The sequence below is a fragment of the Gossypium hirsutum genome, chromosome A11 (genome assembly GCF_007990345.1).
Source record: "Gossypium hirsutum isolate 1008001.06 chromosome A11, Gossypium_hirsutum_v2.1, whole genome shotgun sequence".
NCBI classification, from domain to species: Eukaryota; Viridiplantae; Streptophyta; class Magnoliopsida; order Malvales; family Malvaceae; genus Gossypium; species Gossypium hirsutum.
The window spans coordinates 16,257,872-16,326,357 of NC_053434.1; the positions used below are offsets into that span (position 1 = coordinate 16,257,872).

General features: G+C 33.0%; 10 protein-coding genes and 2 long non-coding RNA genes across 32 annotated transcripts in view; 6 read left to right on the plus strand and 6 right to left on the minus strand.

Annotated features, from left to right (window-relative positions):
- Positions 1 to 2,205: 2,205 nt before the first annotated feature.
- Positions 2,206 to 3,335, minus strand: LOC107923321 (uncharacterized). The gene is made up of 3 exons (XR_001691567.2): positions 2,768 to 3,335; positions 2,501 to 2,585; positions 2,206 to 2,419 (listed from the first exon to the last, which is right to left on the minus strand). It is a non-coding gene; the product is annotated as an uncharacterized lncRNA (long non-coding RNA).
- A 7,228-nt stretch (positions 3,336 to 10,563) lies between these two features.
- LOC107924670 (3-ketoacyl CoA thiolase 1, peroxisomal) lies at positions 10,564 to 14,235 on the plus strand. Its single transcript, XM_016855221.2, has 14 exons — positions 10,564 to 10,931; positions 11,013 to 11,089; positions 11,259 to 11,343; positions 11,430 to 11,556; positions 11,685 to 11,783; positions 11,888 to 11,958; positions 12,042 to 12,149; positions 12,246 to 12,323; positions 12,400 to 12,532; positions 12,620 to 12,716; positions 13,099 to 13,222; positions 13,321 to 13,429; positions 13,662 to 13,745; positions 13,994 to 14,235. The coding sequence occupies exons 1-14, from the start codon at positions 10,842 to 10,844 to the stop codon at positions 14,074 to 14,076; spliced, it is 1,365 nt and encodes a 454-aa protein (XP_016710710.1). The 5' UTR covers positions 10,564 to 10,841; the 3' UTR covers positions 14,077 to 14,235.
- A 4,727-nt stretch (positions 14,236 to 18,962) lies between these two features.
- On the minus strand, positions 18,963 to 20,720 carry LOC107923065 (sm-like protein LSM5). Its single transcript, XM_016853274.2, has 4 exons — positions 20,565 to 20,720; positions 20,341 to 20,464; positions 19,409 to 19,481; positions 18,963 to 19,310 (listed from the first exon to the last, which is right to left on the minus strand). Exons 1-4 carry the CDS (start codon positions 20,596 to 20,598, stop codon positions 19,278 to 19,280), a joined length of 264 nt encoding a protein of 87 aa, XP_016708763.1. The 5' UTR covers positions 20,599 to 20,720; the 3' UTR covers positions 18,963 to 19,277.
- Positions 20,721 to 21,588: 868 nt separating this feature from the next.
- LOC107923235 (uncharacterized) lies at positions 21,589 to 23,883 on the plus strand. Of its 2 annotated transcripts, XM_016853449.2 has the most exons (6): positions 21,589 to 21,902; positions 22,122 to 22,282; positions 22,391 to 22,448; positions 22,561 to 23,015; positions 23,095 to 23,356; positions 23,452 to 23,883. In XM_016853449.2, exons 2-6 carry the CDS (start codon positions 22,277 to 22,279, stop codon positions 23,469 to 23,471), a joined length of 801 nt encoding a protein of 266 aa, XP_016708938.2. In that variant the 5' UTR covers positions 21,589 to 21,902; positions 22,122 to 22,276; the 3' UTR covers positions 23,472 to 23,883. The 2 variants fall into 2 exon arrangements, with proteins under 2 accessions (XP_016708938.2, XP_016708939.2); XM_016853450.2 differs by lacking the exon at positions 21,589 to 21,902 and having other exon boundaries at positions 21,943 to 22,282; positions 22,394 to 22,448.
- A 3,095-nt stretch (positions 23,884 to 26,978) lies between these two features.
- On the minus strand, positions 26,979 to 30,078 carry LOC107924310 (DNA repair protein recA homolog 3, mitochondrial). Of its 16 annotated transcripts, none has more exons than XM_041081186.1 (8): positions 29,480 to 30,035; positions 29,209 to 29,283; positions 28,769 to 29,129; positions 28,560 to 28,639; positions 28,349 to 28,476; positions 28,188 to 28,264; positions 27,769 to 27,900; positions 26,979 to 27,512 (listed from the first exon to the last, which is right to left on the minus strand). In XM_041081186.1, the coding sequence occupies exons 6-8, from the start codon at positions 28,218 to 28,220 to the stop codon at positions 27,147 to 27,149; spliced, it is 531 nt and encodes a 176-aa protein (XP_040937120.1). In that variant the 5' UTR covers positions 28,221 to 28,264; positions 28,349 to 28,476; positions 28,560 to 28,639; positions 28,769 to 29,129; positions 29,209 to 29,283; positions 29,480 to 30,035; the 3' UTR covers positions 26,979 to 27,146. The 16 variants fall into 16 exon arrangements, 13 of the variants coding, with proteins under 13 accessions (XP_040937120.1, XP_040937123.1, XP_040937121.1 ...); XM_041081189.1 differs by having other exon boundaries at positions 28,374 to 28,476; positions 29,480 to 30,017; XM_041081187.1 differs by having other exon boundaries at positions 28,560 to 28,659; positions 29,480 to 30,017.
- Positions 30,079 to 31,999: 1,921 nt separating this feature from the next.
- On the plus strand, positions 32,000 to 34,735 carry LOC107924395 (F-box/kelch-repeat protein At3g24760). 3 transcript variants are annotated; one of them, XM_041081195.1, is made up of 2 exons: positions 32,000 to 33,379; positions 34,139 to 34,735. In XM_041081195.1, the coding sequence occupies exon 1, from the start codon at positions 32,211 to 32,213 to the stop codon at positions 33,342 to 33,344; it is 1,134 nt and encodes a 377-aa protein (XP_040937129.1). In that variant the 5' UTR covers positions 32,000 to 32,210; the 3' UTR covers positions 33,345 to 33,379; positions 34,139 to 34,735. The 3 variants fall into 3 exon arrangements, with proteins under 3 accessions (XP_040937129.1, XP_016710319.1, XP_040937130.1); XM_016854830.2 differs by having other exon boundaries at positions 34,342 to 34,735; XM_041081196.1 differs by lacking the exon at positions 34,139 to 34,735 and adding an exon at positions 33,551 to 34,132.
- A 571-nt stretch (positions 34,736 to 35,306) lies between these two features.
- Positions 35,307 to 38,387, plus strand: LOC107924451 (ribonuclease P protein subunit p25-like protein). Its single transcript, XM_016854909.2, has 8 exons — positions 35,307 to 35,602; positions 36,313 to 36,393; positions 36,471 to 36,559; positions 36,644 to 36,718; positions 36,960 to 37,063; positions 37,152 to 37,235; positions 37,363 to 37,425; positions 37,923 to 38,387. Exons 1-8 carry the CDS (start codon positions 35,480 to 35,482, stop codon positions 38,021 to 38,023), a joined length of 720 nt encoding a protein of 239 aa, XP_016710398.1. The 5' UTR covers positions 35,307 to 35,479; the 3' UTR covers positions 38,024 to 38,387.
- On the minus strand, positions 37,432 to 42,088 carry LOC107924452 (uncharacterized). 2 transcript variants are annotated; one of them, XR_005904890.1, is made up of 3 exons: positions 41,823 to 42,060; positions 40,764 to 41,264; positions 37,432 to 37,626 (listed from the first exon to the last, which is right to left on the minus strand). It is a non-coding gene; the product is annotated as an uncharacterized lncRNA (long non-coding RNA). The 2 variants fall into 2 exon arrangements; XR_001691782.2 differs by lacking the exon at positions 37,432 to 37,626 and having other exon boundaries at positions 40,652 to 41,264; positions 41,823 to 42,088.
- Positions 42,089 to 45,268: 3,180 nt separating this feature from the next.
- On the plus strand, positions 45,269 to 50,306 carry LOC121209775 (protein SULFUR DEFICIENCY-INDUCED 1). Its single transcript, XM_041081197.1, has 4 exons — positions 45,269 to 45,483; positions 49,157 to 49,369; positions 49,482 to 49,637; positions 49,714 to 50,306. Exons 1-4 carry the CDS (start codon positions 45,307 to 45,309, stop codon positions 50,113 to 50,115), a joined length of 948 nt encoding a protein of 315 aa, XP_040937131.1. The 5' UTR covers positions 45,269 to 45,306; the 3' UTR covers positions 50,116 to 50,306.
- Positions 50,307 to 50,847: 541 nt separating this feature from the next.
- On the minus strand, positions 50,848 to 54,271 carry LOC107924611 (vesicle-associated membrane protein 722). The gene is made up of 5 exons (XM_016855141.2): positions 53,817 to 54,271; positions 52,096 to 52,237; positions 51,889 to 52,009; positions 51,673 to 51,735; positions 50,848 to 51,219 (listed from the first exon to the last, which is right to left on the minus strand). The coding sequence occupies exons 1-5, from the start codon at positions 54,004 to 54,006 to the stop codon at positions 51,076 to 51,078; spliced, it is 660 nt and encodes a 219-aa protein (XP_016710630.1). The 5' UTR covers positions 54,007 to 54,271; the 3' UTR covers positions 50,848 to 51,075.
- Positions 54,272 to 54,655: 384 nt separating this feature from the next.
- On the minus strand, positions 54,656 to 58,033 carry LOC107924651 (guanine nucleotide-binding protein-like NSN1). The gene is made up of 9 exons (XM_016855190.2): positions 57,943 to 58,033; positions 57,609 to 57,853; positions 57,222 to 57,324; positions 56,971 to 57,144; positions 56,633 to 56,847; positions 56,220 to 56,484; positions 55,666 to 55,845; positions 55,357 to 55,568; positions 54,656 to 55,201 (listed from the first exon to the last, which is right to left on the minus strand). The coding sequence occupies exons 1-9, from the start codon at positions 57,959 to 57,961 to the stop codon at positions 54,866 to 54,868; spliced, it is 1,749 nt and encodes a 582-aa protein (XP_016710679.1). The 5' UTR covers positions 57,962 to 58,033; the 3' UTR covers positions 54,656 to 54,865.
- Positions 58,034 to 64,746: 6,713 nt separating this feature from the next.
- LOC107924829 (uncharacterized) overlaps positions 64,747 to 68,486 on the plus strand; it is a 7,468-nt gene continuing 3,728 nt past the window's right edge. Inside the window, exons 1-6 of one of the 2 annotated variants that reach the window (XM_041081198.1) lie at positions 64,747 to 65,172; positions 65,524 to 65,847; positions 66,019 to 66,238; positions 66,854 to 66,994; positions 67,084 to 67,208; positions 68,270 to 68,474. In XM_041081198.1, the coding sequence (XP_040937132.1) occupies positions 65,063 to 65,172; positions 65,524 to 65,847; positions 66,019 to 66,238; positions 66,854 to 66,994; positions 67,084 to 67,208; positions 68,270 to 68,474 (1,125 nt within the window). In that variant the 5' untranslated portion in view covers positions 64,747 to 65,062. The remainder of the gene's footprint in view (positions 65,173 to 65,523; positions 65,848 to 66,018; positions 66,239 to 66,853; positions 66,995 to 67,083; positions 67,209 to 68,269; positions 68,475 to 68,486) is intronic. The other variant, XM_016855436.2, reaches the window with a different exon arrangement.

Below are 68,486 nucleotides of genomic sequence, written 5' to 3' on the forward strand. Positions count from 1 at the left end.
GACAAAACAACAACGAATACAACAAGGTGAGCAAAGTAAAGTGAGCAACAACAATACAATAGGCAAAATGGAATGACGAGGCGATTACATAAACAAAGCATACAAATAAATAGAACTAACATTTTAGAAAAAGCACAAGTGTACATGAATAAATAAACAAACACCAAATAACAATGATGACAATGAATACAATTATGTATAAATGTATATGCATGTATAATTTTAAGCCATAAAATAAGAAATGCGTATAAATTATAGAATATGAAGACATAGGTAAACATATACATATATAAAAAAATCGGTAAGTATTATAAAAATAAAAATGTGAATATGTGTTTATATATATTTACAAATTGTGATAACATAAAGTATATGTATGTGAATCATAAAATATGTGAAATATACAAAAAGCATTTTTAAGAATATAAAGAATATATATAAGTATGTATATGATGTAAAATATGCATAAATATATGTAAGTATATAAGAATCATGAAATGTGAAAAATATATTTAAGTATGTATAAGTACGTATATATATATAATAATTTAGAGTATAAAGATACATATAAAAATTTAAAATGAATATTACGTATGATGATTCAGAAGAAATAACGTATATGCAAAATTTTTTTAAAATTGGTAATGATTTAGAATATGTGATATATTCAAAATAATGCCAATAATAATAGTAATAATAATGTAGATAAGAAACAAGAAAATAAAATAATATAATATGACAAATTTAATATAAAATTGATTGATTTGATGACATAGTGGTGATACTAATGATAACACAATAATAATGACATAGAAAACAATGATATCAATAAAATAATAAGGACAAAAATAGCTCCAATATCAACAACAATGACAATAATAGAATAACAACAATAACAAATAAAGAATAATAATGATTATAACTATTATGTAAAACAGTGATATAAATAGTAACATCAATAATGATAAAATATAAGAAATAATAGAATAATGGCAATAATAATAAGTAGCAATAATAGAATTAATAATAAAAATAAAGTTGATTAATTAAAAAAGGACTATATTGAATTTTGGAAAACAAATTTGGGGCGAATTCAAAATAAAAGGAAGGGAGGACACATTGAAATGCGCCAAGAAAGTAGAGGGATCCCATGCGCAAATAGACCATTCGGTCAAAATGCGCGGATCCTCCGTGGGCGTAGGGCGGGTCGCGTGTGGGAGGTCCAAAACTGTGTCGTTTTGGCATCTGGACCCCCACTCCCAAACGGTGCCGTTTGCCTCTAGCCCTTAGGTTAGTTTCTTTTCTTCATTTCAAGTTTCTCATTAAAAGAAACTGAGGCCTTTTGCCTTCTCTCCCTCTCTCTCTTTGCTTCAGCCGATCGGGCTATCTCACCGCCCACCGTATCGCCGCTATTTTCGGTGCCCGGCGACGCGCGGCCGTGGGTATTTAAACCCCGCTTGGGAGCCCTTCGAAGGCCAAGCACCTCGACGTCCTTTGGGAGCCAAGAGAGAAACCCGTGGCCCTCTCCTTCGAACCCGATCGCCACGATGGAGAAGGTTCTCCGGCGACGCGTCCGTGGTTTCAGGTGAGGTTTACTTATTTCTTTTCTTTTACTTTTTGTCTATTTTCGTATATAAAAAGAAAAATAAAAAAATAAATGAACTCAGATCTTAGAACGAAAGTGAAAATCAACCTTTTTGATTTCTTGCTACCCTTTGTTTATGTTTGTTTCCGATCTCTAATATCTGTGTTACAAAATCCTTTTTTTCAAAAAAAGGAAGAAGTCCCTTTTCAAAACCCCCCCCCCCCCGTTTTATAATCGATTCTAATAACAAATAAAAAATGCCCTATTCCTCTGTTGTGGCTGCCTTTTTGTTGTTTGTGTTTGCAGGGTATGGCCGGTGTTGGTGATGGGGGTGTCAGACGCGTGGAGGAGAGGGGCATGCGTGGGGCGTGCGATGGTGGTAGTGCACAAGGTGGCCAGTGGTTGGCCTAGAGGTTCGGTAGCACACTGGGGGCTGAGTTGCGGCTGAGGGTTGACGGCTGAAAAAAATTTTGGAATAGTCGGGCTAGGGTTTTGGTATTGGTTTGGGCTTGTTTTGTTTAATGGGCTTTAGGGGTTTTTTTGGATTAGGGTAGGTTAGTTATTGGGTTTTGGGGATGGCCCAAAATTGGCCTGTACAACAGACTCAAGATTATACATCAGATTATAATGCTACATAAAATACAACAAAACTTTTCTACAAAAATCTTTGGATAGTTCAACTACCAAATAAAATTAAAATTATGCTATAGAGGGCTGCTCGAAATTATATTCCTACGATGGTCAATCTATATCAGCGAAGAGTGGCCCGTGCTGATATGTGTCCCAGATGCAAAGTTTATTCTGAGAATTTGTGGCATGTTTTTGTTGGATGTTCTGTGGCAACAGAGTTATGGAATGGATTAGATCTTGCATGGATAAATCAAAGAAACCCAGAGAATGGCTTGATTGGCTTACATGGATCTTTCATAAATGCGGTGAAACTCAGCGTCGGTTATTTGTCTGTGGAATATGGGTCTTATGGCGTGACAGAAACAGAAACCTGCATGAGGGGAAGTCATATACATGGGAAGATATAGCAAAATATGTTCACTATTATATCGGTGAATTGATGGTTTGAATGGGGAACAACTAAAAAAATTTCAGGACATTGAAAATTGGAAAGCCTCAGAGAATCCAATAATTAAAATCAATTTTGATGCCTTGTTCGATAGCACAACTTACAGATCGGTATCGGGGATAGTGGCGAGATCTGGAAATGGGGAGGTTGAAATTTCTAAATCTCACATGCACCTAGCGGTAGATACGGCTTTTGACGTAGAGGCAATTGCCTACTATGACGCTGTCCTTACTGGCTTAGAAATGGGCTACACAAAGGTTGTTATTAAGGGCGACTCCAAGTCCATCATAACCAAATGCATGGTGCAATCAGTGGACAAATCGCAAGTTAGTGCACATATTCGAAATATTCAAAGAGAAAAAAGCAAATTTCAGATCATTACTTTCCGTTATGCTCCCAGATCGGCTAATTGCTTAGCCCACATCATTGCGACAACATGCTTGAAGGAAATGAAGATGATTTACCTTCATGGAGTGGTCCCTGGATACGCCAACCGTCAATGGCTACTGGAACACCCACGAGAATCGAACTGAAACAACGAAAAGGAAAACGGAAAAGGGGTAGTTGAGAGGGTCCCTAATAAAATCTCTCAGGCTTTCTCCAGTGCAAATGAAAATGAAAAGATATTTGGGCAAATGACAAAGCTGGAGACGGGCATTCATAACGGATGGGGATTTCAAGTTTTATTTGTTTTAATTAGCTAAGGACTTTGGGTTTATTTTTGTAATAACCCAAATTTTATGGTTATCGGAAAAAGTGTATTTTCAAGTCTCCGTTACTAAAAAATGGATCCGTAAATAATTATCAAAAATATTTAAAAAGTTAATTGAGTGGTTAATTAGAGTTTAATTAAGTGAATTTAGCTTAATTAAGGACAATTGATAAAAGGATTAAATTGAATAAGGTGTGAAAATTTAATTATAGATTAATAAAAAAAGGGGACCAAAATGGCAAATATGCCATTTAATATAGTTGAGGCGGTAATTAGATTGAAAAATCTAAGATTTTTCTTAGATTTTATATATATTAAATATTAATTATTATTAATATTATATTATGAAATAAATTAAAATAGTGACAAATGTGTGGTAATTATAAAATACATGTGTAACAAATTGAATACATAAATTTGTAATATGTATATTTAATTATTAGTAGATATTTATTATTTATAAATGATATTTATTAATTGAATAATTATATTATAATATTTTTATGAAATAAATAAATACAAATAAGACAAATGTATGGTGCATATGGTGACATGTGTAATACTAATATACATACAATTGTAAAATACATATATATTTACTTATATAATGAGTATATTATTAAGTTATTATATATATATAAAAGAAAAGAAAAACAAGTGTATAAAAATAATTAGTACAAATGTTAAATAAATATTTGTTATTAAATAGATTTTTATTATAGTTATTATTGTTATTATATATATAAACCAAAAAGAAAGAATAGAAATAGAAACAGAAAGCCAAACGAAACAGAGAGCAGGGGAAGGAAAGAAAAGAAAGAAAGGGAGAAAAGGAAAAATTTAGATTTCAAGGTTTGGAAGTTTAATAGGTAAGTCAATTTAGCCATTTTTACTTAATTTTGATGTTTTAGAAGCTTTGGAACAAGATTTTGATAAAATTAAGTTGATATTTTGAAAGTTATTAGATTTCTAGATGATGTTTATGTTGAGTAAAGTGATGAAATAAGGGTTTAATTGATAGAAATTCAAGTTAGAAATGAAATAAGGATTGAATTGTAAAGTAATTCATAAGTTTTATGTTGAAGGGCTAATTTTTAAAGTTATTATGGATGAGTGCTGGAAGCATATGATGAATAAACATAGAATTGAAGCTTTAATTTTGATATAAGATAATTTTATTAAATAAAATTGACGGAAATTGATTTTAGGACCTAATTGTGAAAATGTTTAGAATTAAAGTCTAGTGCCGAAATTATGATTTCCAAAAGTTTTAAAGTAGTTTAAGGTGATAGAATAAAGTGTTAATTGAGAAAAATCAGCTCAATTGAGAGGCTAATTGAGTAGGGATGAAATTATTATTTATTAAAGTTCGGGGGAAGAATGGTTAAACAACTTGCATTAAAACAATATTGGACAGCAGCAGTAGACTAACTTTGAAAAATCACCATAAATTTTAGAAATCGAATTAGAAGATAAAAAAAATATGAAATTAAAGCTTATTAAGTCTAGTTTCTCATAGAAGAAACAATGTAAGCAATGGATTTGTAAATCATGAGATATAATGAATTTTGTGAGATAATGTCAGAATGAATTTGGGTTCCCCTGTTCTTACTTTTGAAAATCATAAAAAAATTGGATAAAAATAATTAGGGGCTTAAATTTATATGTTTAGAATTCTGAATGAGTATATTTTCAATAAAAATAAACATGAATATCATTTGAATTCTGTACGAGGAGATAATTAATTTTTAGTGAAGAAGTGTTAGAACTGTCAGACAGCAGAATAAGGGTAACTTTAACGAATAAACTGTACTTATTGGCTAAACCAAAAATTCTGAAAATTTTATGGTAAGAATATATATGAGTCTAGTTTCAGGAAAAATTAGTGGATCTTAATTTGGAGTTCTATAGCTCCAGATATAAATAATTTAGTGACTACGACACAGATGGACAGCTTGAATATTCATAAAAGTAAATAATAAAAATTATAGATGATGTTACTTACAAGTGTGTTATATACATTAAGGATGTGGAATGGAGAGGAGGAGGAGGAAAATATATATATGAATATTCAGTTAGCATGGCTAATTTGCATGTTTTAAGCTCATGGACTAAATTGAATAAAAGTAAAACTTTAGGGGGTAATTTTGTAAAAATGTCAAAAATGACTAAATTGAAGGGAATAAATTTTTTTATTATCTAAATTAATAAATTGAATGAAATTATCAATTTAAGATTGGGTGCAATTTGAGAAATTGGTAAATTACCAATATGCCCCTAAAACTTGGTATTTCTGCAATTTAGTCAGGTAGGTTCGTATATTTTGAATGAGCATGTAAATATGACAATTTAAATATTGTATCGTATTTTATATGATGTTTGAATTGAATATATGAAAAGGATGTTACATGAAACATGAAAATGAATACTAAATAATATAAATTAATTGAAATTATTCTGAAAATCTCGGTAATGCCTTGTATCCTATCCCGGTCTCAGGTACGGGTATGGGGTATTACTATTTTAGCCGTCGTTTAAGTTTCCTTTATGACTGTTGATTTGACTAGTTTTTCCATTTGATGTTATCAGAAAATTTATTAGTTTTGTTTTCCAATAAAATATCCCCAACCCTTATTTATTCAAAAAAAAATATCAATCCTATAGAGAGCTGTTACTAATTATAACGCTAATCACCAAATATTACTCTAATATATATCCAAATAAGTCGATAATAAAATTTCCTATGTTTAATAAGCAGAAATGAGATAGCAAATTAAAACGAAATAATCAATCAATAATAATAACTTAGGATTACAATTTCATCTAACGTATTAGCTAATTGTTCTATCTTCACCCAATTTACTTTAATAGAGTTGATTATTAACATGGGTACTAAATTTCCCTTAATTCTTTTTCAAGCAATTAAAAAACTAATTTAATGTAACTATTGACCTATATTTCTATGCCAATAATTTAGACCAAATTGATTAAGAATGAACTCCAATTATGGTTACTTAAGGTAATCAAGCATTTCTTATCATAATTACGAATCACGAATTGACACATCTAATTTAGATCAACGGTTATTCATTTTAGACCTAAAACAAAAAGTTCTCTTTCGATTTCTTTAAGTTTTGTCAGATAAATAGTTGGTTAGACTATTATCAATAAAGAACATGAATGAATAAATAATCAAATATCTGTTAAGAATAAAAAGATATGGAAATAGAAAAATATTTAATTAACTAAACACGGAATTCATTTCAACCCTAAAAAAGAGAACTTAGTTCATGGAGAAAATTAAAAACACCATGAAATAAAAACAATAGCTAGTCATAGAAAAAGGAAACAAGAAGAAATTGATGGAGAAACTCGGTCTTTTCCATTAAATCTATTGGTTCTTGATGCGTGAAGACTTTGGTGGCTTTTCTTTTTCTCCTCCTCTCCCTTGAGTTTAGGTCTCTTTTTCCCTATTATAATCCCTAAAAATCACAACTTTTGAAAATTGTTCAAGTAGTTGCGCCTAGACATGTCCAAGGGCTAAGTAACTCGCCTGGCCCAGTAAACTTGACCTAAGTCAGGTTTGGTCTAGATAAGAATTTTCGCACTTCAAGTCAACCCATATTTAATTTAAATAATAAAAAATATTTTTAGAATTTAAATTTAATTATAAAAGTATATAAAATATCAACTACAATATATTTTTTTCTTAATTTTTAATAATAAAATGGGCTTTTGAGTGGGCCTAGGCTTGAAAATTTTTTAGAACTGGGCCTCGTCATAGCCTAGACCATGGGTACATCTAGTTGCGTTACTCCAGTGAACAAACTTTTCTCTGTGTTCGTTGGAGTGGAGAGCTGTCCGCTTGCATTTGTTGGGGTAAAAAAATCTTTAGCAGGAGTAAAAATCTACTTTAATTGCCTATGTCAAACTATTCTTTCTCCACGCTTTTTCAGACCTACATTGGGTAAGAATCACTTGAAATGAGTCTTATTTAACACTAATAATATATAATTCATTAAAAGCATAAATGAAATAAAATAATTTAAAATTCCTAAAATCTACTAAAATTAACCCTAAAAAAAACCTAAATCCTAAAACCTTACTAGAATAGCAGACAAATAATTCTAAGATGTTAGATTTATCATTTATGTTTAAAGTTTTAAGAGATAAATATCAAATTTATATATAAACTTTGATTTGGTGTAATTATACACATGAAACTTGAATCGTGGTTCATATCTAGACATCTAACTTGGGTTTTGATTCAATTGTACACATTTAAAAAAAATGAATACATTCATTTATTTTCATATTGGATTAATATAATTATTTGTGTATGCAATATATCAATGTAAAATTATGTTAATTCAATAATGTTGACATGTTGTTAATGATTTGTGAAAAATTGAATCAAATTAAGATTTCATGTATAAAATTGTACAAAATCAAAATTCATATATGACATTACATATTGGATCAAAATTCATGTATAGTTTTAATATTTATCTCAAAATTTAATAAAATAATATTCAAATTATTAAAAATAATATGAACAAGTTTAAAATAAACTTAAGTTAACTATTTATAAATATAGACGATATCAAATAAAATTTGAAACCTATTTTCGATCAAACCAGGCATAACTCAAATCCAAACCAACTCATTACCACATTTGATTCCAATTTAATTTAAATGCAAGTATCTTAACTTGTTATCATTCCTATTTATGTATTTATTTCAAATGAAAATTCATTTAAGATCATAATATTTGTTCACATTTCCGTTCATTTTCGGCCGAGGAAAATGTTATTTAATGTCAAATTTTATATGCTTAATATAATATTTGGTATTTAAATTTTATATATTTTTTAAATTTAGTATCTAATTTTTTTCTCATAATTTGGTACCTGAACTTGGTAATTTTTTTTCCTAATTTGCTATCTAAACTTTTTTTTAGGTTCAATTTGGTACCTAAATTTATTAAATATTATAAAAATTACTCAAAACACTAACGGTGTTATTTTTTGTTATGCTATAAAAATATTGTCAGTATTAAAAGAAATTCGTGTTAAAAAATAGATATTGAGCTATGCTTAACGAATTAATAATAAATAAGAAAAAAATATTTTGTAAAATTTCAAATTAAAAAGAAATTCATTATTTTCAATAAATAAAATAATTAAATAAAACTAAAAATAATTGAACATATAAAATACAAAAAATATCATATCATCTGTCACATGTCAATTATATATTGATTATTTTTGTTACCTCAAAAAAATAACATTGTTAGAATATTAGAGTAATTTTTAAAATGCTTAGCAAGTACCAAATCGAACAAAAAAAGATTAGGTACCAAATTAGACTCCTAAAAAATATAAATATCAATATAAGAAAAAATGTTAAGTTCAAATACTAAATATTATATTAAACCTTTCCATATTTATAAATTTTGCTCCAATATATAAATTTAGGTATTTAAATTATTAAATATAACTCTGTGGTCCTATATAAAAAAAATTAAAAAATAAGATATATTTGTTTGCTAGTAATATTCGGCTGACTTCAGGACAAATGGATTTTTTTTCACGTTTTCTTACACGGAGAGTCCTTCTCCGACCACAATTTTTTTTTTTTTGAACAAAACTTTCGCTTGCAAGAAACATTATTCTTACGTTATAGTAGCATTCTTCTTATTTTCAAGTTGGGATTACAGTAAGATTTTTTATATTGTAATGCATTTTTTATATAACAATAATTGACACTTAAGGGATGATTTTTTGAATCGTAAGTTGTCTTGAAAACTTTGAAATGATAATTAAAAAATAATAATGAGCAAGACGCCACATCAATCTCAAAATAAAATAAATGGTTATTAATTTACTATTTGGTATTTAAATTTGATTTCAATATTTAATTTGAGACTTAAATTTTTTTTAGCTCAGTTAAGTACTTGAGTTTGACTTTAATGTTCAACTTAGTATTTAAGCTTCGTTTTTTCCTAATCGACTGTTTCTTTTCGCTAGAGCACAGATGTCAAACATTCATTGGGTCATATGATGCCTTTTAGTATGGGTACCAAAATGAAATTGAAGCCAAAATCAAGTACCAAATTGGGAAAAAATTAAGATACCTAATTAAAAATTAAATCCAAATTCAAGTACTAAATGATATATTACCTCTAAAATAAAAGAGAAATGGATAGAAGACAATAAATTTATTCGATAATAAAAGGGTAAATTACACCATTAGTCATTAAACCATGGGTAAGTTTTTATTTTGGTCACTTAACTAAAACAAGTTACAATTTTGTCACTAAACTATTCGAAAGTTTTTATTTAAGTCATTGAACGATTCAATGATCGGTACAATGGACCAGAATCTATCGACGAGTAGAAGAACATACCTTAGATCCAAGACCATTTCACAATCAATGTCGGAGATTGAAGAAAAAAAGTTGTTTGAAATTTGGTTTGTAGATTCGTGATGTTTAAAGTTGTTTCATGAAAAAAAAACTAGAGTGGGAATAGAAAGAGAAAGAGAGGTTTTGATTAGTGTAGACAATGCAAACAGATAAAGCTATATAACAATTGTTATACCTTATGTACTGAACCTCACAGATCACCCATGAAGAGCTCGACAGGTGTATCCCAATGGAACCAAAGATACTCCAAACCCTATAATTGGTTCGCGAACCACAACTTAGCGAACTTTAGAACTATGCATCTCCACTAAGGCTATATGAGGACCACATTAAGGCCCAAAGTAATTGATTACTAGTCATCCTAATATGTCTCATCTTAAGAGGTCATATCACCGTACTGTTGGGAGTATCAAATTAAATTTCCATGTCAACAATCTTAAGACACGGAGCAAAATTTATCCGTCAATGTAAAAGGGACCATGCAAATAGCTCATAGACACTACATGCTGATCCTTTCTTCTCTAACCATTCTACTTTTCTCCAAAGAGATATCTAACCAAACCTAAATACCCTCTCTTTCCTCATTAATCCATAACATTTTTCTCTTGATTACCTTACCGGTTAACAAGCAGTAATTTTAATAGTGCAGTGAATTAAAGAAAAAAATTTAAATCTAAAATTTTTGAATTATTTTCCAAATAAAAGAATCCCTCACTTCCGTCCAATTGAAAAAAAGGTGGATAATTTCAATGTTCAAACAAGCCAAGCTAGAGAGAAAATTAAAATAAAATGAACCAAAATTGATAAGCAAACTCAAGCTAAGATCCCAAATTCTTATTGGTTGTTGGATGACTTGCTATTTTGGAAGGCTGCTAAAAATGTTGACCCAACCTGCCCCAAGAGTCACTGAAACAGACAATATACGGTATTTAAGTTATTAGTATTATATTAACCCATTATTGCATTTCCATTGGAGAGGAAAGTAAGTAACCGAAGCGAAAGGATTTGAGAGAAAGAAGGGAAAGACTCTGATAGAAAAATGGAGAAAGCAATCAACAGACAACAAGTTTTGCTTAATCATTTACAACCCTCTTCTCAGTCTCATCAATCACCTGCTGCTATTCTATTTGTAAGCTTCATCTTCTTCTTTCTTTGGACTTTTTTGGTTCTTTCTATTATTCTAAAAGTGGTTTTGTTTTCGTTTGATTAGCCTTCCAACTGCGCGGCGGGGGATAGCGCTGCTTATCACCGGACGGCTGCTTTTGGGGATGATGTTGTGATTGTTGCGTAAGTTATTTACTAGTCAAATAATCTATATCATGTTATCCAAATTATATTCTCTCTTTTTTTTTAATCCAAAGGAATTAGTAGGAAAAAAAAAACAATATCTATCTTTTATGTGTTTCTTTGATCGATTAATTTTGGTATTAAAGAGGGGGAAATTGTTGTTACACAGGGCATGTCGCACTGCAATTTGCAAAGCAAAGCGTGGAGGCTTCAAAGATACACTTGCAGATGATTTGCTTGCCCCTGTTTTAAAGGTTAAATGCCCTTGGCTTTTTTAAGTAAAGTTGTCTTTGAAGTCACATCCCTTTTGCTTCCCATCTTAAGTTAAGTCTCGGCGCAGGCTGTGATTGATAGAACAAAGCTGAACCCAAGTGAAGTGGGGGATATAGTTGTTGGTACAGTGTTGGCACCTGGTTCACAAAGAGCATCGGAGTGTAGGATGGCAGCATTCTATGCTGGTTTCCCTGGTATAGTTATTCTTTCAAATCCGTCGTCTTTTTCGAGATTTTAACTGTTTGTTTTCATTGAATTCCATTTGTTAACTATGCCTGTTTTGTATGTAAACGTTGCTAACATAGTTACCTGTTACAACCAGATACGGTGCCTATTAGAACTGTCAACAGGCAATGTTCATCGGGCCTGCAAGCAGTTGCCGATGTTGCTGCTTGCATAAAAGCAGGATTTTATGATATTGGTAAGGATGCTTTATCTGATCTACATATTTGAATGCTAAGAAAGATTTAATTCGAGCAACCTTCACCTCGGTTCCTGTATTGACCTTCTTGGTTTTCAATGTAGGCATTGGTGCTGGACTTGAGAGCATGACAACTAATGGTAGTGCTCCTGATCAAAGCAAAGTTAACCCGAAGGTATATAAAACACAGCTCGTTTTCACTATTTTGGATATATTTTACATTAACGTCTTAATATGCAACTGCATTTATTTTTACAGGTAGAGAGCTTTGCCCAAGCCCGGGATTGTCTTCTTCCTATGGGCATTACTTCCGAAAATGTCGCACAACGCTATGGTGTGACACGGCAAGAGCAAGACCAGGCTGCTGTAAGTTCTTTGGTTTTCCTTTAGAATATACCATTACCTACCTATGTAAACTTAAATCTTTGTTTTGTCTGAAACGCCTTTGTAAACATAATATAGGTCGAATCTCATAGACGTGCTGCTGCTGCAACAGCATCTGGTAAATTCAAAGAAGAAATTGTCCCTGTATCCACGAAGGTAATTTCGTGTAGTAAATTATTCCGGTTTAGTGTTTTTATGATATTTCATTAACTCACATGGTTAATCTGCAAAGATTGTGGATCCTAAAACTAGAGAAGAGAAGGCAGTCACAATTTCGGTGGATGATGGTATCCGCCCAGACACAAACATGGCTGGTCTAGCCAAGTTAAAGCCTGCATTTAAGAAGGATGGAACCACAACTGCTGGTATATACGGATGAAATTTGTGAAAAAAAAACTCTGACAAGAACATTATGTAATTGAATGAAAACTTGTTTTCCAATTTTTTCTTAGGAAATGCTAGCCAAGTGAGTGATGGTGCAGGAGCGGTCCTACTTATGAAGCGAAGTTTGGCGCTGCAAAAAGGACTTCCAATCCTTGGTGTTTTCAGGTAATGAAAACTGCTCCAAGTTGAGTTTGGCTCATTTATCTTAGCTATTCTACATTATCTTTTAGTGACCAGGTAGATGATGGCTCCATTTTGCATTCGTTTACCGAAATAGTAGTAGGGATCACTGATGATATGGTTCTAGAATTCTGTCACTTGACTGCAAAAGAACAGTTAAACAAGCTATGGCTTTGAGGGGGAAAAAATAGACAATAAGTAAATAACCACGCAGTGCCTATCAAGTTTACCGAATTTAGAGATTAAAAGCCTTTAAGAAAAGGAGAAGGAATATTTGCTGCACCTGATAATCACTTATCTTTTCTACTCATATGTTAGCTTAAAAGGATGAGGCCCTCACTCTGCTTTCCTATGCTCCATCTTGTAGAAGCTTTGCTGCTGTTGGTGTAGATCCTGCTGTGATGGGCATCGGTCCTGCTGTTGCTATACCAGCTGCAGTCAAGTCTGCAGGTCTTGAGATTGATGATATAGACTTGTTTGAGATCAATGAGGTAGTAGATTTTTTTTAGTTAATTTCATGTTGAAGATGAATTTCATTTGAATTTTTCTTTCTTTTCTAAGTACGCAATATGTATTTTTTTTTCATCAGGCATTTGCATCTCAGTTCGTATACTCTTGTAAGAAACTGGGGCTTGATCGTGAAAAGGTCAACGTTAATGGAGGTGCAATAGCCCTTGGGCATCCTTTGGGTGTTACAGGTACAAATTTCACAATTTGTAATAAATAAATACATGAAAAGCAAACAATGAAAAGTACCAAGAATCCAAAATGCACACCTATGATGAATTTGTGTGTATGTATGACATTCTTCAAACATATGTACGTCTGAACAAATACTACATTACCTGTTCAAACCTTTCCAGAGGATAAGCTTGATCTTGAGGAAGGTCTGGTATTAATTTGTGATATATATCGTTTTTTGTGTATCAGGTGCTCGCTGTGTTGGAACTCTGTTGTACGAGATGAAGCGTCGTGGGAAGGACTGTCGCTTTGGAGTGATCTCAATGTGCATAGGTACGCCTCCCTCCCTCCCTCCTTAGTCCAAGTAAAGAATCGGAACAAGTTTAATGGCAGCACCTAATGGAGTGAGGCTTAGTTGCCTTTAATGGGATAACTTGGTCAACTGTAGCTTGTAATTGTTTTTGCAATCAGTGATTTGACTTCATTTGCCGTTAACAATTGAACTGAAACGTGTAGACTCGTTCCTTTTTCTGTCTTTATCTGGTCAAGAAAAGTAATAGTTGGAGTGTTTGTGATTGCAGGAACTGGAATGGGGGCAGCAGCTGTTTTTGAAAGGGGAGACTGTGTTGATGAACTCTGCAATGCTCGAGTTGTCAACAACTAAGGACCTTATATCAAAGGATGCTCCATAGATATGCTTGTTGCTACCTTACAATTTGTATTAAATATATGGCTTTCCATATTCCCATGATTGGATAGTTGTTTGTGAGTTGTCAAAGCTTTCATATTGAAAAATCAAAATAAAGTTTACAAGTTATTTGAATATCTATATTTATCATTCTATAGATATGTTTGTTTTGAGCAATTTAATTTTTTTTCTTTTATGTTCTTTTAACTTTTTTTTTCATTCTCTTTTGTTTCTCCCTCTGTTTTCCTCCCTTTTCCAATTCTTTTAACATATCAAATAGGATGACACACACTCTCTCTCAACTTATGCTCTCTTACACTCTCGACTTTCATCAAATTCAATCTCTCACTCATTATGGCACAAACCCTTACACGTGCTGCCATATCCACTCTCACGTGTCATAGGGCTAGAACTTTAATCTCATAATTCGTGCGACTTTAGGCCATCTATTCATTCCAAACATGCCTAAGTCAATCTAAACACCGTAAGGATTCACAAAGAATTCCTTCAATGCACCAATTTATATAACAAAAGCAACACAAATCAAAAGAAGGCTCAAAAGAACAAAATAGCCTTAGAAAACTTATGCAATAGATGTGTTTGAGTAGATGCTCCCAATTGTATTACTTTCTCAAAGAATACAAGAATACAATGGATGAATGTATGATTTACAAGTGAAGGGGAGACTTTTTATTTATAGTTAAGCCTCCCAAAACCGACGGTGTAGATCAAATTACATTAATGGACGAGATTAAGCCTATCCCTACAATCAAGGGATTTACAAGATTACATGATCAAATCATATCTAATCTTACAAGATATTATTCTCACCCACTTCTAAGATTAGTTTCCCTATTTACCACAGTAGCCTAACTTTCCATATTTGCATAATTGGGCCACCCAAGCTTCAAACAGATAGGCTTCTTCCATAACTCTTTGAATCAAGCCAACTCTCATAGGTCAAATGATCCCCATTTAAACTATAGACATCCATGAGATGCATTTTGTGCGATGGCCATGGACTTTGAACTGTGGCCCGTGACATTCTTCCCACCTATTCTTGCAACGCACTTATTACGCCTTCGAAATGACACCGACTTGATTCGCCTCGGAACTCTTTTGTCGCCTTGGCTCCTTCCCGACTAACGTCACTATCAAGTCATCTATTTCTTCGAAACTTTTACCTCGGCTTTCATCACCTCTTAACTCGAACTGTCTCACTCATTGGTACATATCGCCGGTAATAAGCCACGGCTCTCACTTGCCCACATTTTGACTCGCTTTGATCGAAATCCTCTTGTTTCTCACTGCTAGGCTTCAATATGCCCACAGTCTCTCTCCCTCCTCACTGAAGAACTTTGATAGGGCCCCTATGTTCTTGTCAAGCCAACAAGTTAGAACGCAAAACACTACCAAAGTGTTTGAAATGTACCTTACTCCCAATATTTACTCTGGTCCACTTTTTAGTTTGCATCACCACTTTCGCGAAGTCTGATGCACAACTCATCTTACCCATTGGTGGTAGCTCATCTGATGAATCAACAGAAATGAGCCTCATTGATCTTAGATTCAAAGTTTGCATCACTACTTCTTCCTCTAAGTCCAAGCATAACTCACATCTTCCTTGGGTGAAGCCTCGCTGACGACTCAACAAACTCTGTTATTTTCCTCGAATTAAGCCTCATTAGTCCTAGCTTCAATGTTTGCATCGCTACTTATTCATCTAAGTCCGATGCCAAAATCACATCTTCCTTGGTTGAAAATCCTTCGATGACTTAACAAGCTTCGATGTTGTCTTTTCCTTGACCACGACTAACTTGAATTGCTTTGGACAGTTCTATAACTCATACGGATAACGGCACAAAAAGTATTTCCCTCGCTTCTTCTTGCTCCTATTTGCCCTATTGGATTCAACACCCCTTGCGCTCGAACCAAGTTTCTTAGGCACTTTGTCTTACCTATCGTCCTATTCGATGGCAAACTTTTCAGAACATTTTCGTAACCTATGCGGACCATGACACAAGAAACACTCCACTGGCTTCTTTTCATTTTCGGCCTCTTTAGCTTCGACACTCCTTGCGCTCGACCCAAGTCTCACGACTTTACCTTCCGACTTATCCTTCTCATAAAGCACGAATTTCTTCGGACATATCTTCAACATATGTGAACCGTCGGAAAGAAAGCATTTGATATTGCCCCTATTTTTGTTGGGTTTCCTCTTCCCAACTTATGTTTTCTCATTACCACCATTGTGGTTGCCATTGCCATTATCTTCCTCGTGATTCCTTTCATATACACCCATTTCCTCAGACTTGAAAGACTCAAGCTTGTCTTTTCCTAGACCCAGCTTGACCATGGACTCCACTACCGTCATGGCTTTCGACTACTCTTGGACACCTCGTTTTAATTTTTTGTCTAACCCACGGCTTTAACCCATTCTTGAAAGCAATAAATGCTTCAATCTCGATCACATCTGAAATTTGGAGCATGAGTTCCTTAAACTCTCGAACATACTCCCCCACTGTGCCTCGTTGCGTAAGCGATCACAACTTTTCTCGAGCTTCCTCAGCAAATTCTGGATAAAACTGCCCATTTAATTCATGATAAAACTATTCTCACGTCTTAATCTTACTATGCCTTTTATCTATGGACCTTTCTCACCACCAGAAAAGCGCAATATCAATAAGAAACATGGAAGCATTGTTTACCTTAATCGCATCTTCCATGATGCCTTTAGCATACGAAAGTAGTGCTCCATTCTACACAAGAAATTGTCCACATCACATGTAGACCTTGTCCCCGTAAACTCTTTTGGCTTTTGGCATCTACCTCACAATTGAATGCTACACTCGACACTCCATTACTTACGGCTGCTCGACACAAGGCAAGCTTTCCCTGAGCTCCTCTATTCTTGTGCTCAAAGCCTTCATCGTAGCCATTGTTTCCTTCTTCAAAGCCATCATCATGGTCTCGAGAGCATTATTCTTCTCTGTCAGCTTATTCCTAGTGGAATTTAACAACTCTTATACATTTTCCACATTGGAATTTAGAGACATCTTCACATAGTCCCTAGATTATTCCCGCCAGTCCTAGAGCAATTCCTTCACGTCCCTATGGACTCCTAAAGATTAGCCACTCGTTCTTTTACACCCGACAAATTTTCCTTCAATAGGATTAGTTTTTTGGCCCATCAATAGGTCTCTTTTGACTCATTCTGATAAGCAACTTCTTTCGACATCTTAACGATACCTTCGCAACCCAGGCTCAAATACCATTATCACGAGGCTAGAACTTTAGTCTCGCAATTTGTGCAGTCTTAGGCAATCTTTTCATTCCAAACATGCCTAAGTCAGCCTAACCACTACAAAGTGAGGAGTCACAAATAATTTTTCCAATGCACTAATTTATATAGCAGAAGCAACATGAATCAAAAGAAGACTCAAAAGAATAGAATAGCCATAAAAAACTTATGCACAAAATGTGTTTAAGTAAATACTCTCAATTATATTAATTTCTCAAAAAATACAATGGATGAATAGATGATTTATAAGTGAGGGGGATACTTTTTATTTATAGTTGAGCTCCCCAAAATCGACTGTCTAGATCAAGGTACATCGATGAACGAGATTAAGCTTATCCCTTTAATCAAGGGATTTACAAGATTACATAATCAAATCATATCTAATCTTACAAGATATTATTCTCACCCATCTTCTAAGATTAGTTTCCCTATTTACCAATGTAGCCTAACTTTTCATATCTGCATCATTGGGTCACTCAAGCTTTAAACGGACAGGCTTTGTCAACAACTCTTTGAATTAGGCCAACTCTCGTGGGTCAAATGATCTCCATCTAAACGATAGACCTCTATAGGATGCATTTTGTACAATGGTCACGGGTTTTGAATTGCGGTTCGTGACACACGCGTCACTTTACTCTATCATTTCTCCTCTCCCAATGCCTCATATCCTCCAAATCCATCACTCATCCTCCTCTCATCCCTTCCCTCCGCTTCTCTTGTCACCCTCTTACCTCTCTTTCTCACGTCGTCCAATATCTCCCTCTCGCCCCAACAGGTTTTACCTCCATCAGGTGCTACGTCAATCGCTCCGAAAACTCCTATTACTATTTGCTCAACTTTGGGTCGAACTTTAGTGACCAACTGCTAACTAAAATGACCCGACTATTTTTAAGTTATGATTATGAGCATTGACTTATCGTTATGGATAAGCTCGGTGAAGAAAAAGCTACTAAGTAGGAAATAACCGATTGCTATATCAAAACCCTCGCTAAAATCGTTGGCATGTTTTTTTTTTGTGATTTTATTCATCAACTCTTTTGGGTGTTTGGATGCTAAGAAAGTCTGGAAAAATGGGAAGAAAAAAAGTTGGTTTAATTTTGGAAAGGAAGATAATATCTTGAGTTTTTTTATTATTTACCTTTTGGGGGTTACCTTTGTTTTCACAATAATATATTATTTATTAATATTACTTATGATACATTTCATTAAATTTTTTGTTTGAAATGATAATTTAACGCATCACTTCTACTTACTGTTACAACGTTAACGGTAATTAACGGCTCAGTGATTAAAATGTAATATGAGATAAACAAAAATGACTTTTGATAGTATACCCTTTTAATTACCGTTGAGTCAAGATTAAAATTTTAAATTTAAGAAACATAGGGACTAAAAATGATAAAATTAAAAAACATGAAATAAATCCACAACTTACGAGACCAATAGCAAAATTTGGCCTAAAACATGTACTTATTTGCCAAATAATATCCACCAGAATGCAAAAGCATTGAGACCCATTGCTTAAGGAAAAGCAGACTATTCTTTAATTGCATCAATGAGCTTAACTGCAACAATGCCAAACCTGGCTCTTTTTGATTCTTAAGGCTAAATCCGTCTAAGCAAATATAATACTAGTTAACAAGGATGATGGACCAATAAAGTAACATTAGACCTAAAAGCATTTGAAATGTTATGATAAGCATAATCAATCATTAACCATGACAGTAAATGTTGCCAACTCTGCCCTACCACCAAATTTCGAGAATCTTACAGTGATCCAAGTTAACTAATTAGTTCTGCGCCAGATTTCTCACTAAAACTGAGAATATGGCCAGGAATTAATAACATTAAACGAAACAGGGAGGAGCTAACACTTTCATTCGGGATCAGGTGAGCCTCCTGGGACCAACTGCATTGCACAAAATGAAATAGTATAAGAAATTTGAAACCGTTATAAGCTGTGGCCTTTGGTTTCTGGTAATCCAAATTGTGTAAACAAAATCTTACAATGGCGATGTTGTTTCCATTAAGCAAAATTTGATCAAGCTTTGTGATACGTCTTCCTTCAGCGGTGATCTCACTGTGATATGCAAAAAAGAAGCATAGAAGCAAATAACATCAGCACATTCTATGAGGGATATCCTATTTAAGGGGGGCAAACACTCGAGAATCACTTATGCACGCGGTCGAGCATGAGGCAGACATGTTACTAAGTCATTAAAGTCAAAATGAAATATATATTATGCATATTCTTGTATAGCACTATTATTTTCAAGTCAATGTGAGAAAAAACAAACCAAACATCTTGTCACTCTCAAAAGAAATAACCATCACCACCTAGTAAAAAGATATGCGAACTACTATGAAGATCAATCGGGACGAAACTTAAATGAAAAAAGGAGCCATGCGGCTGGCAAAGCAAGCGGATTTTCAGACCAAAACAATTATTTCTCAACATGTCCCTTCAACAATGAGGATTCTTACTGACACAACATTAACAGTAACGAAAATGGTGACTGAAAAACCTTAATTCCACCACAAGGTATCAATTGGCATAGAAAAAAGAGAGTAGAAAACCTACTCTATCCCAAATTTAAAAGCCATACTCACTTTATGCAGATTCCAAATAATTTCAACATTTGAACCAGACGATGAAAAGTAAAGCTTCAAATCATGGGAAATTTGCTTCAAACCTGAGCTTAAAGTTTGAACCCTTAAGTAATTTAAGGGGAAAATAGAGATTACCCAAAGTATTGATACAAACATGATAACTAATAATACCCAGACAACTTGATATCTTTCTCATTAATTTTGTAGCCCATTTTTTCTAGTGAGAAACCCTAGAATACAGAACAAAGTCAAACATTGCAGGGAAAGTCTGAGCTGAAATATCTGAATCAAAACCTTCAAAGAAGAAAAGAAGGAAGAAAGAACTTTACTATTCAGTGACATCTTCGAGGACCATGTTGACGTAAACATCGAAGCCTCTTAGAGTACCCACGAGCTCCTTGTCCCCTTTCATTATCACCCATATTTTGGACCCTATGCACCTATCTATCAACTCTGCAGAGGAAAAAAAAACCAGAAAACCAAATTGATATTCTGTCTGATTTTCTCGAGAAAGTGAAGGAAAAAAACATAAAGGGGTAAAAAAAAAAGTCACCTGACGGAAGAAGCTGCGAGGGATTGTTTGCCATTGCTTTTTAAGAGAGTTCCGGCGAAAAATAAAAACAAAGAAGAACAAAAAAGCTCCAATTTTGAAGCTTAATTTGTCAACACTGTTTTCTTCTTTAAAGGGCTACAATCTTTTTTTATGACTAAAATATCCTAGTGAAAACAACTTCATAAGATCAAACAGGCTCAGTTGGCCCAACAGGCTCCAATTTTGGATTTCTGGGTCCAAGTTTTCTTGTATTCATAGCTCATCGACTATTTCAAGATTTCACCGAACTATCTTTTTCATGTCTTCTTCCTGTTTTGACATTACGTTGGCAAAAATTTTGCCATCAAATGTTTGGCAGAAAATTGTATTTTGTCTCGTTTCTAGTTTTGTTATACCCCTAGTCTTCCCAACAAAACGTGATCTTCTTCCCCATGATTGAAATTTTTGGATTTTTTTATATAAATGAACAATTATATTACAATGAGAGAATAAACACAATCTTATATCAATCAACTTGAAATTCATGCAAATTTTTCACTGAATTATATAAAAAAGGTGCAAGGTTCTAAAATATATCTAGACATTCCATGATGTACGTTATCCCTTTGCTTCCTCGATTCACTCCCATCTACATTCTTCTCCCAACATAAATATAGGAACACTTGAAACGAAAATCCAATTTAGGCAATGGTGAACACAGTGACACGTCCATTCACTCCATCTTCCATCAAAATTTTGTAAGACTAGTCCCCCTCCCCCTTTCCCTGTGAGAAAGGAAAATGATAATTAGAGAGGTTGAAAGTCATGCAAAGATTGGCCTCAAATTTCTTGTAACATCATATTATTACATTAAAGATTGGCCTCAAATTTCTTGTAACATCATATTATTACATTAACATGAACAACTAACTACTATGGCCCTATGTGGCATCTCTTCTTTACCTTGCCATGTGAGACAAAAACTGGGGTCATTGTCTTTGTCCCCACCGGATTTTCAAGTCTCCTAAAATATCTGTTTGCTCACATGCTAACACTGTTTCTGGAATAAACATTTACATTTATTCTGACATTACATGTTCCTTTGGTACACATTACTGTTTAAAACCTTCATTCATGGGGGTATATACAAACATGCTGTTACAATGAAGTATCCATCACAAATTATAACCAAAATCTGCTGCCTGGCTTAGTTTAGCTCTTAAATGCATTATTGGCCTAATATGATGATTTTGAGACCCTGATCTTAACTGATGATCCATTTCAGGTCAAGATATCAGGACCACCGGGGACTGACCAACCACGGGCTTACAAGTGTATGGCAAAGACAAAAGCCACCAGGTCTGGTTCTTAAATTAAAACTTATCTCCCTCTTAAATTCATCATATGAGCATATGTTATATAATACTACTCGCCCATGTTACTATGGATCTCAAGCCAACCCTTCCCCACTCACTGCTTGGTTGTCTCATCATCATCTTCCTCAAACACTCACTCACCTTTCTCAAATTTCTTTTTGTCTTCATCTTCACAAGTGCTTCATTTTTTTTTTTACTACAGGAATCTCAAGCAATACTGACAGCACCACATAGATCTCTCAGAGCTGTCCATTTTGACCAAGATTTTGCTGAAACAAAGTAGAGTTTCACTCATTTCCAATACTATATAATTTATTCAGTTCCCCTTCAAAGACAAAATATCAAAGCAAAATACAAATGCAGGTGAGCTGGTTCATTAGCAATTCAAAAATCATATATATGGTTAACAAGATATTCAGCATAGCATTGTCCTCGACCTTATATATCCTTCATTTGTGAATTTATATATAGCAGATCCTTCAATGGCTCTTTAAGGTAGCACATGAACAAGGAAGGGAAAATACTGAAGGTAAGCAAAAATGTGTGTGTATATATATATATATATCTTGTCAACTATAACCAATTAACCATATATGTTATTGTCTGAAAATGAGTCTAATATTGTTTCCAATTGTTTGCAGATCAGGAAGATAAATCCAAAGACATAGTTTTCTCAAAGCATAGAAGATCAAAAAGTAAGAAGTTTAATAAGTACTTTAAGCCAATCATATTTCCATGCAATAGAGATGTTGCGAGGGCCTGCTTCTATAGTACTATCTATTTGAGTAGAGTGAGGAGCTCTTCTCATAGAGGACAACAACAGCATTGGGCTCAATCCATGAAGATGAAGAAGAAACAAGATATCGCTACAGGGTTCAGTGTTAGTCCAAAGTCGGATTCAGGTACTCGTACAGGGGACAAGGTAGTTTTACCGTTAAATGAACCCCCGGCGGAAAATGACCAATGCAACACCATTGAAAAGAAAGAAAAGGTTAAAGGGGACAAAACCAAAACCATGTCTAGAATGAAGGAGCTGTTGAGATGGGCTGCTGCTAAGAAACCGGAGAAATTAGGCGGGAAGTTCATCGGCAGAAAGGTAAATGAAAAAACTTGTCTTCGAAATCTTCATTTGTTTAAGGATTGTGTAGTTTAAAAGAGTTCAAATTTGTTGACAGGTTTTACAGTTTAGGAGCCGTGAAGCAATGAAAGGAGTGTCGGGTGATCATGATCAATTGAGCAATGAGTCACCTAAGATAAGCTTTAGATGGGATGTCCAGAGCTCCTCCACTACTTCCTCAGCCTATTCTGGAATCACAGTGACTTCTTCGTTGAGAAATGATGAAACCTGCAATATATTATCATTGAATTCAACTCCTATGCATGGCTTAAACCGTTGTTGTAGCAGGAGAGGGAATTGGATAACTACAGACTCTGAATGTAAGAGTTACATATATATGTATATATATGTGTGTCTATGTATTCTTATGGTGTTCAAGTCACTTAATTATGTTTGTATGTTGTTGTGGACACAGTTGTGGTGCTTGAGCTGTGACGATATGAGATAAAGAGGAGGTGATGGTAGGCTGAAGCTGAAAATTTTCTTTTGGGGGGGGAGTGTAAAAAGGGGAAGAAAAGAAATACTCCATTGGTATAGGCTTAGATTTGATTAATTAAAGTTGATTGGTTATTTGTTGAGATATTTTAGGTATTATCCAGTTAGATGTAGAAATATCAGTGCTATGGATCTGAAATGTAACATCGAAGACTACTCAAGATTATTGACCTACGTGCCCAAGCTGAGCACCGACTTCAATCCATTTTCCATCGCATGAAGTTAACGCCATCTATTGTTAGAAAACAGGCTTTTTAAGCTTAATATAGGCACTGTATCTATGCGTCTCGTTAGTACATGCCTTTGTCACAAGCAATGTTTCTTCATAACATAGATTACTCATTCAATTCAATTACTCAAATTATAAAAAATTGATAATTTAAATTTCTAACTACAAACATTTAATTAGAATTTGTTTGCATAATAACATTTTAAGTAAATTAAAGTAATCTTTAAAATTTTACAATATTATACTTACATTCTATTTCTTTACTATGTCTCTATCGAATCAATTCACATGTAATATAATGTTTTATCATCTTTTCATTGGTTTAAAGTTGTCTTTTTTTTTAAAAAAATTTTAATTTTTTTACTTAATTATTAAAAAAAAACATCAAACGAATATTGAAGGCAATATTAAGATTAGGAATGGTGATGGAGCAAGATGAGGTGAATATCATTAAATCCATCACCGCTCCATAGTTGGCACACTTAGCTCCACCACTCGTCTCACTCCAATATGGATGCATAATCTTGAAAATCATTACCACCTCTATGAATATTGATTATATTCATCTCTGTCCCATCTCGCTTTGTTTCAATTTAATTTTTGATATTTATCTTTAATATTTTTAATCTTTTGAGGGTTGAGTGAATATTTAAATATAATTCTTGAAAAGGATATCTAAACATAAAATATATATATAGATTTTTTCCCTATATTACATTATTAACTTCCAAAGAATTAGGGTGGATAAACTCTAAAACGATCATCTGAATTATATCCAAAAATAAATATGATAATCTATTAAAAACCCAATTATGGAATATGGACAAACAGTTTGGACTTGGACTCCTTGAGTTGGTTGGTTTGTAGAGTTGGGTCAAACATTGCATGCATTTCCTTGATTGTTAGGCTTATTATTATAAAAACATTCAATTTGTTCATTAATTTGATTATGACAAAATTTGGGTCCAAGGTGACTAAACATGTTGAGGTAAAAGCACACAAATCGTTGTAGTAAGAATTAAATTATATTTTATTCTTGTTATTCAAAAAATAGATAAATTATTTTATATATATTAAATCAAATAGTAAACGGTCATTCACTTAAAAATTCCTTCTATTTCTAATGTTAAAGATTGATCTTTTTACATCCATATGAGGTAAATGTGGCACACCACGTGTCGCTATTTGGTTATTCTGTCAATCACATCAATCTTGACCAGTATAAATTGATGAAATCTTTAACAAAAAGAGTCAATTTACTCTTTGATCTAACATTTAAGGACTAATTTATCCTCTCTCTTTTTAATAGAAATGGTCAAATACAACCTAACTCCTAGTACAATGGCCTCTATGGTGCTTTTACCAACATGTTGACGACGCGAGCGGATTTCAACAAACTATTTCCAATCTAAATTAGTTCTAACCAAGTCTTTAAATATTTATAATATATATTCATCATTTGATATTGTTGATGTCATAAGTCAATCAAACAGTAACTTAGTTGAATTATGACGAAAATATTTTTAGCTTACAAAGTATATTGTATTATTTGAAGGTGCTTTTCTCATTCTATATCGTTTAAATAAATAAATAAAACACATAATAGCATTTGAATCCAAACCTCTAAAAGTTTCAATATTTATACTTTATCATTCAACTAAACCTACCACTATTATTTTGTTAATACAGTGTACCATAAGGATGACAGGGAGGACGATGTGGTGGTGTTATGGAGGCCAATTCACCTTAAAAGGCGAAGAGCTGAAGAGAACAAGCAGAGGGCTAAGGACGAGGCTGAATATGTCAAGTGCTCAAAGGTTGTTGAAGAGGCCAAAAGATCCCTCCCTCATTGATGAATGACTGAGAGGGTACTTATATGGGTTGTTAAGGTGCGTATTATGTCTCTATTTCATTCCTACCGAATAACTTTTTCATTACTATTCTATTCCGTACCTGCAAACCGTACGTGGTTTTGTAGTTATAACCACTCTTACAGTACGTTTGGTTCACTGTAATGGAATAGAGCTGTAATGGAATAGAGCTGTAATAAGTTATTCAACTGTTTGGTTGAATGGAATTGAATAGAACTCTAATAGTATTCTTATGTTTGGTTGAATGGAAGGATGTTGTAATAGCATAAAGAAAAAAGCTAAAATGACCAGAGTACCCTTAGCAGAGTTTTTGTTAGGTAGATGATTATTGTTATTGTTATTAAATTTTAATAAGATTATTATTAAAAATAATTTAATAAAAATAATAAATAATTTAACCATATTTTAACAAAATTATTATTAAATATAATTTAATAAAATTCTTAATATAATTATTATTATATGAATTAAAAAATCATAATATATAATACTATAAAAATAATATATAATCTACTTTATTATTTTTAAACTGCAATATATATTTAATGTGCTAAAATATCATTTTTTTTATATATGTATAATGATAAATTTAACTCTTAATGTTTACCTATTTTGTTAATTTAACATTTATTCTTTTTTTAACTAAATTTGACCTTGAACCTTTTCAAAACAATTGAATTTGACCATCAATCTTCCAAAAAGAGTTGAATTATTTATATTGACTAAAACATTAAAATTTTAAGCATGACAACTTTTATGACAAATAACAATTCACAAGTACTTCATGCATTTTTTTTTTTTAAATTATGAGCTTTTTATAAATTTGTTTTTATTTGAATATTTTTATAAATTTTAAATTATTTTTTGATGTGTATAAGACAAATAAATTATGTCAAAATAAAGTATATATAAATTATCATACGGGATATCAAATTAATATTTTAACCAACATTTCCATTTAAAAAAATCCCCTCTTTTTAATACATTAATTATCAAAGTTAACTTAGGAAAAAAAATAACTATGAATTGACAAAAGATTTTCAGGTTGAGAGAAAAATTCAAAACCAACGAAACCGATGAAATCCAAAATTTCAGTTTGGTTATTTTAAATTTTGACTTATATAGTCAATTAATTGTGTCAGGTCTTTTAGGTGATTACCGGTATATTCGATTTTTAATATAAAAATCACACTTACAAATTCATACAAAAGGAAAGATGGTAAAAAGTTTTCTTTGGGAATTTTATGTGCAACAAAATGATAATGATGGTGATGCTCAAATCCTCAATGGACTACTACTAATCTGTGATTTTATGATTTCATAATTGCAGAGAACAGATTCGCTAGATAGCAGAAAATTTTCTCAGAATTTAAGTAAGAATCTAAGTTATACAATGCAATTTTTCAAATATAAATTGCTCCCTTGTTAACATGGTAAATATGGCTGGAAATAGGACAATGTGAGAGAAAGACAGTCGGATGCCATTGAAAATTTGAAACAAGATCCTGTATTATCTCATCCATTGAATACACAAAACTTTTCAACGCCACAATTACCCCCACAATCATCCGAGATATCTGTTTGTCGTTCCTTCTTGCTCTCAGCATCAAGTAGCTTTTCTCTAAGTTTCATCACAAGTTCTTCAAGAGCACTTCTATTTTCAGCTAAAAACCTTCTGAAGGCTTCCTTGCCATGGAGTTTCCAGTCGTTGAAACTGTAGAATGCGCCAGACTTTGTAACAAGTTTGTGTTTCGTTGCCAAATCTATGATCTCCCTTTCCCGGGATATTCCCTTGCCAAACTCAAGCTCAAATTCAACATTCTTAAATGGAGGGGCAAGCTTGTTCTTCACAATCTTCACAAGAACTTGACTTCCAATAGTCTACAGATTAGACATTTCAAAAACACAATGAGACATAGAACATATACAAGAGTGAGATTTGCTAGATTGCAGATAAAGCTACATGTTTAACTTGCTTGGGAGTGTAAGAGACAGTTCAAAGGACATTTTACCAGGTTGATCAAGAGAGTTTCAACCAAGCTAAGATTAAATAAACAAACCATTTATATGCGTTTACCCACTATACATAAACCCAACCAACAAACTGAATAGGAAAGAAAGGGTGCGAGTTTGATACCTCTTCTCCTTTCTTGATAAGCCATGTTCTCCTTATATTTAGACGCACTAAAGCATAAAACTTCAAGGCATTACCACCGTAGGTAACTTCAGTTGGCCCACCAAATCCAAATGTCGAAAGTTTTGACCTCACCTGATATGTTTAAATAGTTAGTATGTACTAAAAAAATATTATAAGCTACATTTAATTAGCGGTAACAATTTAGCTAGGAAATATTGCACCAATCAAACAGCCAACTAATGAGTGGTTAGAATTATTAATAAAAGCCTTTAAATGGGGTAAAATTCAAAAAGTTGACCGAAGGGCAAAATTCACAATGTACACAGAGTCAGAGACTACAACATTAATCAAACTAATTAGTGGTTAGAATGATTAATAAAGCAAGAAGGAAACTGAGAGAAACAATATGTGAAAAGTACATGTTGGGCTCCAGTTTTTGATACTGCTTGCATTTGAAAATATTCATGTAGAATTAGGGGCCAACCGATTATGCAAGCTGCAAGAATTAGCAATAAGCAAGTGCACAAAATATCTATCTACAAAAGGAAAGAGAGAAGAAAAAGAAATAGTAAGAGTAAACCATGTTAAGAGACATAGTGCAACACCCCTATTTACTGGTATGAGAAGAACTGGAAGTAAATAGGTGAAAGAATGCTCCCAAGTACAGGAATGCTACTACTAAGGATCATATTTATGCCATTGACATATCTGCCACAAAGACAATAAGATGGCTTTTAAAAGTTGACCCTAGCCTGGGTGAAATTAAAATCTTAAAAATGAATGCATCTTACCCTGATTGGTCCCCAACGCTTTCAAGGGTACCCCATGGAACACAGGTCATTGCAGCCATTTCGGCATCAAATTTAGTTTCCTGGCCATGCACAAAGGTTACTAAAGATTTTGTTATAACCGCTGAAAATTCATCGTGTAAAATAGCAAGACCTTGTAGAATCAACAGAAGCAATGTTGCAAAATGAATTTGTTATGAAGTAAGCAATACCTGCACTTCAGACATATCCACCTGGTCTGCAAATTGAGAATCGATGATTTTGGATACACTTTTAGCCAGTTCATCAGATTGTCGAAAAAATTAGATGTGGGTTACTAAAACTCTAAAATCAATTTTCATTAGCAATGTAAGCATGAATCTAAGTTCGTCTATAACTAGAATACACGGGCATGATGAACATCTATATCAATAAATAATACACATGCATGATACTTCAGAAGCTTAAAGATTCCCAAAACCAAGTCATTGATGTAACAAAAGCTAGATGCCTCACACTTCTTGGCATGATGTAAACCACCAGCCCAATTTATAGCAATATCACATAACTGATTGTTTAATCTTCTTGCAGCATCTGCCAGCCATGACAATCAATTACAACTGAAAATGCACAAATCAAATTAAGAGAAACAACCCACCATATCAAAATTTACCTATTGTCCCACCAGCATAAATTTGACAAAATTCAAACAAGTTTTCAAACACAGGGCTGTCTTCTCCAAGATTGTCTGGGAAGAAGAAAATAGAAAAAGATGGAAATCAAACTCCAAACCCATATACATCAGAAAAAGCATAACCTAATCCTTTCTCCACATGATATTTGCATGTTCATTGGAACGGGTAAAATACAGATGACAATTTTGATAGAGAATTTCAAAGAGGGGAAAGAATAAGAAAATAAACAGCGAAGGGAAGAAGACTAACAACAATCGTTGATAATTAATCGGAGTCTCGCCGTTCCCACAATCGCTGGGCTCCACGGTGGGAGACGTGCACATTTCTTTGGAAAACTCCGCCTTCAACATCGATTTCTCCATATTTTCTAGCACACGTAAATCCGCCACACCAAAAATCCAAAAACAAAGAGTATTCTATACATTTTATGAAAACCCAAGAAGATTTTCGTCTAAATGATGAGTGGAAGTGGGAGGAGATTTTCGTCCGAAATAAAAAAAAAAAGCTATTACGAGAGCCATTGAATAGGCATTCAGCGCCCGACCCTCTGAATGGTTATGCAGCATTTACGCGTAATAGAGCCCACACGGAATAGCTATTCCGCGGTCAAATTTCAACCAAACAAACGGGTCACTGTAGCGCGTGGAATAGGGGCGAAATGGAATGGCCATTCCGTCGAACCAAACATGCTGTAGCAACAAGTCTTATGCCCATTTGTTTCCCAAGAAAAATTGCTTAGTGTACTCTCTTTCTGCCTAAAAATCAAAGAAGAAAATGGTATTTTCTATGTTCTTTATCCGGAAGAATTGCAAATGTTATATAGAGTAACAAATATATTTATAAAAAATATGATAACAAAACATATGAAAAACTTTGGATGAATGATAAATATAAATATTACTTAGCAAAAAATAAGGTATAAATATTATTAAAAATGATAAAGGTTCAGGCTCAAATATTTTGCTATTTTTTATATAAAATATATAAAATAATAAAACACATTTAAAATAATACAATTTACTTTATAAAATAATTTTATTTTCATCATTATTCAATCAAATTAAATAGACAATTTACTTTATAAAATAAATTTATTTTTATCACTGTTTACTCAATTAGTCATTTTCTTTTGGTTTCACACCAACCCATTTTCTTTTTCTTCCTTTTGAAGTAAAATGAGTTCATTTCTAAGTGACAAATTTCCAACTTTATTTTCTCTCCATCTATATCAGTGCTTTAACTGACCTGAACCTTTTTTTTTTCTTTTTTATGTTAATTCAATTTTTTATATTTAATATATATGAAATACCGATGTAAATATTATTCTTTATATATAAAAGTTAAAAAATTAATGACTTGATTGGTATGAGCATTATTGTCAATGTAGAATATGTGGGTTTGAGTGCGTTGAAATGCATTATTCTCTTATTTACGTGTTGAGAAAAAATATAGATAATTTTAAACATTATCTAAAAAATAATAGATATGACTAGATTATTAAAAATATTTTAAAAAAATAGTGATGCAATTTTTAAACATTATTCACGTCAAGTTAGAAAAGTTCGAATTCTTTTTCCTTTCTTCCGAACTTTTGCTTGGATATGGTAGTAACTGGCTCAATTTACTATTTGGATACTAAATAATAACTAATTAAAATGGGTGAATAATTGATATACTCGTGGTGAATATTTGAGTTTTAACTTAATTGATATAGACATTGTTGTCAATGCAGGAAGATGTGAGTTCGAGTGCGCTGAAGCGCATTATCCTCTTACTTATGGGTTGGGGAGATGCTATAAGTAGTTCTAGGCATTGTATATATATATATATATATATGAAAAAAATAGATATGATTAGAACCTATAATAAGATTGTTCAAAAAAAAGATATGAAAAATAAACCCGTAAGTGATTGTAGCTTGGTTTCCCAGCAGTTAAGTATTTATTTGTCGAAGTCTCCCCAAAATAGGAATTTAAGAAAATATAAACGAAAAAATTAATACTTTTGGAAAAAAGAAAAAATCAATGCATATTGACATAGAATATTTACAGATAAATATGACATTTAATTTCTTAAAGGTTATGTACCGAATAGTATAATTTCAACCATAAATACAACAATTAATAAATATGGAATGTCTCTATTTTAAAAGTTGAAAGTTTTGGTTTGGAAGTTTGAGGATCAAACTAATAGAGTTTGTCATTGTGAAGGATTAAATTTATTAAATTATTTAGAATTAAGATCAAATCGATAGAATATATAAGTATTAATGATTAAATGAGTTATTATACTAATTAGAAAAAAGCTTTCTGTTATCAATCAAACTATGAGTGACTAAAACAGGAAGACAGATATAATTAAGTGACCATTTGTATAATTTAGCTTACTTTATTTTAATTATAATTAATTGAATATATATAATTTATAATTGTAATTGTAAATTAAAAAAATTATAAAATTAAATTTAAATACTATAATGAACTAAACTTACAAAATTTTCATCCAAAAATGGCAATTTCATTTTTCCAAATTCCAAAACCATAAATAATTATCGGTTAAAATATGTTTTCAGTTGCTACACTTTAACAAAATTTAAGATTTAATCCATGTATTTACAAAATTAAAAACTAAATCTATTCTTTTATTTAAAACTATTAGTAGTTTTTGTTAAAATGTGTTAAATTGAAATTTTGATTAAATTTTCTTGTTAAGGCATAGTACATGGTTGACTGAAAAAAAAGGGTAAATTAATAAATTTTAACCAAAGGTCAAAAACCACAAATAATGATAATGATCGGAGTCCAACACAATGACTAAATCTCAAATTCTACAAAAGTGAATGTACTAACCGCATATTTTAACTTTAATCCTCTTTTTCCTCTTTTTCTTCTCATTTCCTTCGAAAGCCACGTTCTTTCACCCACCTCTCAGTCTCTCATTGCCAAATTCCAACTACCTCTCCGTCTTCTTCCTCCCTTCGATGTCAGACCACAACCCTAAAGAACCCAACATCAACTCTCTCAGCCTCGATCTCACCCAACTCATCTTCTCTTCCCTTCCTCTCCCTTCCCTCCTCCGTGCTTCCGCCGTTTGCAAGCTCTGGAATTCTCTTATTTCCTCCCCTTCTTTTACTTCCCCTTGCCTTTCCTACCCTTGGTTCTTCCTCTTCGGTCTCCACAACACTTCTTCTCGGAACAACCAGTCTTTCGCCTTCGACCCTTTGTCGAACGCCTGGTTTCTTCTCCCTCGCCTTGATGACCCCTCTTCCTCCTCTGCTTTCCTCGGCTCCAATGGCTTCTTTTTCACCACCACTCCCAATTTCAGCTACACCCCAGTTCTCAAATCCGCCTGGCGTTTCACCTCGCCCTTGAAGTTCTCCAGGCTTAACCCTCTTTTGGGTGTCTTCTACGATGGTTCCTCCGGTGGGTTCGGCTTCAAATTCATCGTCGTCGGTGGAGTCAGGTTCATTGGTGGCTTGGTTGATATCGAAGACAGGTTGGCTGTTGAAATATATGACCCGAATCGTGATTCTTGGGAGCTTTGCCCCGCTTTGCCGGCTGATTTCAGGTCCGGGAACTCAAGCCAATCTCTTTCATCAGCTTTGTTCAAGGGCAAATTCTACGTCTTTGGGATCTACTCTTGCTTCGTATCTTCTTTTGATTTACGAAACCGCGTTTGGAGTGAGGTTCAAACTCTCAGGCCACCAGGGGTCATTTTTTCCTTTTTGATTCCGTGCAACGACATGCTTGTTTTGGCCGGGATGTGCAACAACGCGCCACGGGGACCGTCGTTTAATCTCTGGAAAATCGATGAAACTACATTGGAATTCAGCGAGATTTCGATCATGCCGCAGAGCTTGTTACACAGCTTGGTAGAAAGCGAGGAAGATGAAAATTTTGCAAGCTTGAAATGCGTTGGAATGGGGAATCTTATATATGTATTCAATGAAGAGTATCACCAAAAGTACCCATCATGTCTTTGCGAAATCAGTGCTGAAAATGGGAAATGCAGTTGGAGGAGAGTGCCTCAGTTGCCATTACCTGTTAACAAATTCCATAAAGTCATTAGCTTTTGTTCCACCGTTTCTCTAACTCATTCTTTCCCCCAACAATAAGATGTTGGGGGTGGCACAAGCTATGTATCACCTTGGTAAGTTTGAACCTTGAGTTTCTTTTCCTCTTATCTTCCTTTTATGCTTGATGTATTGCATTTTATTTAAGCATTGGTATTTGATTAGAATTATCATGGTTTTGAATTTAACAGGTCAGTCTCTAGTGTGATTGAATTTATACTGATTGTGATCTCGATTGAATCTATCAGTTTTTGTAGTTTGTCATTGGTGGATGAATTGTATCCAGCTCTAGGATAAACTGGATGTCTTGACTTCATTTGGAAGGTTCTGTTGCATCCTTGGGGCAATTTTTTGAGCATAAGATGCTAACAAAACCTGGGTTATTGGTCTTAAGTGCAAATAATGTCCAAAGAGTTCTTTTGGTGGGTTAAAACCCATAACTATCCTTTTTATCTGTCATTATTCAGTAATTCATTCTTCATCTTACAATTCATTCCTAATAGCACCGACATAATCGAACCTTTGTTTCACTAGCTATTCGCATCTCAGCCCCTTGCTTTTTGCATGTCTGTGTTAAGAAGCTTTTGAATTTGTACACTGCTCTGTAATTCCTTTACTTCCGTTTTTGGTTGTCATGCACGTACTTAACATCACATCATCATATTCCATAGTTGTTTGTGTGTCACATACCAAGTCCTTTAGTGTGAAGATAGTATAGCAATGCGATTGATGCACTGTTAGTCATTTTAGTTATAAGAGGTGGTTTTGCATATTACCATGACGGTTGCAAATTAAGGTATCTATTGAACCTAGGCAATCTTGCATTTGATTAGTAGTGCTACAGCCAAGGATGCGTATGCTTGCTGATCAGTCAACTGTTCTACTTCAATAACTGACCTTCATTTAACCAAAAGAGTAAAAGATGGTATTGAAATAAAGACACCAAGTATGTCGTCGATTACCAAATGCTTGCAATTTGTGCTGCGTTATGCTGGTCTAATGCTTGATGTTACTGAAATTACATTGCATCTTTCCGCAGCTTGCTCAAAAGCAAGTCCAACAACAGATTATCAAGAACCCCACAAATTGTGGTTGCAAAACAGAATCATGCTTTCATGCCGAGATGAGCTTGAAGATGCCTGCTACTGTACAGTTCTTCATCTGCCAGCTCTTGCATCTAAATAGTCTTTTGAGAAACATTGTTAGCTTTTTATTTGCAGAGTCTCACAAGGAAATAAGGTCACAGAGTGTTTTGTGGATGCTTTAGTTTCTTCTTTCGATCGATAATCCCTCAAAATCGATCCTTTCATTCAGTTAACTATTATGTTGGTGTCTATGTATTGAAATTGTTGTTCTGAAATAGATTTGTGCTTCTTTTCTGTGTCAGAATTTGAAATGTGAATTGTATGAATAAAATAATTTTTATGGAGTAATGGTTCAGCTTAAATCTTTTCCTCTCAAGTAAAGGTTAGGATTATTGAATGGCCTGCATTATTTTTGCAGACATTAATGAACAACAATCCTAACAGGCACAATCTATTTATAATTTTTCTTATTGAATTTTCTTGTTGACCAAATTTCTTTTACTGAAAAAAACATAAAAATTATAGATAATTTTTTAAAAGAAATTAAAAATTATGGATAAATCTAAAATAAATTTAAATTAACCATTTATAAATATAAACAAATTTAACCTGATCATACATTATAGTAATGTAATACAATAATCCTACCCAACCCAATTTAGTCATAGAAGAAAGAAAATTCTAAAACATTTTATTAAAATTTTGTTTTGGGTTACTTTACTCTTCATTTCTTGATTTCCAAGAAAATATATTCAAGCTAAAAAAATAAAAAACAAAAGAAAGCTTGGGCCCAAGGGTTAGGGGCCACATAGTATCAACCAATCTAAGCCGTTCGTGTGTGCAACTCGCTTTCCTGTAGCGAGTGTAAAAAATAAAAGGTTATTCTCTGCATAAAACCAGAGCAAACCCCAACCCAATAAAAACCCGAGAAGGAGAAAGTTAGCTAAAGATTTAAGCAAGGCCACGGAAGAAGAAAAAAGGGATTCGCTTAACAGCCAACATTTTGTTTCCTTCTGCTACTGGCTAGGGTTTAAATCAGGGGTTTTCCTTCTTCTTCTCACTGCTTCACCACTATTCCACCATCAACAACCAATGGATAGATACCAGAAAGTAGAGAAGCCAAAGCCTGAATCACCCATTAACGAGAATGAGATCCGAATCACTTCCCAAGGTGCTATTCGGAACTACATCAACTATGCTATTGCTCTTCTTCAGGTTCCCTCCCTCTTTATCTTCACCCTTTTTTTCCACTGACCTTCATTCTTGTTGTCATTTTTGTTTCTTGGCATTTCCTGCTCGAGGGTTTCTCTTCTTGTACTGAGTAGCTTTCTTCTATGGATTTGTTTGCCTCCATAGCTGTCTTTTTGGACTTGCTTTTTCTTTTATGAGTTTTTGGTTTAGGGATTTGACGTCGGTATCTTTTAAGTGTTAGTTGCTCGATAGTTTTGGGTTTTCTCTTTCCTGATTTTGAGAAAAATGATTGCATTGCGTATCTTTGTTTATCAGAGTTGTTTGTGTTCAATCCCTGTACTATTCAATGGGTTCTATCCTCTTGTTATGAATAAAGCTATTTGATACAATTTTTAGCTAATATCTGCTCTATTCTTGTGTGTTATTTTTAGCTAATATAAAATTTGGGGTTAGAATTTTTTAGCATTCTATTAGTCCATTACTATTGATGAGTTGGTATTAGTTGTCAGCATATACTTTGCTAAATATGGAAGAAATCAAATCTTAAACATCGAATTTTCTTTTTATGTGACTCTGCTACCTTTTCTTTGAAGCTGGTTTCTATTGCTTTTTGCCTATTCTATTTTTATGTTGATTCACTCTGAATAATAGCTTTATTAGACTATTCTGCCAGTGGTGCACCTTTTTTTTATATTCGTTGTTTGTATTCAAGTGTTTCGATGATGTGTTTTTAGGACAAGCATGTGAAGGAAATTGTCTTGAAAGCAATGGGACAGGCAATCAGTAAGACAGTAGCCATTGCCGAGATTTTAAAGGTTGTGATGTCCTTACTGATCATCCCTGCATTGTGTTTTGCCACTTTTCGTGATTACTGAATTGCATTGTGAAACAGAAACGGATTCCTCGCTTGCATCAAGATACTTCCATTAGCTCGGTGAGCATAACTGATGTGTGGGAGCCTATTGAAGAGGGCCTTGTTCCGTAAGTTTCCTACTTTACTACCCCTATTTACAATGTGTCGAGTTTATACTTAATACATATGTGTATGTCTTATCTTGTTTGCAGTGTGGAGATGACTCGCCATGTCTCAATGATATCTATTACCTTGTCAACCAGAGAACTAAACAAAAACTCTGTTGGGTAGGCTAAATTGTCTTGTATTTTTTTGTGCTTTTTTTTTTCAACAATGGGATGGTAAATTGATGAGATGTCTGTTGGTAGCCAATTGTATTACTTAATTTTATGCTTAGATGGGGTTTGATATAACACTAGATGCCAGTTCTTACATGTTTTAATAGCCTGTGATGCAGAATTATTTTTTATGTTGCTTGTTTGATTGAGGCAAGTCTTTGCTGGTATGATTTGAATTGTGTGACTCCAGGTATCAAGCTCCACATTATGCTGAACAACCAAAGCCACAATATCATTATCAGCAGCAGCAACCGCTGAAACAAGCTCGTATCCCATATAATGCTGTTAATGAAGGTGTTTTCTTGAACTAGTAGTTCTGCAACTGTTTTCTAAGAACTTTGTTCATTTCAAGCTCAACTCATTTCCTGTACTTTAAATGCAGATTCATATGGCCGAGGTAGGGGTCGTGGTAGAGGCAGAGGGAGAGGGCGGAGTTGGGGCAGGGGTGGCTATGGAAATTATCAAGGTATAATATATTGATTTTGAATAGTTTTATGATAATTGTTGACATTTTTCATTGAACTTTTACATTTGTGAAGCAAAAATTTGCGTTTTAGTTAGACCACACTTTATACTTCACTTATTTCTTATAGATAATGGTGGATATTCAAACTGGGGCAGAGGTGGTGGGCGAGGAAGAGGTTGGGGTTATCGTGGTAAGTATACTTTTTAATAGCTTATTGAAGGAGTGGTATTTTATAACTTTGAGAAGTTTTATATGCTAAAATAAAAACAGTTCATAGGTGAAGGTTCCTTGTCTTAAATTTGTGAACTTGGGTTTCCTTGCTCCTTCCTCATCTGTACTCGTCAACCAGCCCGCTATCGATTTTCACTCGTTTCAATATAAATCATATTGCCTACAATATAAGGAATGTAAAACAAAGTTTTGAGAGTAGATCAAGCAAAAGAATGTCTAGTTTAGATGTTAGTTGTAATGTAGAATTCAAAGGAAATTCACAATGATAGTACCCATAATCTTTTAATTTGGAATGATGGCTTTTGCTTGTTATAACTTGGTTATGAGAGCATGGCAGTTGCACCTATCAAAGTAGCCAAAATCTTACTGAAATAAGTTGTAGACGCAGAATAGAATCATTGATGAATGAATCTCAAATTGCTGTAAAAAATTCATTTGGCTGTTTTATTGCGGCAGGTGCTGGTTATGAAAGAGGTAGAGGTGGAGGTGGTAGAGGCTTTAGCCGTGGCCGTGAGAGGATGGGTGGTGGTGGTCGCTCGAGGGGTGGTGGCTACTGAAGCATAATCTAAGACGGATAAAGTTTGTGTTTTTACCCCCTTTAGCTAGATGCTTGCTTGCCTTGGCCAGTGGGAAATTATGGAAGTAGTTCAGTTTCTAATAGCGTGAGATTGTGGCTTAAAATCTCCAGCATTATTAAGCAGTGGTAATGTGTTTGTTTCTGCATTATATGGATGAGAGGGTAGGGGTAGTTTTGTTGGGTTTTTTTTCGCATTTAGCCCAGGGCAAAATGATGATGATGATGATGATGATGATGATGATGATGGGTTTATATGATTTGTGCTGTAACTGAAGTTACCCTTATGGTTTTGCCAAATCCCAAATACCCTATCATGTTTATATATATATAATATGATTTCTTTATTCCTTGGATGTATATATTTGTCTCTCTCATTCTCTCTTTTCCCCATCTAGGAGTAATTCAAGGACATTCCCATTAAGGCTATCGAATCAATCGAAGGGAAGCTTAGCTACTACCTGTAGCAACTTTACCATGTAACTCGTGGTTAAAGCTGCATGGACCGATTATCCGTGGGAATTTTATATTTTTCCTAATTTGGTTTAACGGAGCCATTAATATAATATTACTACATTTAGCCGATAATTTGATATATCTACTATCTTACATACTATATTACATTTGGTAAAAGAAAACTTATTTAATAACTACATGTAATTAGAAAGAAAAGTAAATTTTTTATAAAATAAAATAAAATTTCTTCAAAATATATATATATTTTTTGCTTTTCTATTCCTCTTAAAAATATGAAAGAAACATTGATAAAGAAAAAAAAAATAAAAGCAAACATATAATACCTTAATGGAACTATAATATGAAAGTTCAACTAAACACAAGGCAACTAAGTCCTTTATTAATTAGCAGCTTTACTCTGCATATTAACCTAACAATTAGAGTCTTAAAATGGATATATACCCTTCAAACTTTTAAATGTATGACTAACTTTGATGATTCAATTAATGGAGACCAAAAGTACAGAGTGGTTGTGGATGAAAAAGATAAATAATTGAGCCATATATTGGAGCGCTATATGAAATGACCGATGGTAGATGGTTACAAAAAAACATATATTCTTTTATTGGGAATTGATGAATGCATTTTGGATGATTTGAATATGATGCTTACTGCTCGATATATAGGATCGACAAAAGCCTCGGGGTTGATGGTTTTCTGGCCATATTTTTTTAGAAATGTTGACATATTGTGGGAGAGGATGTAACCTCATTCTGCGTTGAGAGTCTTGAATGAAGGACTGGAGTTGGATGATATTAACACCACAAATATAGTACTCATCCCCAAAGTGTTGCATCCAAAAAACATGGTAAACTTCAGACCTATAAGCCTTCGTAGTGTTCGTCTATAAAATGATAGCTAATGCAATAGCAAATCGTTTTCAGAAGGTGTTGGAGCTGTGTATTAATAAAGCCCAAAGTGTTACTTGCTTATTAAATATTGCATATGTTTTGTCAGAAAAGAAAAGGGAGCAAGGGTTTTATGGCATTAAAATTAGATATGAGTAAGGCCTATGATCAAGTGGAATGGGGCTCTACAAGGGCAAAGATGGAACGTATGGGTTTTGATGTAAGGTGAGTCGACCTTATCATGAAATGTGTCTCTACAGTGTCATATTCAGTGAGCAATAAAGGAAAAATGGGTGAGTTTTTTCGGCCTTTTAGGGGGCTTAGACAAGGAGACCCATTAAACCCTTTCTTGTTTCTGATTTGCAGTAAGGGTCTTTCTACCCTTATGCGCATGGCTTTGCAGGAGGGTTTGATTAAAGGGGCAAAAACTAGTAGATGAGGCCTTCAAATTTCGCATTTACTTTTAGTCGGTGATTATGTCCTTTTCGGTGAAGCAAATGAAAGAGGAATTCAGGTTTTGAAGGGTATTTTGAAGGAATATAAATCGTGTTCAGACCAATGTGTGAATTAAGACAAATCAACGGTTTTCTATAGCTCAAATACCCCAAAAGAAATTTGAGTGTTGATTTCGAAAAGGTTTTTAGTTTAGTATTCAAATGATCTTAAGAGGTACCTGGGCTTACCTAACATGGTGGGGAGACGGAAGAAAGTAGCATTTCAGCTCTTGAAAGACGGGTTCAAGAAGAAGATCGATGGATGGAATTTGAAGTTCCTGTCTCAAGGGGGTAAGGAAGTTTTTATAAAGTTGGTATTGCAAACTAGTCCAACTTACTCGATGGCATGTTTCTTACTACTCAAAACTTTATGTAGGGAATTAAATAGTATCATGCCACAATTCAGGTGGCAAAAAGGACAGGAAAAAAAGGAATACATTGGTGTGAATGGTCTTGACTATGTGAGTTGAAAGAAGATGGAGGTATGGGTTTTCACAACTTTGAGAAATTCAATATTGCCTTATTGGCAAAACAAGGATGGCGATTGATAAATCGTCTTGATTCTTTATTAACTTGCGTGTTAAAAGCAAAATATTTTCCTGATTCTGATTTTTTTAAACGCATGTTTAGGGAACCAACCAACCTATTCGTGGAAGAGTATATGGGTAGCAAGAGGTCTTTTGCAAGATGGTTTTGGATGGAAGCTTGGTTCGGGGGACAATATTTTAATTTCCGAGCATGCTAGATTCCAGCTTCAGTTGACTATCGATTATGTGATAACATGCAAAGTAATGATGTGTCTTTTGTTACATATTTTATTGATAAAGCTAGCAGAGAATGGAAAAAGGGAAGTAATTTTCAATACCTTCTCAGCAAGAGATGCGGGCAGGATATTACAGATTCCCTTGGAAAAGGAGCGTCATGACGACCTAGTGGTGTGGCAAGGGGAATCTTCAGGTGAATTCTTCGTCCGCAGTGCTTATAAACTATTACAAGCAACTTTGGCCCTAATTTTAATGCATTACAGACCGCTACTAAAGCTTTTTATAAGAAATTGTGGAACTTACAGCTTCCAACTAAAGTGAAAATTACAATCTAAAAAATTGCAATAAATTTTATTCCTATTTTCCCAAATTTGGGACAAAGAAAATTGGTAGTGAATATAGGATGTCCTCGGTGTGGGGGAGAAATGTGGACCATGTCTTTAGAAAGTGTCCTACATCAATAGAAGTCTGGACCTGTTTAGGAGTAATCTAGGTTTTGAATAGGCCAGATATGGAGCACTTGGATTGGCCTACCCGAGTTTTTGCGGAGAGCTCTCAACATCAGAGTCGAATGTTTGGATGTGCTCTGTGGACTCTTTGGTCTGAAAGAAATAAAATAGTACATGAGAGAAAGCAAAAGTCTGGAAAGGATATCTCACATACTATTGGCTGGTATTTGAGGGAACTTGATGATACGGAGGTTAGGAAGTATATTAGGAGTAGAACGAAGGCCAAATGGAGACCCCCAACTAGATCGATTGTTAAAATCAATTTTGATGGTGCCTTTGAGAAAGAGAGCTTTAGATCGTGCTCTGGCATAGTAGCAAGAAATACACACGGTGAGGTTCTGGTTTCACGAGCAGTTTTTCACCCAAATTTTGGCTCGCCTTTTGCTGCGGAAGTCATTGCATGCTTATGGACGGTGAAAACAAGTACAGAAATGGGGTGGTGAAAGGCAATAATAGAAGGTGATGCATTAACTATCATTAAAAAATGTCAATCAGATCAAATAGACAGATCAGAGATCGGGGTTCATATCAGAGGTATTCATCAGATTTCACAACAGTTTGGATGGATTCAATTCAAACACAAACAATGTAGCAAATAAACTAGCCCATGTTTTAGCTAATATGAGTCTAAAAACAGAGTAACTAACTTACGTGTATGGAGGAGTCCCTTACTTCATCGTGCGGAGAATGGAGGCGGAGAGACAGCGTGAACCAGACTGAAATAAGGTGTGCAGGGAATGAAAAAGGACAAGGAACGTCAGATTGGAAATGGGGTTTGGTTCCTTAGAAGCCGAAACCGTCTACTTTTTGAGAAGTGTTGATTTGAAAGGGCGGTTTCTGCATTAAATGTGGTTGGGTAGGAAAATCTTATCCCAATTTGTCTATCTTGATTGCAACTTCTTCACCAGTATTTTCTATTTTTCTTTTGCTTTTAATTTCAAATCATATTATCATGAATTATTTGATAAATTATTTTGATATAACTAACAAAAAATATTTTTGAATAAAAATTATTTTAACAAAGAAATTATTAACTTCAAAGTATAAAAATTATTTCAAGACTTCCGAACATCTTAAAAAATATTTTGAACACTCTAAAATATTTTAAATAAAGTTCAAAAATGATTTTAAATTCTTGAACTTGATTGAAACAATCTTAAATCAATTGAAAAACTGCTCCCTATAATAAGTATCGATATTTTAGAAAAAGTATTGATACTAATATGACTTTTATCGATACCAATTTTGCTCATTGAATTGAATAAAAAAATTGAACAAAAACAATACGTATCGATACCTTTCAAAATATAGCAATACCTTTTAAATTTTATCGATATCATTTTTATATTGATACTATTTTTGCATTATGTTTTTATGATCTTTCAAACAATGAAAAAAAGTATGGATATCCATTAAAATATATCGATACTTTTTACCAAGTATCGATAAATCATCTTTGGTATCATTGTAAGTTAACTTTAACTGTCACTGAATCATGTATTAAATGCTATTAGTATCGATACTCCTAAAACAGGTATCGATACTTTTTGTTACAGGTAAATTTAATGATATGATATTTTTATCCCCAACTGCTCTATTTATTTTCTCAACAATCGCAATAATTAGAAATAAGTTAGAGGATATAAATATTAGCTTTTAAAGGTCCTACAACAACTAGAAAGAATATTCAAACAAAAAGATCAATCAACAACCTTTGTGCCAAATACTTCCATATTTTTCTTTCATACACTTGTGAGCTTTATTTTTCTTTGTTCATTTTTCTATCATTTCTTTCTAGCATCCACAAAATTTTTAAAAGCCATTTCACTCTTCCCTCTTGACAATTTTAGTTTAATTAGTTGAACTAACAAAATGTACTTCATCCTCACAAGTGGAAATTAAACCTCTAACCACATTATTAACGGACAAGATAAGTAACCATCATTCTACACATAATGCACCTTTTCTTAAATTCATAAGTCAAGTTAAAAAATTACTAAGTGTTTTTTCTTTTTATAATTTTTTATAATTTTTATTGTACCCTACAACCGCATGTCATCCTCTGGTTTTTTTAATTTACATGTACTAAATATATTTTCTATATATAAAATTAATTAATTAATTAATTAATTTCAAAATTGTACAATAAATATTAAAGTGTTGGTGTAAAGTTGTATAATAAATATCAAGTTTTAAAAATAACATTATTAGAATGAACAATTATGAGCTCCGAATTTAAAAAAATTAATTTTCATAAACTATAATCATAAAAAAATAATGTGTTATAAATAATTGATAATTATTGTGTAAAATAATTCAAATTAGTTTGCTCCTTCAAAAAGAAAAAAAAAGTTTGATATTAGTTTGTTATAATATCCAGTAAGTAGGGCTCAACGTCAGACTAAAAAGACCGTAAGGTAAAGCTAGCACAGCTAACATACGTCAAACATCGAACAAAATGCAAAATGAAAATACTGAGATTGTTTATTTTTATTATTTGTCTGGTTTCTTAATGTCGTCTTTATCAAGAGAAACAATAATATTGTACCTAAAGAAAACAAGAGCATTCATGTTCATGAACACAGTCCGGAAAAATGGCTACATTCATAATTTATTCTCTTTGGTCCATTATTCAGTCCTGATGTTCTTGGTTTTATTTTTAATATCTATTTATTTATTTTATTAAATAATTGTTATTTTGATAATATTTTTATTTATTCATATTTTTATAAAAAATTTAAATAAAAATTTAAAAATAACATATCCAAAAATTGAATATATGATTAATAAGTTTATAAACAATTTTTCTTACCAATGCATCAATAATAATTATTAAGTAAATATTATCACCCATATCGTGTATATATACTCTATATTATTATTTAAGCCTTTAATTAAATTATTAATGAAATTTATAAAAATTTATGAAGATAATAATACTTATAGCTTTAAAAGTTAACATACATATAATCTCTTAAAAAAATAATATATAAGACATTTTTCATGATATTAAACCTAGTAGAGTTTTTATTTTGTCGAGTAGTATGATACTCGTGAATTAATTTTTATCAGTTTTGGTTTAATTTTTAAGCATTCAATTTTTTTAAATGGTAATTTTCAATTGTGTTATTTAATTTTTTTATAAAATTAATAAGATAAAAATATTATTATGATAAATTTAATTTTAATAATCTACGTATAGTATAGATAATAATATTATTTTTAATTGAGTCTTAATTTGATTGGTATGGATATTGTTAGCAATACAGGAGGACATGGGTTTGATTACATTGAAACGCATTATCCTTTTATTTATCGGTTGGGAGTGGCTATAGATATTTTGTGGCTATAGATAATTTTAATATTGGGTAAAAAAAAATATGACTAAAATTTTTAATAAAATTGTTAAAAAAAAACATTATTGATTTTTTCTTTTTTGGACAAGATAGCATTATTGTTAGCTAGGAAGAATCTAAGGGGCTGGCAAGGGTCCGAGCTCCCTAAAATAATTTTTTTTATTTTGACAAATTAATAAAAGTAAAATTATACTTTAGCTTTCATAAAATGATAAAATTTTAATTTAATCTTTTAAAAATTATATTTTTATTATCATATAAATTATAATTTAATTTCAACCCTTTTAAAAAAATTAATTTCACTATTCATCGTTATTGATACAAATATTCATATTATAATACTAAAACGGAAAAATAATTCGTGAAATCGACTAATGAGAGAAAAAGAAAAAGAATAATTAGTTGAATGCTTTAAATTATGCAAGCTGCAAATAGATATATTATTATAATATATGTTTTTTATAACTTTATTAATATTAAATATTAAACGGTATTGTGAAATTTTAAAATGACATCAAGCACGTTAAATATATATAAAAATTAGATGGATTTGATTGCGTTTGGGTGAAGTGGCGCGTGGCTCCCTTCAGCAATTAAAAGAAGGACGTGGCAGTCAGTTTTGTCGTAGGAAAAGATGCGTGGTAAGTTAAGAACATAGCCGCAAAGTCATCTAGGTACATGATCTTTTCATTTAACCAAATCTTCACACTATATATAGAAGGAAAAAATAGAAACGTAAGATTAAAGGGAAAAAAGAAAAAAAAGGGTGGGAGCCAACTATGAACTCCATCAGTTCCAACAACAATCACAGCCAGCAGATGAGGATAATGAGAACCACCATGATGAAGAAGATGAAGAAGAACAGTAGCAGCTCAAGTAAGGAAGAAGATCTTTATCATGTTATTCATAAAGTTCCTCAAGGTGATTCTCCTTATGTTAAAGCCAAACATGCTCAGGTCTCTCTCTAATTCCCTTCTGTTTATTTTGCTTTGCTTTGATTTTCTTTGAATTGATTTGATTTGCTCTTCTTCTTCTTCTTCTTCACTTCGTTAATTTTCTTGATTAGTTTCTTTTGTTTTGGAAAAAATAAAAAACCATTAGAGCTTCTTCAGCTCTATTACAACCTTTTTTGCACCCGGAAAATATTAGTATTTCTTCTAATTTTTTGTTGAAGTTTTGTTAGTAAACTTGGCATTAAGCTAATGAAGATAATTTTGATGACGAATTACGTATAACATATATATCCATTTAATATCGTTGTTTTTATGGATTAATTAGTTGTTTGAAGGATAAAGCAGCCAGCTGTTAATTCTTTTCTTTTCTCTTCTTTTTTTCCGGAAAAAAATGGTAAGAAAAGTAAGATCTGCACCATAGCTGCATGCACGCATACTGAAGTGATGATTATATTTATATATATTGCTTGGAGATCGATCACCATAAATTTTCTTCTCTAATCAACAAGTTAATAGCAGCGTCTCAATGAACAGTTGACTTTGTTTTGTCTTCCTTTTACTGTCTGCAGATCTACAAATCTTCTGTTAAAGTTCAAATAACCAATTTATGTTTATTTAATTTCTTTTAAAAGCTATATTTATGTTTTTATTAAATTTTGAAAAATAATTAATGCATCAAGGACCCATACCTTTACTTACAACTTAATTTACTTTCTAAATCTTAAATAACCTAACAATTAAATAAACTTAATAAGGAAGAAATGAAAATGTTATAATTAATATGTCGATTACATAAAACTAATTTAATGAACACATTAACTTTATAGATGATGAATGAAGATATCATCGTACTTATCCCTTTGTGTTTGGTCCAAAATTCGGGAGTATTTCTTATCGTTGAAACTAATGTCTTTCTTTGGAGATAGGTCCAATATAGAATAATTAGTCACCGTTTCTTCGTTCTTGTTCTGTCACTTCAAAAGGCTTCAATCAAACCCTGACATATATGAGTTTATAATATAGGGAGCCAAGTTTATACAGTAAATGAACCTTTCCGTTGTTGTGGCCTAAATTGAAATCTCAAGGGTAAATTATTTAGTAGCATGCTACTAGGTTTCATATAACACCTCTCACCCCACTCAAAATTATCCTTATATCACGTCAAAATTATCCTTATATCACGAGTAAGGAGTGTTACATTTGAACTCTAATGTTAACTTAATTTGATTTTCAATTTTAAAACTTTGTTTTATCATAAGTTCTTTTGAAATTATTTAAGTCATTTTTAAACTTTCTTTAGAGTTTGGTAACAAATAAAATTAAATTGAGGCTTATTCAAGTTAAAACAGGATAAAGAAGGTTAATGTTGCAATACTAGAAAATGGGTGTCACAACACTGACTAATGTTGTGACATTAATCTCTTAATGTTGCAACATTGAGAATAGATTACTTTTATGACTAATATCATGATACTGGAGACATATTATTCTATTAACTTTAATATCGCAACACTAAAAGTTGGATGGCGCGAGATCAGAGACAAGTTGCCCAAAACATAACTTAAATACCTAAAATAAGTCAAAAAACTATTTTCAAACACTTTATAACATATTTAAACATTTTTAGGACTCAATCAAATTAACATTCAAAAACTTCATATAACACCTAAATATATCCTTCTAGGGAAGTACAAAATAATGTTAGATATGCTTGACATTGTTTTGGAACCACTTAATTACTTTACAACAAAAATTCATATGGTTCTAATTCTATGTATATGTGAATCTATTATCAATATTTAAGTTCCATACACGTCACTCCTTGCTTGATGATGAGATGAGTATGAGGATTGCCACTTCAAAATTTACTTTCAAAGCGATCTTTACTTGCGCGTTCAAAACGACTCATTAAACTTGTGAAAACTTAGTAAATACTTAAAATTCCAACTTACCTTTATTCAATAGAGTATATCGGTAAATAAGTATTAAAATGATAAACATAATAAACATTACTAAAAATCACTTAAAGATAAGATTGACATGATAATAAAGTTGAATAACATTCACTTATCACATTTTCTTCATACATTATCATTCATTTATCACTTACTTTGTTCATTGTAGATTTGAATGAACAAGAAAGATATACGAAATATAGTTACATAGTACACGAGGATATAAGTGTTAGATTATCATGAACACTGTGTTAAAACATGAGCACCGAAGTGCTAAATTCATGAACACGCTAAGGAGTTCTCAATGGCATACCATTTATATATGTCTCACAAGTTCAAAACTTGTCTACAAGGGCTTAATTATTATTATAAACCAAATATTCATTACAAACACAAACAAGTTTGATAATTTCATAGTCCTATATAACTTTTCAACATTTTTACAATTTAATCCTTTTCTCCACACATATATTCACATCAAACAATAACCATATTCATTTACTACTTTCTTGAATTATTCGCATATTTATTAAGTTACAAATACTCAAATTCATGACATTAACATTTATTTTAGTATAAAATTTCAAAAACTTAATTTAGTAAGAAGAATTCTAGAGTACTTAGAAATATTTATTAGGCTGTGTTTTTTTTTTCAAACTTTATCTACTTGTTCTGCCTTGTGTACACTCCTTCCATCTTCTTCCTTATCTTTTTCTTCATTTCATAGCAATTCCATAAAACATGAGAAATCAATATACTTATATCATAACATCTTCATGCTCAAATAAGCATATTACCTTAAAACCTTAGTTCCTCATGATTCTCATGTTTAGCTTAAGCTTAAAACCTTAAAACCTAAATCAATATAGTAAATCATGAAAATATTACCTTAAAACCTTAGTTCCTCACAAAATTTACATTTTCTCTCTCTTCAAACATGAATACTCCACTTCTAGCATGGAAACTAAGCTTATTAGATTATAGCCAACTTGATTTAACTAAGGTTTCTGTAAAAATTTAGTGATTTCAAGCTTGAAATGCCCTTTAATGATGATAGAGGACTAAATTGTAAAAGAAAAAAAACCCTTTCTAAAGGCTTGTAACATGTAAGAGAAGAAGATGATGATGGAGAATCTTATGATTCTTATCCATCTTTCTTTTAAAATATCATCATTATTATAATAATAAAATATTATAATAGCAATATCAATAATAATAATTTATTATAATTTATTCATAAAAATCTATCCATATCATTATTCCCTAGATTTTTCACTAGAAAAATTGTTCTTCATGTCCTCACATATTTCACCATAATTCAATTTAATCTTTTTTATTTTTAATTTCTCACTTTGACCCCAATATTTTGTAAAACATTATAATTTAGTCTATGCCTTGGATTAATATCTCTCAATACATCCGTCTTTTAGATTTTCTTCAGTCTCCTACTACCTTCTCCACTAGCACTTATAAATCACATTTTATTTGTATTGAAAAATTTGACTCATAATTACTCAAAATAGTATTGTTGCAACCAAGGGATTTTTTATTTCATGTTTTAAACTTGGCAGCTCAGAGTTCGATCGAGTTTGTTGTGTAGTTCTTATATTACTTAATGTTCCCTTTTACGAGTTTGTGTTAATTTATAGTGAGCCTTTTCTACTATTATATCTTGAGAGGATCGAACTGCGTAATTCTGAAGTATGGCTTGAATGTTGCAGCTGATAGAAAAGAATCCAGAAGCAGCAATAGTATTATTTTGGAAGGCGATAAATGCTGGGGATAGAGTGGACAGTGCACTAAAGGACATGGCCGTGGTGATGAAGCAACTCGACCGAAGCGAAGAAGCCATTGAGGCTATCAAGTCTTTCAGGTCTCGTTGCTCAAAACAAGCACAGGAGTCACTTGACAATGTTCTTATCGACTTGTACAAGGTGTGTGTATATACATTTTTATTCCACAAATTTTCAATGCGTGGTTGGCTTGTCAGTCATATTCAGTACGTATACAACGACATTGATGAATGATCATAAATGAATTTGGCAGAAATGTGGTAGATTAGACGAGCAAATTGAATTATTGAAAAGAAAGTTGAGATTAATATACCAGGGAGAAGTGTTCAATGGAAAACCAACCAAGACAGCTCGCTCCCATGGGAAGAAGTTTCAAGTTTCTGTTAAGCAAGAAATTTCAAGATTACTGGTATCATTTTGACTTCCTCTACATAGGTCGTTAGTAAAATTAATTAGTGACGAAGGCCTCCACGTTTGCATGACAGGGAAATCTGGGGTGGGCTTACATGAAGAAATCGAACTACTTGACGGCAGAGGTGATTTATAGAAAAGCACAGATGATCGACCCGGATGCCAACAAGGCGTGCAACTTGGGTCTTTGCTTGATCAAACAAGGTAGGTTTGATGATGCAGGTTCGGTCCTTGGAGATGTATTGCAAGGTAAAATTCCAGGTTCAGAGGACGATAAAGCCAAGAATAAAGCTCGGGAATTATTAATGGAAGTTAAAGCCTTTCAGCCACCTTTGGAGTTGTCTGATATTGTGGGACTTGATGATGAGTTTTTCAATGGGCTTGAGCTGTTAATGAATGCATATGCCCCTGTTAGATCAAAGAGACTGCCCATTTTTGAAGAGATCTCCTCATTTAGAGATCAATTGGCTTGTTAGGTTAACACGATGGACAAGATTTGTTCTTTTGGGCGAGTGGTGATTTGTGCTTTTTATATAGTTGGAGCAGTACTCGTAGGAATAGATTATGCAGTAAATAACTGTATTTGGTTCCCAAGAATCAATATTGTATCAATACGTGTATTGTTTGTCTTGATAAATTATATATAATTCTAAATTTTTTACGTTTATCAATTTTTCATATATATTTGGAGTCTCTTGATAAATAATATATACATTTAAATTTTTTTATTTTTTTATATTCTAATTTTTAATTTTTTAATAGATTATATATTATTTTGGTAAAAAATAATTTATATTATACAAATATATCTTAATTAAATTCATGTAAACATATTTACATCTAAATTTAAATTTTAAAATTATTAATCAAGAACAATAATTTAATTTAATAATTATAATTTTAAATATAATTATAAAATAATTAAAATGGTTAAAATAAAAAAAATTAAAAGTTGATATAAAATATTAAAATTTTATATCAACCGTACAAATCAAAATTTGACCGAAACGGGCTACAACCTAAAACACACTGCAATTTTAGTACCGATTTAAGACTGGAACAATATGTATTAGTACTGATTTAAGACTGGAACAGTATGTATTAACCGGTACCGGACTGGCATTGAGTACCATAGTTTAAAGGCAAAAGTAACAAAGAGCAAACCGCTAATCCATGAGCTTGAACAACATGTCCCTAACAAGATCATCTGAAAGTACCTTATTTGATATTTTTATATATTTCAAAATTCAATTTCCATAGTTCGAATCTCAGTATATATGCAGAGAGTCTTCTGATATTAGGCTACAGCATAAAAGGACGTGGAATTAAAGAAAACTGTAACTGCTAACTATGAGGAGCATCAATATTACTGGTGACAGCTACAACACCGATCAATGAGTGGGCAAATGAATAGAATATAGCAACTGAGCGATTCATCAACAGTTGAAGCCATGACAGACAGACAGTACGATGATGAGAATCAACGCGATCAGAATCCCGAGCACGATCAGCTTTATTTTCATGTTCTGTAACCACATCTTTCTCCTCATCTGGGTTCCCTGCTGCCTGAAATCTTGTGCCTAAAAACGTTCAAACAACAAATACCCATTTTAAACCAAGACAAACCTCCAAAATATATAGCCTCTAACTTTGAATTAATAGTAGGAAAATTATGTAAAGAAAGTCCCAGGTTTTTCAAGTTGAAGCATTCAGCTGGACCCTTTAAATTTTGGGAACTAGTATTGCTAAATACTTTTATGAAAGAACTGAACAATTGGGTGAATAGGCAGTTATCTTAAAATGTGTTTTAGTACTTTATTTCATGCAAATAATATGCCTTATTTATGGTCTACCCAGTACAGCTTTAGAAAACAAAATTTTAAGATACATGCTGGTAGTTTATTTTCCTGTCCGAGGTTAGCATGGTTTTACCAGTCACAAACCCCAATAATGCCCTAATTTTGATCTAGTGCAGTTTTTAAAAACACTGCCCATGTTTCAAATTTTAAACAATATGATATAAATTTACTAACCTGGGAGCGAAGATTTTCTGATTTATCCACCAAAAGCTCAATTTTTTCACCACGGTCCAGAACCTGCAAAGTTAATTTTTAATGAATCAGAAAAGCATGCCAACAATTCGTATTCATGATCTAGAAATTCGTGAACCTAGATTCCTTACCCACTTAAAGCCATTACATTGCACTCCATATTATATGTGCATAAGGCAAAAAGATAACAACAATTACCTTCTCAATGTTTTCCATCATAACTCCTTTGACTTCTGAAACTTGAGCTTTCACTTTGGCAATCTTAGTAACCTCCTCTGGATGATCAATGCAATACTGCATATGCTCCTTCAACTTTGGCCTATAAGAACAATAACAATAGCATAGCATCAATGCACTTCATGACAACGAATATATTCCATTTGATGGCCAAAGAAAAGATAATACCCAAACTCCTTGCTCAAGCTGTTTGCAGGAGCAGCTGCAGCTTTTCCTCCACCATATCTCTTGGTAAAATCCTCCTTAATTCTCTCAAGAAAGGCAATTGGCACCTGTCGCCCAGCGGATTCAACAGCAACCACACAGTAAGCTGAAAAGCGTAAGAAATGTTAATTCAAGGAAGGACTGATGTAGCCATATTTGATAACAGATGATGCAGCACAAAGCTATGAAGAAACAGTAAAAATCATGCAAGCACAAAAATGCACCTTTGAAATGACCGGCTGAGATTTCAGGTTTTCAATGTATAAGTCAACAGTTTTCATTGTATAAGCCAACCTTAAAGGGCCAAACATGCCTATTCTTCTACAATTACATAATATGTTATTAACTCTTTAAAAGATACACACACAGAAGAAAAGTATCTGGACATGTCATCAGTTAAACCATGGAAAATGCTAAACATTTGAATCATATTTGAATCATACTTTGTTCTGACCACTAGATTTTCCAATATACTTGGAACTAAGTTTAAGGGAAAGCAAGGATCGCTTACATTGATGAAAGTAGTAAATAGCTATGGAACTTTGGACTCTAACATATCATAAATTGAAAAAAGGCAAATTCAGGAAAATATTTGAACCAAAAAGGTGAATCAGAACCAAGCAAGTTTCAGATCACTCAGCCCCAACTCATACAGGTAATCTAGAGATTATGAATGAGTTGACTTAAAAAGACGATCAAAGCAGAGATTTCATATAGTCTAGATTTGGTTATTGTTTTTGTTACTAGCTTTACTGGTACTGACTTTTGCTAGGAATGACCAAAATTAAAATCATATTTTGCTAAGATGAGCAAATTATTAAAATATAAAACACATTCATACATTATCTTTCATTATAACGTAAATTATTGGTTCCGGTTACTTATAAGGGTTCAAGTAAGTTCTTAGTTTAAAAAGTTATTCAAAATGTATTAGTATTTGCTTTGGCATCTGAATGCAATTAATGTTATTTATTATTTTACATCATTTTTATTAAGTGTTCTTGTCCAAAACCTACATTCAACACATTATCCCAACAATGGAATGAGAATAAAACCCTGCAAAATTCTTCAAATACATTGGAAAAAACTTAAGATACTTGTGTCAAACGCATAACATTGACACCCGAGTTCAAGTAATATACGCTAAGAGCACCTTTGTCACAAGATCTATACGCAGATTTAATTCATTCAAAACATTTCAACCTTTTAGTTGTTACTCCTACTCAGTTTTGGAAAGTTTCAATTAAAAGTTAAACCAATGTATTGAATTAATTAATGAATAAATGCACACTTCATTTTTGGCACATAACCAACTCTTCTCTTAAAATAGAAATAACGTAACTGATTCTACCGCCTTTCCCCTTTCAGGCACACTAAGTTACGCAGAACACAATTATTTTTAAAATCCTAAGAAATTTCACATAACTTAATCCAGAATCACATTCTCGAAATCATTACCAAGGAAAAATAAGAAATTAAAAAAAAAAAGCGGAAGCAGCTAACAAAAAATGGATCGACAACAGCTACAACTAAAAGAACTTCCTCGCCGGATCACTCTAAAAGAACTTCCTCGCCGGATCACAGAAGCAGTAAAAATACGGATCAGAGATAGATAAACAAACGAAATGAACAAAAAGGGGGAAAAAAAAGAACAAAAGAAACGGAGGAGAAAGAGAGGAGATTACTAAAGCCGTTATCAACGAGATAGTTAAAGGTATGGCCGTCGCAGTTGTAAGTGAACTTGTTGTTGGAAGCAGGAAGTTTCTGGAGGCACTGAGAAGCAATGGAGGTGAAGTTGCCGGAGAACTCAGTGTAGTCGGCTAAAACGACGGTGCCTCGTGCCACGAAGGCGTAGATCAGCGATTGCTGCCCCATCACAGTCCTTTGACTCAGGAAGATTGAATTGAAATGAAGAGCAAGAGGAAGGGGAAGGGTTTTTATCGTCGGAAGGAAGGAGAGTTGTTTCCTTTCCCCTTTTCGCTTAGATGAAAAGCAAGGTAGCGTGACTAGTTTCTTTCCCCCATTTTTCTATTTATTTTTTTAGGCATCTATCGTGTGTGGAAATTTACGGCTATACCACGCGGTCTGGGTTTTGAAATTGGAATATTTGGAGATTTGATCTAATAGCTTTGGCTTTGTGTCAGTGTTATGCTCTTACTGTTACTAGCTTAAATAATTTTTTCCTCTTTTTTTTTTCTTCCTTTTATGTGGGTTATTATTTATAAATTATACAATAAGACCGACAAAATCTAACATTTTTAAAATAATATAACGTGTATTTTAATATTTAAAAATTCGATTTAATTTTAATAAACAATATTTGCTTCTTAAAAGATCAGGATTAATAATATTATACATCTTAGATTTTTAATTGTTTTATTATTAGTCTAATCGTCAGCTTAACAAAACTAATTGGTCCAATTTGAAGTTTAGATGTGAATTTAAAATATAAATCATAATGCGAACACCTTTGGTGCAATAAACCAATGAAATTTAAGGGCCTATCCCTTTACAATAAATAAGGTAGTTAATCATATTAATTCACTATTAGTTTGTGGATTAGGAAAACAAATATTCAAATAAAGACATTAAAAAGAGACAGCGTTAAACGAAATTAATAAATTAAACAAAATTTCTTACATCTTGCTTCAATTGAGCTGAATTAGACAGTCAATAAAATAAATAAATGAAAAGATGAAGCATTTTGAGATTTCCAGGTATGTTTAGTTCCTCACTACTCATCAACTTCAATACCTGACATTGGCACCCCACCAGTATTTTGACCCTTCCCCTTCACATAATCCACACCAAAGTCATAGTCGTCTTCATCATCCATGGCATCACCCCCTAATGTTGATTTATTTTTGGCTTTTTTCTTTCTCTTATTCTCTGCCCTCTTCGTTTTTGGGTTAAACATACCTTCCACTGCATATAACTTCTCGTTTTGCTTGCCTGTAGTATATTTTGACTTGGCTTTTTCAGCATCATGTTCTTCTGAAGCCATTGGCTCATCGGATATAATTTCTTGGCTTTCATCAACTTCAGTTGATGGCAAGGGCCGCGCATTATCCTGAGATCAACCAAAAACCCAACAGATTTGTATAAGCATGACATGATAAGTTCAAGTTATTAGAACTTTTAACATGTGGCAACCAGACCACCAGCTACTTCGCATATGCTTATTGGTCATACCCATATAGAACTTAGAAAAGGGCAATCACAAACCTCTAGTATAGTCTCATCGAAGTTGAGAGGGTGGCTAGGGGGGACTTGAACAGAATGAAAATCGTCTGCCGACTTGAGGCTTCCAATGAATGAAGATTCTGTGCTGTAAACCTCATCAACATTGAACTCTTTTCCAAGTTCTGTGACAATCCTTGCCTCCGAAGGCTCTTCTTGATTTCGGCCCGGGGGCATGGTGTAATAGGGAATTTTACCTGAAGCATGCCAACGGATAGCAATGGGTTAACTTGATTTTCTAGCAAATTGAGACGGAGATAGAGAGAAAAGAAATTTGATAAATGCCATGCATACCTTCATTCCAATCGTGCAAAATGATCCTTGCAGCAGCTTCGACATCCACAATACCACCTTTTTTGAGCTTACCCCTTACAGTGGCTACATTCTGAAGGAATTCGTCAACTGATTCAAAGCCCGGGATCTTGTATATTGTCACCAACAGTCGCTCTGGACAAAGCTTGAGAATCTCTTTCACTGTGTTGTTGACAAAAGGAAAGTTACAAATTAGTATTGCTAACTAGATTCTGGCAAGACAAGTTAAAATTCCGTCCAGTAGTTGAAATAAAACGATTTAAGTGCACTCGATCAATCTTAACATGGTAGGAAATCTTGATGCCAGTGATATTTCCTTTCAAGAAATGTTGAAGGAAGTCTATTTTGTTTTCTTCCAATGAAGCTATAATATTAAATAGACACTCCACCAAAACTACGCCTAAATACAGAACTACTTGACCAATGCAGTATAAGTTAAACATCCCAACTCAGCTCTCATATCACCTAAACTATGACTCGATCCCATGGAAATCGTAGTCATATACATGAAACATAAAATTCACAGGTTGAATTACCTGGAGCAACCGGATCATCCAACTTTTCTATTCTTTTGCAGTTTCGAAGAGCTATTGATGCATCATTTCCACTAGATTTAAGCATAACAACACCAGGACAGTCCAATAATTTTACATTCTTGTCCAATTGAACCTCTTGCATTGATCTCGTCAACCCTGGAGTAGCACCAACATTGACAACGTGGCATCTTTTCAAGCTGTTAATTAGGCTGCTCTTGCCAACATTAGGCAGGCCAATAACACCAACAGTTATGGACTTCTTTATCTGCAAAAACAAAGTGCGCAACGAGATGTATATTTGTATGAAAACAACAAAGAGATTCAAACTCCAACAAGAATCAGAACAGGAAGATAAATCAGACAAGCATGAAATCAAGTATCAACATTGTGGTCAGAAAAACAACTAGAATCACCTCATGACTTCTTGAATAATTTTTCAACAATTTAATGAGAGTTTCTGCTCCAAGACAGTCGCTGGTTTGCAGAAGATTACTAGGCTTCATTGCTTTAGAAGATTTCCACCCTAAATTTGACCTCTGCTCTTGACTGCTGCACTTAAAGGCAACAGCCGGTAACTCTTCCCTAAGATATTTGAGCCACTTTTCAACAGCTTCTCGAGGAACAAGATCTGAAAAACAAGTTTTCATTAAAAACAGTCAAGGCAGAAAACATAAAGGAACACGGAAAAGAAATAATCAAACAAAAGTTATGCCTTGATATTTACCACAAGATGTATGAATAAAGAACTTACCAATCTTATTCAAAAGTAATACTAGGTGCTTATCAGGGCCTGATGTCATCACCATCGTTTCCATGTCGACACAACGGGTACCAAGCGGATCTCTAGCATCAAGGACTTCCAAAATGACATCTGATGCTTCAATTACCTTAACCAACTCCTTGTAGAAAGCTCTATCTGAGTTATCTGTAAAAAAAAATGACACATTAAAAATAGGAACCAACACCGACAATGTATCAACCTCCACCTTAATATCAACTTACCCCGGGCATTTACAATTCCAGTAGAAACATCAATTCCCTTCACCTCTTCTATACTTAATTCTTTTTCATCATCCTCTAGTAAACCCATCTTCCTCTTTTTAGCCTGAAAAATCATAAAGGTCCAATATATTATAAAATATAAGGTAAGCAGCTTCATAGCAGTAAAGAATTCACCATATTAATAACCATTATTAAGTCAATCAAATAAAAATGGCAAAGTTAAAGGTCATCCTATAGAGACTATGAGAACAATTTGCCTCAGGCCACACTATCGTTTAAATTTTCCAACCAAAACACTATCCAATAACCAAGACGGTGGTAAAACCAATAAAGAGAGTTCTTTTTTCAATAATGATTTTTTTTAAAAAAAAGGCATTGTAGCAATACCCTCTCCTTGCGGGCAGCTTTCTTTTGCTCCAGTTCTTCGAGCGCCCGAGCTCGACGAGCTTCGAGAGCTTTGAGCTCTTGTTCCTTGAAAGGCCAATCATTGGGGATTCCAGGATCCTTCTCAACCTTCCGCTTATGCTTCAATCCCGACTTTTTGGCTTCTTTAGCTTTCTTCTTATGGTGTTCTTTTACTTTTCTTATAACCTTGTACTTTTGTTTCAGCGAAACTCGCTTGCTCTTGCTCTCTGCAAGAATTATATGACCAGAATTTTAAACCGACACTTAGAGAGTTAAAGAAATAAATGAATAACAGAGCGAATTGGACTTTACTTACTTTTGCTCCTCTTCACCATTGTGCGAAGTTCAAAGATTTTGATGGAAAGTTGGAGCAGCAGCTAACTAGCTAAATAAGGTTTAGGGTTTGGGGAAGACAATAATAAGGTTATAATATGCTGTAACTCCTTATATTTTTTAAAATTTAGAATTTAGTACTTTTACTTTTTAGATTTTAAAATTTAAATTTAATTATTAAATTTATTTTATTAAATTTAGATTCATTAATTTTAAAATCAACGATAAAAAATGGATCTTAATTTTAAAATCTAAAAAAAAAATCTAAAATCCTAAAAACAAAAGTAAATGGTAAATTCGATTTTAGGGACCAAAATGAATAAAATATAAAACTTGAAGGAATATCCAATAAATAAAATTGAGTTGATAATTGAATTAAATTATAATTTAGATAGGGATTTAAACCAATTAAAGAATCTTCGCGGAAAAGAGAAAATTGCAGGTTAATTCCTGATACATTACCAATTGTTGTTTTTAACAAGTAAGTTCGTATGGTGATTATGTTTAAATCATTATGAATTTTATATTGTGAATATATGCATGTTTTTTTAAACCTTGAATTAATTTTAACTTGGCATAAAATAGTGATATTTTGACTAAATTGAAAAAATGATTAAATATGAATTTACATGATGGAATTACCTCGATGAAACTTTGTAAATGTATCATACACATGGTTACAAGTTGATTTCCGATGATTCCAGGATCCAACATTTGTTGTGGACTCAAAGATACATGTAACATAGGTTTAGCTCAGACAAGTAACCTGATGTCATTTTAAAGTTTTAGCCCGGACATGTAGCCTTACATGTATATACAACTTTGGCCAACTATTTGATATGTCAATGAAGGTTTTTCCTAAACGGGTAACCTGACACTAATATATATTTAGCTCGAACGAGAAACTTGAAGTGGTTTTAAAGGTTAAACCTAAGTGGGTAACCTGACACAAATAGATATGATAACAGCTTTGGCCAAGTTATTTGACGTGTCATTAAAAGGTTTAGTCTGGATGGGTAACTTGACACAAATGGATATGATTAGCTCAGACGAGCATCAGATGTGATTAGTACCAGTGTATTCGAGTTTTTTTACGATGTTTCATCGGGTAACTTACAATATGTGAAGTATGGAAATTAGATTGCATGTTATGAACTTAATGATCAAATGTGGTAAGTGTGTGACTTAATGACAAGTTTGAGGTCATTTTAAAGTTTTAGCCCAAACGGGTAACCTAATCTGTACTTTACAGCTTTGGCCAAGTTATTTGATGTGTCATTAAAAGGTTTAGCCCGGGCAAGTAATCTAATCTGTACTTTATAGCTTTGGCCAAGTTATTTGACGTGTCATTAAAAGTTTTAGCCCGGACAGGTAACCTAACACAAATGGACATGATTAGCTCAGACGAACATCAGATGTGATTAGTACTAATATATTCGAGTTCTTTACGATGCTTTATCGAATAACTTACTAGGTGTAAAGCGTGGAAATTAGATTGCATGTTATAAACTTAATGATCAAATGTGGCAAGTGTATGACTTAATGACAAGTTTGAGCAGTGGTGAAACTAGGGGTGCTGGCAGGGGCCCCGGCTCCCCTACAATGAAAACTTTTTCATATGGCCCCCTTAAAATTTTTAAATTTTAAAATTAGTAAAGTTAAAATTGCACTTTGCCCCCCTAAATATAAAATTTTGATTTAATTCTTTAAAAATTATAAAGATATAGTTTACCAAAATGGTGAAATTGCATTTTTTTATTGTAAAAAATACAATTTAATTTTACCCCCTAAATTTTTTTTATAGTTTCACCCTTGAGTTTGAGTATACATATGTGATTGAAAGGTAAAAGAATTGAATTTCAAGAATATAAATTGATATGCTTAGTAGTTGAAATGTTATATGATTGAATGTGAATCAAACTCACCTTATTGTGATTGTGTTTTGATATGTTAGGTATATTGAGTTATACACATTAGTTAAACATATATACTTGTTATATGAAGTAAGATAACCTTTACATAATATGATCTTACTAAGCATTTCGTAATGCTTACTCCGATGCTTTTCTTTTTTCATGTAGATTTTGATTTGTGGAATGTGTCGATGGGATCCTCTAAGAGTTCACACTATCCATCTCCTAATTCGATAGACTTTTGATCGTTTGAACTTGGTTATATGTGGCACGTGTTTAGGAGTGTCATGTTATTTGTAATGTTAAGTATATTTTGAAATATATTTGTTATAAACACTTATGCCAATTTGCTTTTGTTTAAAAATTGGATGTCATTTTGGTTTATATGTATGGCTAGGAAATCAAAGCAAGTGAAGCATACATGAACTAGTTTGTTAAGATGAATGGAATGAAAGTTGTGATTGGTATGAATAATATAACATGTTGGAATACATATGTTTTGTAACACCCCCTAACCCTTTTCCAACATCAGAATAGGATTACGGAGCATTACCGATCACTATAGTTTATATCACAAATCATATAAAATTAATCATTATAAAGTTCAGTAATTTATCTTATTAACTCTTAAACAGACATTCGGGGTCCAATGAGGATATTAGAAATAAATCGAGACCTAAACAGAAGCTTATAAAATTTTCTTTAATGAACAGTACCACACGCCCGTGTAGTTTCGAGACACGCCCTTGTGAACCTAAGTCACGCCCATGTTGTCACCCAGTGTGACTCACACGACTTGGACACGCCTGTGTCATCTACCTGTGTACCTCTCTGACTTGTTGCTCATGAACAAACTAGTTTTACACGGCCAAGGCACACGCCCGTGGGGATTTATTTTCAATTCGAACCTAGTGCAATTTTCACACGGCCAGGCACATGCCCGTGTACTGTGGCCGTGTACGTCACATGGCAGATACACATGCCTGTGTCTCTGCCCGTGTGGCCATACTTGAGCATTTTGTTTGCAAAATTTTTAGATGCAGTGGGCACACGGTCTACTCACATGCTCGTATAAGGGCCGTGTGTCTCACACGGTCTGATCACACGCCCGTGTGCCAAGCCGTGTGGACTCAAAATGAACCTTATAGTCCAAGTTTACCAACCCTGCAAACTTTAATAACAAGCAACTTAAAATTCAATCTTTCAACCAATCCAAAACATGAATAAATACATCCATTTCATATTAAAATCATCAATGTAACGGTCCAACTTGAGTGTATTAGTAAGTGTTTAACATAAACTTCCAGATAGTGTACTTTGGTACTAATTGAATCAATTCAAAATAAACTATATAAATGACCATATTATAAACATAAACTTTGCATTCATGGGTTAACCATTGTCATTCTTACACTATTAACATTCACATTCAAAATGTCTTCCAAAAGACAACCTAGGTACATGTCATTTCTCAAAATAAAATACGTCATCGAGTATTTGAGTTCGGGCTTGGCTTGAATGCTGAGTTGTTAGTCGCTTTCGTACCTAACCTGCACAAGGAAACAAACCGTACGCTGAGTATACACTCAGTGGTATTTCTATAAACCAACATTTAAATCACTATTAACACAAAATGCATTTAAGCTATTAACTTTAAATCTAATAGCATTACTTATATTCAAAGTTCTTTCTCAATGAAAAATTCAGTTCCATAATATATCAATCAATAACAGTAGGTTTTCAGTACAGTAGCACAGTCATTCAGTAGTCCAGTACAGTAATTTACCCAGGATACATGGATCCAACCAACACACCAGTACGGCACAATGTACCTCATTGGCTTTGCCGAAGTAAACAGTAGTAGTATAGTACATAGTACCTTATCAGATTAAACTGAAGTAATAGAAACAATACGACACACGAAGTGCCTCATCGACACAAAGTCGAAGTAATAGTACGACACTATTAGTACCTCATCGACTCATGGTTGAAGTATCCCTGTACATTTCTAATCCTATGGCATGCCAATTATATCCAAACTAGCCCGACACTGTTAATAGGGTATTTATTTCATTTAAATTTTCAGGTAACAGTCAATATACATTGCAATTCAAATATTCACAACTCAATTCGATTATATACAATAATAACAATACTTACCTCTATAATACTTATCATATATATATAATAAATGCAAAAATAATTATTAAGTTTGGTTTTTAGAAAAACAAACCGTAATTCTCAGTTTACTCTTCGTTAACCTTCTCTTTTCCTTTCTTTGTCGATGTCTCCGGTACTACGTTAGCTACGAAAATTAAACAATTTGTACTATTAATGCAATAACAATTCACAATAAATAATTGAATTTCTATTCAATTCAAACCTCAATTTCAATTTAATCCTAATTAACACTTTTACTCTTATCACTCAATTCATACTTCATTTCTATTCAATTTTCCTATCACATTCTTCTTAAACATTAAATATTCATTATAAAACCCTAATCTCAAGTTTCTTTCAATTTAGTCCCTCAAACATAAAACTTACAGCTTCTTTTACAATTTAATCCCTTAATCAATTCTAACTTGAAATTTATTCAATTAAATCCCTAAATCAACAATTTGTTCAACATAACCCATGTCTAAAAATCTATTAACTTTCAAAACTTCCACCTACATCAAGTAATATTTGTCCCTAGGACTCCAAAAACATCAAAATTATAAAGAAAGAGACTTAATTGACTTACCAAATTAAACTTCAAGCTTTAAAACTCTAATTTTTCCCTTTGCTTTTCTCCTTTCTTTTTCTCCCAATTCCTTCTCCGTTTCGTTTCTATTCTTTTTCTTTTTCTTTGTTTATTTCTTTTATTTCTTTTATGTTTTATTATATTTTTAATTTATTATATTATATTAATATATTATTATTAATTTCTTAAATACTAAATATATAATATATGTATATTATACATACATATATAATATATGTATATTATACATACATATGGAATAATATTTTCCATACAACTGGCACTATTATCTTTTATGGGTTATTTGCTAATTTAGTCCCTTCAATTTTCTTTAGTCTATAATTAAATTTTTGCACTATATTCAATTTAGTCCTTACACTAAATTAACCTTAATTCAAGCTAATTTACTTAACTAAAATCTAATTAATCACTCAACTAGCTTCGTAAATATTTCTAATAAATATTTACGAACCCGATTTTCTAAAATAGTAAGCCAGAAACACAATTTTCGATACCCATAAATTTTAGGTCATTACAAGTTTAGTACCTATAGATGCATGGATGAACATGTTTGAATTGAGAAATTGAATGGTTGATTACATGTAATGGTATACATAGCTCTGTTGTGAAAATGGTATCCTGTGAGACATATTGGGTATTAGAATGATAGTGTGTTAAAATGTTATGCTTTGGAAGTGTTTTGGCATGGAATTGGCAGATTGTAACGTCTTGATGTTGATCTTCCCTCGTCACAATTTCGGTCAACATATTGGGATGTCTTGACATCAAGTGGTCCAATGTCATGACGTGACATGCTGTTTGGTGACGTCACGACGTGGAGAAAACTCGTTATGACGTCAGTCTTGTATTTTTTAAACATTGCAACTTTAGAGCTCATGCAAGCTTGTATTAAGCTTGGGAAATATTTAAATTTGTTTTGAAGGACTTATATTACGATATATAATATTTTCAATTCACATTGTTTGATAAAGGTCTGTAACTGTTCCATTTTGTACTGTAGTATTCAATAACTTAGTTTTAGCGATTAGGACGGACTAGGGTTTTACTTGACTTGCTTGAATTGGTCTAAATTATGAACTCATGGAGAAGCCCATCTATTTGAAGCATTGGTGGCCCAATGAAACACTCTAGCAAAACTACAGTTACTAGAGTAAATAGTGTAAATCCTAAAGGGATAAGATTGTATAGGATTTAAATCCCTTAGGACTCTTAATTGTAAATAGACTTTAATCTTGATCGTTGATGTAACTCAATTTGTTCCTTTGGATTTAGGGGAACTCAACTATAAATAGAGGCCTCCTTTTCATTTGTAATTATTATCTCATTGATAGTTAAAGAATATATTTGAGGACATTTACTCAAACAAATTGTGTGATTTTTTAAATCTCTTGTTACTTTTCGAGTGTTACGCTAACTTAGGTAGAATTGAAGTAAAGAAATCACCTAAGACCACACGGTTTGTCAGACTAAAGTTCTAGTCCCGTGACACTAGTCCATATTATACATTAGCACCCAATGGCAGCACAAAGGGAACTAGCAGGAGCCAAGATCCCTTTAAAATGGAAAAAAATATAACATTAGCCCTTTTATATTTTATAAAATTATAAATTAGTAAATGAACAAATTGCACCTTGGCCCTAAAAGATAAAATTTTAATTCAATTTAGTAAATATATTTTTAAGTAAAAAACAAATTTTAGTTTTTTTTTTGAATTTATATATATTTATTTTAAAGTTCGTATATCATAGTTTATTTCCATTTTATAAGTTTATAAAATTATATGCATGTTTATGAATTTGTATATATATATTTATTTTCATTTTTATAATTTTTAAGGTCTATACATATTTGATAAAAAATATATTTTATAAAACAGTTCAAGTGTTTTTTGTAACCTTAAAATAGGGACTAAAAACATAACATTAGCATACTTCAGGATTAAATTATAAAAGAAATTTAGGTACCAAAACAAAGAAATAAATATACTTTAAGGGTGAAATTATAAATTAAGCCTAAAAAAATAATACATTCGTGGCGAGCCGAGCTGAGCCGAGCCAAGTCAATCTAGGTTGGCAAAATAAGTACAAAGAAAAAAAAAAAAAAGAGCGAGACGGATAGAACTAGGGTCGCACATTTCCAATCTATCTATTTATCATTTTATTTTATTTTGTTCCCCCTCTTTTCTTTCACACCTCTCCTTCCTCCCCCCTGTCTGCATTCAAAACACACGAAGCAAACACCATTAACCACCTATTATTTTATTTTATTTTACGTTGGTTAAAGTAAACCCTAAACCCTAACCGCCACATTGCTCTCACTTCAATGCCCTTCCCTTTCGTGTAAAATTTATTCCGTAAATGCTAGAGGAAATGTGGTGATTGCTTCGGTGGATACCGCGCTTTTTTTTTGTTTATTTTAATCAAATGGCGGAATATGCGGCTTCACCGTCATGCATCAAGCTGCATTTGCACCCAAGTTTTCTTAGGCAGAGAGGATTTGTGAATCGGAATTCCAATTTCAGGACGCCGCCAAGGTTAGTCAACTCAATCTGATAATATATTGAGCAGGGGGTTGTTCATGATTTTTCTTGAATAACAATTGGAGTTTCAGATTGTAGTTAGCTTCTTCATCCTTTACAAGTATGCGGTTTCTTATTTGATTGTAAGAAGTTTATGAAGTTTATGAAGTTTCTAAAGATTCACTACGTTTCAGAATTTGGGAAGCATGTACTTGGTCAAACTGGTAGATATTGTTATGGCGCAATGCTATGTTTTTAACTGTGAATGAGTGTAAAATCACATGCTTAATTTTCTCCCTGCTGTTAGACATTGCGCTAACCATTGGAATTATAACCTCATTATCGCATTTGTTGCTTTATTTGTAGCAAGTTTTCCTATGGGAGCTGTAAAGTATTATGGCTTTCAACATGGAGAAAATGGAAGGTTGATAATCCATTTTTCTCAAATCTGAAAGTAAGTCCCTGCTTCATGGAAACTCCCTTGAGGTCTACTAGCGTGTGGTCATTTGTGGATTCTGATAGTATAACAGCCTCTGATTGGATAACTTTCGGGGATCAATTACTCTTGATGACTGGTATATTTCTCACGTATGTGGCTGGAGTAGTTCCTGTCCAAAAGTCCAGTTCCACATCTCCAAAAAGCATAGCTGACAATGATGCCTTTCCCCAAGGTTCAACCTCTTCTGGGAGGTAAGGGTAAGCGCATCAAATATTTATAGTCCTATGACTGTTGCCATTACACATGGTTCACGAAACAGTAGTGCCTGTATTTCTTTTTCATTGAATACTTAATTGCAGCTCTTTGGCATGCGTATGCCATGTTTATCTCATTTGTTGAGGACATTTACTTTTTAAATGCAGTGCCAGGAGAAACAGTGATCAAAATGATTTGAAGCCTGTCTGGGATGTAGTAAGAGGAAAACTTTTAGATTCTCTAGATGTTATTGAAAGTGAGAATGATTTCAGAAATGTGGTCTTTGATGAGCAGCAACGTGCAAAGCGACCCTTGAGTTTGTACGCTTTATCTCAAGGTCCAAAGATAAGATTGCTTTGGGCTTCTCTTCAGCAACTTGAGGAAGAGGCAGGCACTGTCTCTATTGGTTCCTTTGTCTATAGCTATTTTTCTTATTTCCTTATGCTGAATTTAGTTCATATAAGTTCATTATTTCCAAAGAAACTGCATGTTTTAGTTAAATATTGTGAAATCATTCTTGCTTTGCATCATATATATACAGAAAGAAAAGGTCTTTTAGATGTCAATGTATGAGACAAAATTCTTTGTTCGCCAAAAACTTATGGCACGTCTTGTTTTTTGAGTTCTAATTTAGGACAAACAAATCTATGACCTTGAGGGAAAAAAAGAAGCTCTTATATTTAGATATCTGATAAAGTGATAATGAGTGAGTTATTGAGTTGTTTATTGCATCCACAGACCCTGAAATAGATTCGTGTTTGCACGAGAAAACTTACTGTTGCTCTGAAAACTTGTGCTAATAAGGGATCATTTTCTGGGTTCACAATAAGGAAACACTATAGTATGGACCTTCTAATAAATTTATGTTTTTGGTCTTATTAAATAGAAATGTCTCAGGCCTTTTCTAGTAAAATTCCTAATGCATGCATGGTTGGATGAATTTCGATTTTCTTGTCTATTAAGTTTGTATTTGCTTCAAGGTCCCAAAATTTGTTTTTTCAGGTAAAAAACAATGTTGTTACTTCTGATACTGGCAATATAGATGATTGGTTGATAGCCTTTTCCAGAATTATTCAAAATTCCTGTAAGCCAGCATGCTTTGCTTGGCTGAAAAAGGAACTTGGACTTCAAACCAATAATATGGTACTTCAAAAATCTCATTGTAACTGTATGGTTTGTTTTGCTGCTAGCTTGTTAGAATGAGACATCCTTTTCTTTCCCTCTCCTGACAGGAACTTGTTTCTTTGATAACTGAGAAGTTAAATGGAGATAACACAGTTTTACAAAATATTACAAAGTCTGGGAAGAAAAACCTGTATGCAGAATTGTTGTATTTTCTTAGATTTGGTTCTCTAAGGTAAATAAACTGTCACTTTCTCTGTTTCATGTGTGTGTTTTTTACAGTATGTTCGAAGATTATTGTTAATGTGTTTTATATCTTTAAAGATTACAAGAACTTTGTATGATATGAATTTCTAATAGTTGCTTTTAGTGCACTGCATAAAACTTCTAAGTTACTAATCTTATCACTTTTTGCATTCGTTATCTTGTTACATGTTTCTTTCTCTTTGGAAACAACTTTTAGTAATTTTTTATGCATCAATTTTCCTAATATGTAAATTGAGAGTAATGACAAGTTCTGTATGTACTAACATATGTATGTACACAAGGTGGTTCAGAACAAAGGAGGCTGGATGTTTCTAAGATGTGGGATTTAGATGGCTAGAATTGCCCTTTATATCATGTATTAAGAGAAGCTTTTGGAACACAAATGTTTGAACTTTCCAAAGTTTTGGATCCCTAAACTATTGGACTTTGTAAAGTAGAAGATGTTTAATCGACTTGGAAACCTACGCATGTGTTTAGTCCCCCCCCCCAATATCCAGTTTCTCCTACCTTATCTTTCTTTCCAAGAGCTTGATTACTCCTGTTTCATCCCTCTACTTTTTCAGAAGTTTAAAATCTTAATAGATATGATTCTAACAAGTAGGCCATATTCCCTTGACCAATCCATTGGTTGACTATGGTACAGACCCTAATCATATGGCTGTTAATGTGACCTTACTTGGTTTACATACTATAGTTGTTTCCAGATAAGGAACCAAATGGAGGTAACTTGCCCTGATGGTTGTCCAAAGTAGGATTATTGAAGAACCTATAATTGTGTCAGGTATCATCATCACTTGGCAATTGGCAGAATAATCATGCCAGCAACAAAATGATATCTATCTCTGATGGTTGCTGAATTCATAAATGTTTGCTGCTAAATGTTATATATTGTCGGAGGATAACTTGCTCTTGGCTACAATATATTTAGGCTTTGACAGCTGCTTTTTCTTTTAATTTAATTTGATTCTATTGTCAAAATATATTTAATATTTGTTGGGAAACTTATTTGTTCATTTATCTATTTTGTAGGAAAGGTTGTTGTTACGACCAAAGCTTGTTTACTTTATATGGGGATTCCATATTGGAAGATCTGGTGATAACTATAGCAGATGGGATAGCAAGCACTTATTTGGACCTTATTTCTGTTGATGGCAATTTGTCTGATGAAGTGAATGATCTGGGTTTAGCCATCTGTAATTTATCTACTCGTGCACTCCAAAGGTTGCGTAATGAGGTATGGCTGTTT

Coding starts and splice junctions, on each gene's coding strand:
- LOC107924451 (XM_016854909.2), top strand. CDS start 35,480: ATGGATAGATACCAGAAAGTAGAGAAGCCAAAGCCTGAATCACCCATT. Junction 35,603..36,312: donor ATGCTATTGCTCTTCTTCAG/GTTCCCTCCCTC, acceptor ATGTGTTTTTAG/GACAAGCATGTGAAGGAAAT. Junction 37,426..37,922: donor AAGAGGTTGGGGTTATCGTG/GTAAGTATACTT, acceptor TTATTGCGGCAG/GTGCTGGTTATGAAAGAGGT.
- LOC107923235 (XM_016853449.2), top strand. Junction 22,449..22,560: donor AGGAAGGGAAAATACTGAAG/GTAAGCAAAAAT, acceptor AATTGTTTGCAG/ATCAGGAAGATAAATCCAAA. Junction 23,357..23,451: donor GATAACTACAGACTCTGAAT/GTAAGAGTTACA, acceptor TTGTGGACACAG/TTGTGGTGCTTGAGCTGTGA.
- LOC107924395 (XM_041081195.1), top strand. CDS start 32,211: ATGTCAGACCACAACCCTAAAGAACCCAACATCAACTCTCTCAGCCTC.
- LOC107923065 (XM_016853274.2), bottom strand. CDS start 20,598: ATGGCAAACAATCCCTCGCAGCTTCTTCCGTCAG. Junction 20,465..20,564: donor CTCGCAGCTTCTTCCGTCAG/GTGACTTTTTTT, acceptor TTTCCTCTGCAG/AGTTGATAGATAGGTGCATA. Junction 19,482..20,340: donor CTCGAAGATGTCACTGAATA/GTAAAGTTCTTT, acceptor TGCATATCACAG/TGAGATCACCGCTGAAGGAA.
- LOC107924310 (XM_041081186.1), bottom strand. CDS start 28,220: ATGCAAGCAGTATCAAAAACTGGAGCCCAACAT. Junction 27,901..28,187: donor CAAAAACTGGAGCCCAACAT/GTACTTTTCACA, acceptor TAAACATATCAG/GTGAGGTCAAAACTTTCGAC. Junction 27,513..27,768: donor TTATCAAGAAAGGAGAAGAG/GTATCAAACTCG, acceptor TCTAATCTGTAG/ACTATTGGAAGTCAAGTTCT.
- LOC121209775 (XM_041081197.1), top strand. CDS start 45,307: ATGAACTCCATCAGTTCCAACAACAATCACAGCCAGCAGATGAGGATA. Junction 49,370..49,481: donor TTCTTATCGACTTGTACAAG/GTGTGTGTATAT, acceptor TGAATTTGGCAG/AAATGTGGTAGATTAGACGA. Junction 49,638..49,713: donor AAGAAATTTCAAGATTACTG/GTATCATTTTGA, acceptor TTTGCATGACAG/GGAAATCTGGGGTGGGCTTA.
- LOC107924651 (XM_016855190.2), bottom strand. Junction 55,569..55,665: donor TTTGCACGATTGGAATGAAG/GTATGCATGGCA, acceptor GGCATGCTTCAG/GTAAAATTCCCTATTACACC. Junction 55,202..55,356: donor TCGATGAGACTATACTAGAG/GTTTGTGATTGC, acceptor GGTTGATCTCAG/GATAATGCGCGGCCCTTGCC.
- LOC107924611 (XM_016855141.2), bottom strand. CDS start 54,006: ATGGGGCAGCAATCGCTGATCTACGCCTTCGTGGCACGAGGCACCGTC. Junction 52,238..53,816: donor TCTCGTTGATAACGGCTTTA/GTAATCTCCTCT, acceptor TACGCTTTTCAG/CTTACTGTGTGGTTGCTGTT. Junction 52,010..52,095: donor AGCTTGAGCAAGGAGTTTGG/GTATTATCTTTT, acceptor TTGTTCTTATAG/GCCAAAGTTGAAGGAGCATA.
- LOC107924670 (XM_016855221.2), top strand. CDS start 10,842: ATGGAGAAAGCAATCAACAGACAACAAGTTTTGCTTAATCATTTACAA. Junction 12,150..12,245: donor AAGAGCAAGACCAGGCTGCT/GTAAGTTCTTTG, acceptor AACATAATATAG/GTCGAATCTCATAGACGTGC. Junction 12,324..12,399: donor TTGTCCCTGTATCCACGAAG/GTAATTTCGTGT, acceptor TAATCTGCAAAG/ATTGTGGATCCTAAAACTAG.